General features: G+C 33.6%; 3 protein-coding genes and 1 long non-coding RNA gene across 7 annotated transcripts in view; 2 read left to right on the plus strand and 2 right to left on the minus strand.

Moving 5' to 3' along the window:
* The first annotated feature begins 30,050 nt into the window (after positions 1-30,050).
* Positions 30,051-31,412, plus strand: LOC127151659 (uncharacterized). The gene is made up of 3 exons (XR_007824715.1): positions 30,051-30,144; positions 30,223-30,311; positions 30,424-31,412. It is a non-coding gene; the product is annotated as an uncharacterized LOC127151659 (long non-coding RNA).
* Positions 31,413-36,390: 4,978 nt separating this feature from the next.
* Positions 36,391-39,129, plus strand: LOC103490517 (clathrin light chain 1). Of its 2 annotated transcripts, XM_051091517.1 has the most exons (5): positions 36,642-36,977; positions 37,440-37,518; positions 37,972-38,125; positions 38,230-38,837; positions 38,916-39,129. In XM_051091517.1, exons 1-5 carry the CDS (start codon positions 36,656-36,658, stop codon positions 38,920-38,922), a joined length of 1,170 nt encoding a protein of 389 aa, XP_050947474.1. In that variant the 5' UTR covers positions 36,642-36,655; the 3' UTR covers positions 38,923-39,129. The 2 variants fall into 2 exon arrangements, with proteins under 2 accessions (XP_008448281.2, XP_050947474.1); XM_008450059.3 differs by lacking the exon at positions 37,440-37,518 and having other exon boundaries at positions 36,391-36,977.
* A 686-nt stretch (positions 39,130-39,815) lies between these two features.
* Positions 39,816-41,877, minus strand: LOC103490518 (expansin-B3). The gene is made up of 4 exons (XM_008450061.2): positions 41,532-41,877; positions 40,997-41,303; positions 40,739-40,868; positions 39,816-40,469 (listed from the first exon to the last, which is right to left on the minus strand). The coding sequence occupies exons 1-4, from the start codon at positions 41,704-41,706 to the stop codon at positions 40,272-40,274; spliced, it is 810 nt and encodes a 269-aa protein (XP_008448283.2). The 5' UTR covers positions 41,707-41,877; the 3' UTR covers positions 39,816-40,271.
* A 21,296-nt stretch (positions 41,878-63,173) lies between these two features.
* The window catches only part of LOC103490521 (tetraspanin-19), a 3,459-nt gene continuing 886 nt past the window's right edge, over positions 63,174-65,746 (minus strand). For 2 of the 3 annotated variants that reach the window (XM_051091518.1, XM_051091519.1), the window contains exons 3-8: positions 64,736-64,835; positions 64,544-64,624; positions 64,343-64,447; positions 64,058-64,249; positions 63,561-63,618; positions 63,174-63,289 (exon numbers count right to left, since the gene is read on the minus strand). In XM_051091518.1, coding sequence (XP_050947475.1) covers positions 63,616-63,618; positions 64,058-64,249; positions 64,343-64,447; positions 64,544-64,624; positions 64,736-64,835 — 481 coding nt within the window. In that variant the 3' untranslated portion in view covers positions 63,174-63,289; positions 63,561-63,615. Of the gene's footprint in view, positions 63,290-63,560; positions 63,619-64,057; positions 64,250-64,342; positions 64,448-64,543; positions 64,625-64,735; positions 64,836-65,528 lie in introns of all 3 variants that reach the window. The other variant, XM_008450062.3, reaches the window with a different exon arrangement.

Below are 65,746 nucleotides of genomic sequence, written 5' to 3' on the forward strand. Positions count from 1 at the left end.
CATAAAAGAGCATTTCTTCTATTTCCCCAGAATTTTCCAGATTTAACAGCTTAACTTCAAACACTCAATTAATGTACTTTATATCAAATTCTTCATTTTTAACTCTTCTACAACATACTTGAAGGAAGGAAAATGAGAATTCCAACAGATTGCTACAGAAATGGCGTTAAAACAAAGAGAGTAAAAAATCGAGTCTTGCTATCCCTTAACTTGCTTCCTGAAATTAAGCTTACTTCCAGTCATTTGACATTGAAGAAAATTTCATAAGCTTTTCAACTATACCTAATAGAGCTTTTAACTGTCTCTGTACGATCTAGAAAACTTGAAAAACCAGAGCATTCACGAATTTGCACCCAAATATATGACCTAAATGACTCTTCGAAAAACACTAATCTAAAATTAGTATTTGCTTATACTTTCTTCACAAAAATTGTTAGAAATTGAAAGAAATTTCTAAAAAAATAAACCTCACCTTCTAATTCTTTTTTGGGAATTCAAACCGATGCAAAAACTAAAAGATGTCTCTGTGAATTCAATCTGTCCAAAAATTGAATTGAGCTTGATGTTTCCCATCCTCTTCAACCTTCAAAATGCAAAATATTTGCTTCCAATCTTTACTAATCTTCTCTCAACATAGAGCTTAAGTTGAAGAATCAAAAGTGATAAGAAATGGGAGGGAAGAGAGCTTTGGCGGTGGAGAAGATGAATGAGAAAAAATTTATCAAATGATATTTTCCCACTTTCCTTCTTTCTTGTATTTATTCTTTTCCTAAAAACAAATATATATATATATATATATATATATATATATATATATATATATATATAATTTCACTTTTTTTCGTTACTTTAATTTCTTTTCATTTTTTATTTTTAATTCCAAATTGATTAACACAACATGAATCAAAAGCTTTGCCATTTTCTTATTCAACAACTCAAATTCAACTTCTTATATTGTATGACAATAGCAAAGAATCCAAAGAGAATCTCGGGTTTCCATAGTTGATCTTCCACATTCCAAAGATTTCAAAAAATCATATATTTCAACAAAGTCTAGATCGATTCAAATGATTCAGACTTGCTAACACATTGCAGGAATCTACTTATGAAAAATAAATCCCATTCAAAGATCAACTGAGTTTGCTTCAAATTTTTTAGAGAAAATTCTTGATAAAACTCAACTTCAAAGGTTTTTGAGCCGTCTAAATCATGTGTCTGATTTCATCCAAAATCTTAGGTCCATTTACAAACCACTCTACCGAAGGCTAAAAAAAAATCCAACACCATGGTCTGACACACATACCCAAAATTTTCAAAAACAAAAATTAACATTACTACAAATTTGGGTTTCAACGACGCAAAATATATGTCATAAAGAGTTTCAACGATACAATTTTCGCATCATTGAAGCCACTATCAAGAAAGGCTCTTTAACGACACTTTGGAAAATGTGTCGTTAAATATGATTAGATGACATCAAAATTGTGTCATTAATACCTTTACCTTGATGCAATAAATATGTCACTGTCATCTATAACTTGACACCAATACCCTTACATTGATACAAATCATGTGTCACCGTTATCTATACCTAGACACTAATATACTATCATTAATACTCTTACATTGACGCTATAATTGTGTCACCGTTATCTAAACTTTCACACAAATATATTGTCATTAATACACTTACGTTGACGCTTTAAATGGGTCACCGTTGTCTATCACGCAACACGAATATATTGTCATTAATAACCTTATATGGACGCTTTAAATGTGTCACCATTATCTATACCTCGACACGAATATATTGTCATTAATACCCTTATATTGATGCTTCAAATGTGTCACCGTTATCTATAACTCGACCCGAATATATTGTCATTAATACCCTTATAATGACACTTTAAGTGTTTCACCTTCCAATATAACTCGACACTAATATATTGTCATTGTAAATATTTTGTTACACATAATTCTTGTCAAGAAATGTGCTTTGACGACACTGTTTCTGTTTAATGAAGGCTTATATGTCGACACATGTTTGGTGTCGTTATTATTCATTTTCGCACCACGTATTTTCCTGTCATATATTTCTTCTTTCAAAAAAATTAAATACTAAATTTTAACGTTATCCACATTTGTTTGGATAAATTGATAATAAAAGATGTAAATTACATTGTCGGTAAAGGTTTTGCAATAATCCAAAAGATAAATTAACTGTAATATTACATATATGTACGACCTAATCTAATCAAACTAATGTAGGAATGAACTTAATCGATACCATGCATGGATTTTTCAACTACCTGCAAGTTTGAAGAAATAAACCTTAGCCAGCTTTCATTACGGAAAATGTTTAAGCATAAGCATAAACATTAAGTACATGCCAAACAGGATCTTTTCAACATAAGCGCCCAAGGTTTATACAACCAAGGTTTTTAATAAAAGACCCATAAGGAACACAAAAGATAAAAGAAAAAACACCGACTACATAAGCATAAGCATAGTTTCGATTTAATCTTTATAAACCCAGCAATGTTCTAGTTTCCATCAAGTTGAAACTTAACCATAAACTTACCCTTGCCTCCCAAGTGATACAACTAGGTTTCTTAATAAAAGACCCATAAGGGACGCAAAAGAGAAATAAAAACACTGACTTCATAAACATAAGAACAGTTACAAATGGCTCTTCAAGCTTTTTGTATTTGTTTCTCTAAATGGGAAAATGCCTTCGCTAACATTATATAAATTTGTAACATATGTTGCTTTGTAGTTACTTTAATCCTAATGCTTAATTCTTATATCCCACAAGGTCATGCCCTTTGTCTATGACTCAAAGTCTTGGATGAACCCTTTTGGAACCAAACATTTTTATTCTAAGTATAACTTCTCTTGAATCATTGTGGATTCAAGAATCTTAACCATAAAAATAAACACTATCAAAATGTCTGAAATTAGGGCACAATAAATTGTGTTTTCCTCCATAGTTTGTTTCAAGCCGCCTATACAATGTTGTTTACATAAGATATGAAAAGAAAACATTTACTCAACTAAAGAACATAGCCCCATACAAAATATCATTTATCGTGTGGCATTAGCTTGAGAACAAGAAACTAAACAAATTCCCTCTACACATAGAACACTAAAGCTATACATTATGCCATGATCATATAGAGTTTAGATTGAAATTATAAGATTTTCCTCTCCTCCTCTATATATTGGAGTTTACACTACGTACAGGGGTATCTTTTCACAACTCAGTGTCAAGCGACTCAAGTCCAAGGCACCACACAACTAAATCAAAATATGTGATGCTTTGCTCAAGTAACCAGACGTGTAAATGTGTGGTTCTACATCCATATGATTTAGTCAAGCTCATTCAGCCTATTTGATTACATTAAGCTTGAGTACTAGTCGTGGTAGAATTTGAATTAAATCTGTGTAGTTGTATCCTATATGTCTAACATTATATATCTCTCTAAAGACACAATTTTGAACCAAATCTTTTGTAAGCATAATCCAAAGTCTTCCCAAAAAACTTTTGCAAATCAAGTGGAGAAATAAAATAAAAGGTGGGCAGTCGCTTGTCCGATAAACTTTAGCATTTATATGTCAAATTCCAACATTAAAATACAGAAGCGAGAAAATGAAACAACAAGCAAAAGAAGCACTATATGAATAAAAAGAGAACGAACTGGATGGATGAGGGAGTAAGGAGAAGAACTGAACGGCAGTGGACGGCGAACAGAGATGGCTAGAACTTGATTCAGACAGGTTATAAGGTAATTACAGCGTTTGGATGGCGGTGACTGGAAAAAGATTTCGACGGGTTGCGACGTTCCGAAGTTGGACGACAGTGGTTGGAGAATTGACTCAATACGGCAGCGGCTGGAGGATGTTATTTCTCAATACGCGTCGGCAGTGGTGGCTGGACCATTGACTCAATACGACTGTAGTTCAACGGTGTTGTACGGTTGTCGCCGTAGTTCGAGGGTGGATGGAAGATTTACGTGATGCAGCTGGGAGATTTCGCTTCAGATGTTACGAGGTGAAGTAAGAAATCGACGGTAAGGGTTTCCACGACGGCAAAGGTTTCAACAACGGTAAGGGTTTCTCTTCGCTTCAGATGTTATATATGCGGTGCACCTACAAATTTTGACGACTGCAGTAGTAAGGAATCTACGAATTTGGGCTTTTAGACATTGCGACTGTTTTTGTGAGAGAGGGAAAAATTTTTGGAAAGTCTTTGCGTTTTTTTGCGAGAGAGAGGGAAATACATAATTTAAAAAATTATTGGAATAATTTAAAAAGGGTTTCTATTTGAGAAGTTTTTTAATGACAATAATTTTGTCGTTGATTGATAACGCGAAAATTGTGTCAAGAAAAATTAAATTGTGTCACAAAAATTGTGTAAAGGAATATTTAGTATTTTTATTTTGAACGACACATTTTACCCCTCCCCCACCTCTTTTTTTATTTTCAACGACACAATATCTTGATTAGTAGTGTCGTTAAAACCCATTTTTCAAGTTGTGTAAGGCTTTAGACAAATCAATTCCTTGTCTAAGTCTCATCAACCCAAAAGCAAATCTTATTGTTGTGACCAATGCCTCTGATTTAGGATATGGAGGAATCTTCAAACAGTGTCTAGATAGGTCGAATCAATAATCTGATTCCACTTAAGAATTTGGAACGATAGGCAAAAAAAAAAAAAAAACTGAACGGGGAAAAATGAATTATTTGCAATAGTTATATGTGTTCAAATATTCAAAGAAGAATTGATCAATAACAAATTCATGATAAAAAATGACTCGAGAACTTCAAAATTTGTATTAGAAAAATATGTAAAAAATCTTGTCTCAAAATAATTTTTTGCCAAATGCCATGTCTTGATTTGATTTTGATGTTTTGCCTATAAAAAGAGAGCAAAACCCTGAGTAACCTCTTAAAGGAGTTTCTAACTCCAAAACTCTCTCTCTTGAAGAAAAACGAGTTTTGAAAAGGAAGTGGCCGAGGAAGAAGAATCTCTACTTCATCAAAGGGAAGTCGCCTATCTTCTTCTTCGAACTCTACACCCTCACCCATGAGTGCAAATCAATATATTATGGATTTAGGGTTTACCATGGTAATCCTATCCATATCAAGATCATCCAGCATACGAATTGAATCTCCCATGGAGTCTTCTACTCCACCTAGGCCTTCGGTCATTCCTATCAATCCTTTTAGTGGATTCGTTTAAATGAGGCATTCTGCCTCTCTTTCATCAAATAAGGAGTCATATACTCCTCCTCCTACTATATATTCTTAGGTCGTCACTCCCGAAAAACTCTTTGTGTTGCGACCCGAGATAAAAACTTATTTTCAAAAATTGATCATGGTCTATGATCCAATAATAGAACCAGAATATCAAAGTCTCACCTTAGACGAGACAGTTTCAAAAATATTCTTTGAGGCTTCAATTTTCTTCCAGAAGACCTTAGAAAAACTGAAAAACATTATGAGATTATTCTAGTAGACACAAAGTCTGTAGAAATAACTCATGTCCCCGACAAAAATGTTCCATTAAAAATAGCCTATTCAAAATTAAAAAATTTCAAATCATTAAATCCAACCCATTGGAATCAAAGAATTTTTTACTAAAAAATCCATTTCAAAACCCTTTGTTCCTTAATCCTACTCATACCAAGACTATATCAAATCTTGGTTTAGAGTAATTGGTTTCATTTTCTTTTATCAAAATGCCTACAAAATAAATTTTCTACTATAGTTCATTCAACGATGGAATAATTTTGGTCTCACAAACGATATTCTACCTACTCCCATTTAAGAATCCTACTTTTATTTGTCAATAAAAATTCAATAGATTTCCTTTCATAACTCAATGAGATTTTGTTTCTACTTTCAAATTCCATGGGTATTTTGTTGGAGTTTCAATGTAACATCTTATCCTCAATACAAAATGCTAGTAAAAAAACTCAAAATCAAATGGTGGGACAAATATAATTTTTCAGCATGTTTCATGCCCCACCCCAAAAGATTACCTCATGCGACTAAGTGGGGGCATGACCGCTTAAGACACTGAATGCGTATCTCTTGCGAGATAGCACACAAAACTCCTAGTAAGCAAAATTACACAACAACCTCAAGCATAACTAAAATATTGGGATTCATTTCATCAGCATCCCTTGGAGAATTTTTCGGTTCATTTCTCGTAGCTTAGGCTTCTAACTCAATACGCTCCTTTCAATGCATTAGCCAGCTTCTTAACGCCATGTGGTCCTTGAACCCCATGGTTACCTTTACTAATTATGTGCACATAATAGCTAGTTAATTGATAGGAATATAACTAATGGTTTACTCGCATACATACATACAATCATCAATTATGAAACATTAGTTTAGAAACTTCCTTTTTAAATAGTCAAGTAAAAACATCAACATTGCAATACACATTAAACATTTGATGACAACACAAGACTCAGAATGAATGCTTTTAAAGCACTATTCTTTCTTTTAGAAAATCACTAACAAAAATACATAGTTTTCTTCCTTCCTCTAAATGCCTAATTCAAATCTCTTCTTTTCACTTAGGAACTTACTTAGCAACTCAACACTAAGTACTTTCTTAGCAATTCTCATAATAACAACACTTTCTTCATATCCTTCAATCCTATTTGTACTCCTTCCTAGTTAGATTAGTCACCCTTAAGCTTCTCTTAGCTCACTAGCTCCTACTTAGAACACTGCACGTGTTAGTTTACTTCGCTTCCCACACCATGCTTAAATTAAATTCAACTCGTAATTGGCTGTCAGATCAAGATTAAACATTTCATCAACATAATTAACTCTCCTCGTATGACTTCACCTTGCGTTACAACTCCATAACACCTAACTCTTCTCACCTTTACAGAGCTTGAATGTGTACTTCTTCAACGCATCACCTAACTTTATCGCCAACTTCAAAACTCCTACTCTATAAAACACCTACTTTTCCAAAAATAACTTTTCTATTCCAAATTTGGGTCTCACAACATGCCACCATCAAACATATGAAAGAATGGTTATGAGAGAATGGTTATCTTCAAGACATTAATTAAAAAAAAGAATGTCAAGTTCTTGAATGATAAATCAAAACTTCTTGTAGCTCTTGCTTAAGCCACAACTGACAAAAATTTCCAAAGATCATTGGCAACAATAGTAAATGCACCTTCTTTATATCAAAATTCAGCAGTGCCATCCATATATGAAGATGAAGAATTAACAAAACTAGAATATGATTTGGACGACTCGTTTCTCTACTCACAACTTATATGAGTGCAAGAACCTATTTTAAAAAAATAGGATGCATATAGAGTCTTCAGGAAGAAGAATTCTATTCAAAATAATAATAGTAACAACAAAAAATGTTTTAATGTACATTCACATCTTTAGTGTAATTATTGAGTAAACTTTGTACATATTTTAGTTTACTCTGTAATTATTGTTCTATCATCCAAAAATCCAGGAAAAATTTAAAGGCAACAAACGCAAATAAAGATTCCAAAAACAAAAATGACAATTGTGTATATTTCATGGACTGTTCGACTAAGTTTGGTGGTTCACGTAGTAAGACCAAAAATGTGACAGTAAGACGGTTGGTTAGCCTAAATTCGTTGTAGGGATTTTGATTAATGATTTGCATAATTAATTCCACAAGACAAAAGGACAACAATAGTTGTAGAAGAAATAGTTTCATTAATGTTACACCCCACCCCAAAAGTCCCTTTGTGCAACTAAGAGAAGACGTGATCGCCTAGATATTCCACGCGAATCTCTCCGCAAGACAGCACATAGAACGCTAGTAAGTGGAATAAACACAACACCAACTCAATGTGAAATGAGAACTCATTTTGAAAATAACATTTCAGTCTCCTCGCCTAGCTTCTACATACTATACGAATTGACAGTGGACCACTAACAAGGTGATGTGTTTCACAAATGGCACAATAGGCGATCAAGACGGCAAGTTAAACTCTAGTTGTCCTACGGTACATAAGGGGAATAAAACAAAACATTTGAAAGGTTAGACAAAAACGTCTAGGGAGTGGGATCTTTTACCAACACATTTAATAAGTCAATTTCTATTATCACACGTTGCAACTCATTTCCCCAAATCATGTAAAAGAAATAGCTATGTGTTTCATTAATAAAACATTGAGTCCAAATAAAATCATCTCAACGCATTAGGAAATCAACACAATCCAAATTTTATTAACAAACATTTATAAATCATGTGGAAAACATTTCTTTTCAAATCATTCATAATAACTCATACCTTATAAGCATGCATCTTGCACATTGCATCATTTAACTCATATCATAGAATTGCTCTGCATGTTCAGTTACATCTTCGTAACCTTTTCTCAGATCAAGCGTTTACTACACTCTTTTGCTAGATTGTGGTTGTGCGAGGTGATCTCAACACAATAGCAATTCACCATCAATTCCAGCACATGTAATGCATCTTCTAATGTCAAATCACACAGCAAGCAAAGAGCATCTAATACCAAAGAACACAACAAGTATGAGGTATCATATTTTGGATCACACAGTAAGAATAAGACATCTTATCCCAGATCACATAGCAAAGACAAAGCATCTCACACCAGAACGCACAGCAAGTGTGAGGATCTTATCGCATAGGGCAGCAAAGATCATCTCGTCAAATCATTTCAGTTCATTTCAAATCTAATTCAGGTATAAATTAGATATATTTTGAAAAATTAGAGAATATAAGAGAAATCATGTAACTCATACTTGTTGTGTGCTTTGGTATTAATCATTTCAGCTCAAGCATTTACTACACAATTTTGCTAGATTATGGTTGTGCGAGGTGATCTCAACACAATTGCAATTCTCCATCAATTCCAGCACGCGTAACACATCTTCCAATGTCAAATCACACACTAAGCAAATGGCATCCAATACCAAAGCACACAACAAGTTTGAGGTATCGTATTCTGGATCACACAGTAAAAGTAGGGCATCTTATTCCGTATCACATAGCAAGGACAAAGCATCTCACACCAGAACGCACAGCAAGTGTGAGGCATCTAATCGCATAGGGCAGCAAACATCATCTCATCAAATTGTTTCAATTCATTTCAAATCAAATTCATGTATAAATTAAATATATTTTGAAAAATTAGAGAATATAAGAGAAATCATGCAACTCAGGGTTTCAATAAAAATACATTTAAAGATTTAAATACACTAGAAATTATTTTATTTTTTAAAACGGCATTTTTAAGAAGAAACCACTCACAATCAACCAACTTCCTTGCCTAACTCCTTAACCAAGAATTTACTTGCATTTCCTTACAATTCCTTGTCAATTTCAAGTTCGTGGTAGATCTTTGAAAGTCCTCGAAATTTTTTCAATTCTTTCTTAAGTACACAAGGTAAAGCAGCTCCAAAAATGGTCGAACTTCACCTATTTATAAGTCTCTTTGGTGAAACTTCCCATGTCGGAATGATTACCTTTGCTCGACAGTGAGACTCAACCAATGTCAGAACGTCACGTGCTACTGTCACTTCATTATCCTGAATTCAATCAAGTGGCAAGGCCAAATAAGCTAACCTGCCTTCTTACATAAGGATGACGTCAACTAAACTTTCGAGTGAAGGATGCTTATATCGCATAGTAGTTCATCGTGTAGCCTTTCTCATCACGTATAAAACACAAAACTCAAATTACCTTGCAATCTCTTCAATCACCAACTTCCATTCACATAGCAGTCTAATCACATAGCCAATTCTTATTGCAATCTCATCATGTAGTGCAGAATGTGATCAGAGTCACACAATTCATTTCCATTAGTAACATGGACGAAATATCTGCAACATATTACTTATTACCCTTCGAAACTTTAGAATCGTTATATAGGTAAATTAATAAAGGTTGCAGAGGCAAATTAATAGATTTTGTAAAATAGGTAGATAAGATGGGCGATTAAATGATGGGCAATAGAGAATATTTTGGTGGATATTTGTAGTATATAAATTAATTTTAGGTTATCAAATTTTAATTTACAAAATCTGATGAGATAAAGATCTTGTCCTGTCTAATTTCATCATATTTGGTTTCATGTCCACTCTGATTCAAATCTTATCTGTTAATTTTCTCAATTTCATTTTTGTTTGAAGTCTAGGGTCTATAAAAGACTTAAAAGATATAATGCAAACTAGATCATGAAATATTATTGAGCTACCATCGTAAACTTCCAATATTCCAACTGCTTTCCTTGTAAATTTCGATCCTATTTCTCTTTACGGTTAGTATTGAGCAATTAGTATTAGAGCCTTTTCAATTGAGCAATTTGTATCAAAAGATCCTTGTAAATGTGTTTTAAACGAAATAAATGTTTTAACATCCGAACATGATTTATTACTTCGAACAATTAACAATGTCTCAAATGAAGAATTAAAAAGAATATTTTAACACTTGGAGACTCTAATAAGAGTCTTCTTTAAAACCATCTCCAAAGAAGAAAACAATTTTTGAAAAAAGCGTTTAAAAAGTTTTACAAATTCCAAAAGTAGAAACACTAGTTTCTATCAAAGATTTAAAATTTGAAATGAATTGCATAAATAATGAAATTCTAGAAATCAAAAACAAAATTTTTCAAATAAAAGAAAATAACACTTTCAAAGATATAGATTTAGGAAAATATTTTTTAAATGAACTAAATCATGAAGTCGTCAATTTTAAATAATGAAAATCAATTTTAAAAGTTTATTGTCACATGTAAATTAGATTATTCAGAAATCCATTTTACAAAACCAATTATATTTAAATCATTTATTTTAAAAACATCAACTCAACTATCATTCCCCGGCACATTAAATGTTTTTAAAATTCTATTTTCCACCAAATTTCTTCGGTTGAATTCTTAAAATTCGTGTTTTAATTCGATTAACTTTCACGTTCACGTAAATTTATCCTCACTCTAGCCATATCTAAGATCTAATTCACTATATGTGACAATTATTTATTAATCCACAAGTAGCATATAGGTTAAATTAGGTTGGAAGCATTGAATCAATATCTCAACAAGCACGGTTTAATTAACCTAGAGAAGAGTTGTATTGAATAACTAATGAGGATTTCCTAATAGAAATTCAATATATATATCATAGCAAGTTTTGCGATGGTAATGCAGTTAGCCAAACTAATTAGGAGATGCGTCTTATCTAATTAAATTGGCTAAGTAGATAATTTAGACTCTCACCTAGTTGGCTAAGGGAAGAATGATATAAAAGTTTGGCTTTGGCTAAGTAGATAATTTGGACTATCATCTAGTTGGCTAAGGGAAAAATGATATAAAAAATTGGGTAGGTAGATAATTTGGACTCTCACCTAGTTATCTAAGGGAATAATGATATAAAAATTGGGTAGGTGAATAATTTGAACTCTCACCTACTTGGCCAAGGGAAGAATGATATAAAAATTATGGGTGGATCTATGATTGAATTGCAAATTGGGAAATTAACTCAAAGGGTTAAGTTAGATAGTCTAATTATTCAAATTCTCGCTATAATTTCCTGCAATTTATTGAACAGACCAATTTCAAAAAGCCCCTTTCTACTACCTAAGACTGTTAACAACTTGATTGATAAAGAAACTCAAAAGTTTCGTTCCGTGCTATAACAATACTTTATGTCTTAGAAATAGTTAAAAGCATTTGGTCCATATAATTAGGCGACCCTATTTATATGTGTGAAAGTGGTCATCAGAGTTAATGGTTTTTAAAGTGTGATAATTGTGTAGTCACCACCAGTGGTCGATGAGTGGATCTATTGAACATATTGAATGGAGGGAGAGTTGGGGAAATTAAGTTGATATAATTTAGAGGTTTCAACTAAAATAGCCTAAATTGCTATATAATATTACACAATGAGCCTTTCTTTCTAATATTTTATATAAAAGTCCTAAATGTGCTAACATTTTTCACACAAGAATGGACGAATTTACCTTATTACCCAAATTTCATTAATTTTAAATAATATTTTCCTTAATTATAAACAACCATATTTATGATATCAATGGTAACTTTCTTAATTATTAATACATATATATTTGTATTTATTAATATAATATTTATTAACTTTAGAATGATTTAAATATGGTATAAATTATTATCTTATATGGTAATAATATTTTTAATTATCCTAAAAAATAAATATTTTCAATTTCATGCCCAACCAAAAATTAAGTTCTTACAATCATTAATTCCGGCGCCGGCATTTTTCTTCGATTTCTATTACAAAAAAAATTTGTTCTTTTTTCTTCCCTTCCGATTTGTTTCTTGTGATACAGTTAATCTTTTTTTTTTCGTATATTATTTATTCTTCCATTTCGTAGCAAATTTTGTTTTTCCTTCAAAAAATTGTTCTTTCTTCTTCCATTTCGTAGCATGTATTTTTTCCTTCAAAAATTTGTTCTTTCTTCTTCCGTTTCATAGCATATATTCTAGTAATGTTCCTCTTATTTTGATTTTTTACGAATGTTACTGAATAATATATTTATGTTTTGTGATTTGTTATATATATACTACTGCATATATTCAATAATACATACACATATTTTTTTGTCATATTCTGTAACTTTTTCTTACTCAATTTAACAAATTGAAAACACAACCCTTCATTCATAAAATATACAATGTATTATTTCATATATACTATTCATAAATCAATTTAACATATCCTAATTTTTGGTAAATGTATGTCAATTTATATGTACTATTGTATATATGAAGGGGTATATATACACTAAGTAACAAAACTGATATATCATATTTTTTGAAAATTGTATGTCAACATGTATTTATAAATTATATATATCAAGTGGTATATATCTAAATGCAATATTACGGAATCGAAGTTTAAAACATTTTAGGAAATCTACGATGTAATGGAATAGAGAAAAATATGAGGAATTGAAAAAGACAACTAACCGAAAGTATGAGGATAACAAAAAAATGAAATAAACTGAGAATAGGTGAAAAACGAAATTGGAATCGGTGAATGGAGGAAATAAGATTACGTAAATAAGAAAACCGGATGTACCGGAATTGAAAGAATGTTGTAATTTTTCGGTGACAGAATGGGGCCTACCGGAAGAAAACATATGATATTCTACAGTAACTGGATGTTCATATATATGTATTATGGTAAATAAGAAGGGGTATATATTTTAAAAGAAAAACATAACACACAGACATATTCATCAATTACTATATGTTAATTTATGTATATTATTGTATATATGAATGAGTATATATTTAAAAAATAAGATAACACACATATCATATTAATCGGTTACTGTATCTCAATTTATATGCATTATTGTATATATGAAGGGGTATATATAAACTAATTCACATAACATACAATTAAAATGCATTGAGGACTATATGTAATAAATATATGCATTGTTATATATATGAAGTGGTATATGTGTCTAAAACAAATATTTTGCGTTTTAGGAATACTACGATTTAATGGAGTACAGAAAAATATAATGAATTAAGGAAGACAATTAACCGAATACATGAGGAGAATGAAAGGACGAAATAAATTGAGATTCTGTGAATAACAGAATTGAAATCAGTGGTGGACGAAATATAAAGAGATGAAGAATGAAACTGGATGGAATTGATGAAGAAATTCGATAACTTTCCGACAGAGGATGTATCAAAATTGGTGGAAATTTTGGATAAATTGTAAGCAGCGGATGTAACAGAGAAGAATGATTGTTGACGACGAAGATGAGGATGTAAGAATTATGTGGCTGATGAATAATTAAGATAATTTTGGAAATTATTTCCATATTCAAAGATATATTATTTGATGATAATTTAAAATAAACTATATAAGTTAACGTTTTTCATTAATAATTAAGATTTTACATTAATTAAGATCATAATTAAGGAAGTTATAATTTACACAATAATGATAAATATAATGTAAATAAGACAAAATATACTTTTTAATTTCAAATTACCTACAAATATGGGAATTTCTAATTAAATAAAAAAAAATCTTATTTTAAGATATTTGTGAAATTTCATAGTCAAAACACACATTGAGCTGTTATATTTTACAAACTTAGCGAAACCCCCTTAGGGTGTGTTATTATTATTTGTTACTCTCACTTCAAGGCTTAACTTTTGAGGATTCTAATTTTGAAAAGAAAATTGAATATGCTTTTCTACTACCCAAAATGATTTTTGAAAAGTTTTCAAAGTTTGTTTCATACAGAAAAAAGGTTTAACTGAAAATGAAGTTATCTTTTCTCCAATCAATGCTTGTTTCTCTTCTACGGTCAAGGATGAACATTCTGATCTGATGTTCCTCTCCAACATTTCCCATTTGCAAATGTAGTCTCAATTGGCATTTCCTTTGTTGACCCTTTTAATTATAGCTTTGTTGTCCAAAAGTTTCAAATATTAACTTCCATTTTAAAGGAAGTCGTGTTGTTTGACTTTTAGATAAATATAAAACGGAAATCATATGGCTCTACCTATATATAATAAGAATTTCTTGTTCTACTTTTGAATCTTGCATTGAATACTTCTTTTAGAAACATATATTTTTTTTTCTCAAAAAGAAAAAAGAAAACGGCAGCACAAATGGGGAAAATGAAAGATCTAAATTTGTTTGAAAATGTTGGCGAAAGAAATTGGATAAAATTTTAAGCACGAGGTATTGAATGCAATTTTTAGAAATTTGGATAGAGAATTTGGAGATGAAGTGTACTTTTATAATTTTAATATTAATAAATAAATGAAATAACGTGTGTTTTTGTACATCCCAAAAGAAACAAAAAAGGTGGGTTTATATAAATTTTGTATGTATATAGAATAGAAATATATATAAACAAAAAGTGTTTCCTTATTCTTCCCGCAGTCAAAAGAATTTGGGTGAATTAATAAAGAGAAGGGCCGGCAGATATGAAGTTTTCATGGCTTAAAACAAACATTATTATCCCCCTAATATTGGCGCTATTTATGTTTCGTGCTAAACCCAAATTCTTATATATATATATATATATATATAGTATTAATAAGGTTAACTTAATACAAAACAGCCCATTCGGCCATACTTTTAAAACAAAAATACCCTAATTTTTTAAAACAAAAAATTATTTAATAACATTAAAGTTGGGAAATTGCCAAAAATAACTTAAAAAAGGAGGGTTAAATGACTTTTGGGATAGTTTTTGAAAATAAAGAGTTTTAGGACAATTTAGGTGTGAATGTACAAAAATGTCATGGTTTATCTTAGGCCCTCATGGTTTATCTCGCATGTATCTCGCACGTATCTCGCACACATCTCACACATTCCAAACTTTCACTATTTATTTTGAAATGAAATTGGTACCCCTGTTAGTCCATTTGGAGTGATTCTATTGATGTTTGTTAAGTCTCTTAGGCCCTCATGGTTTATCTCACATGTATCTCGCACCTTCCAAACTTTCACTATTTATTTTAACTTTCACCATGCTGTTATGACATGTTTAGTCAGTCTCTTATGCAATTATTATTTCATTTGTTCCTTTTTGTTCAGGCTTCAATTATGACATCGACATCGACTGATGGACCCGCGTACAAGATTAATCCTTCCCATCCTTGGCCAGTTGTCATTGTCGACTCCATTCCACTACAACGAAATAATAGTGATTGTGGCGTATTCACCATTAAGTATTTTGAGTACATAGCCGCTGGTTTTGATTTAGATACATTATGTCAAGAAAACATGTCCTACTTTAGAAAACAATTGGCATTTCGATTATGGACCAACACTCCTATGTATTGAACTTTGTTGCGAGATTTGTAGGAGTTGTATATCATGTATGTTGCAAAATATGTATCGATTCTTCTCTATAATGCACAAGTATAGATGCTATATAAATTAGAATAAACGTAGTTTATGAATGGTCAATTGATGACATTCAAATATCATATTTGTTTGCAAAACTACTTGTAGGCAAACGATCGCTTAATATTTTTTATGTTTATTAAGAAAATCGTTTAGACTTTACTAAACGATCGCTTAAAGATATATGCACGATCTTTTACATTAGTGTGATTACATATAAACGATCGCTTAATATATAAATTAAAGCAGTTGAGTAGCAAAGAATTAAAAAATATATAAATTAAAGAATTACAAACTAAACGAATAGTCGTGTGAAATATATAAACGATCGTTTAATACAATTAAACGATCGTTTAGTTATTTTAAACGATCGTTTAGTTATTTTAAACGATCGTTTAGTTATATTTAAACGATCGTGAAACCAGTTTGTATATTAAACAAATTAAAATCTGTGTCAATACGTTTGCGTTTTTTGTGTTCCTAAATGAATAAGTCAATTGTTATTTTCGTCTTCTTCATCTATCTAGAAGCACATAAAGTAAGAATGTTTGGAGACATCATTAAGAAAACACATCCAGATAGATAAATAACAAACTAAAAGAAAAGGAACATTCATTAATTAGTGTAATAATTAGTACATTGGTAGAGAAATTTTTAAATTTGTATGCTGGACTTCTCGGTATATGAAATTGTATTAGTACACGTTAATCTGTTGTGACCTATTTCTTTACTTCAACTCTTTTGACTACTTTCGGAGGTAAAACAATCATATGTAGATAGTCTTCGCTTGTCTTCCAAGCTGACTGATTTACAATTAGTTAGACGGTCTCCGCATATGCTGCCAACAAACATTCATTGGTGTAATAATTAACACATAATCTATAAACATTTATATTGCGATCTCGTGCTGCAGCAATGACATGTGAGCATGGTAGTTGCTCAGCTTGAAACTCCTTGCAAGTGCACTCTTGCAAACTAAATCTTTTACTTCAATTTATTTTTCACTACCCATTGAACTTTCTAAGAACCTAAACCAAACTTTGACTAAACTAATTTACAGCAAATAATTCCATTCCAAAATAGCCTAAACCAGACATTTACGGATGAAACTCGTAACAAATACCTAAACCAAATATTTACAGCAAATAAATTAAAAATGGGTTAGAGATGAAACTCACCGAAATAAGAGAAAACGCTCAAAGTTGATTGAATGGTTTGAAAAGAAGGAGCGACGAAATGCACTAGAGGATCGACGAACGGCAAGAGACGAATGGTCGGAGTATCTTCGAACGACACTAGAGCAGAGCAAAGTATCGGAGCAGAGCGATTTTTTTTTTTTTTTTACTTCAGGTGTTCTACACAAAAGAGAATGGAAAAGGAAACAACTCTACGCGAAAGAGAAGGGAAAGCGAAAGTTGAAAGCTTTTACGTGGAAGAGAAGGGAAAGGGAAAGGGAAGGAGAAGGAGAAATTTAATGAAGGACATTTTTGTCCATTCACACATAAATTGTCCTAAAACTCTTTATTTTCAAAAACTATCCCAAAAGTCATTTAACCCTCCTTTTTTAAGCTATTTTTGGCAATTTCCCATTAAAGTTGAATATTACTTTTGCTAGGGTCAATCAACAGTACTCCTTTAGTACTTGTGAACTTTCCCTATGTCAAACCTCCTCCCAGATCACCTACCCTCGATTCGAGAGACGGCATAAAATCAACTTATATTGCTTCCTTTCTGAACAACATCGGCTCACCTTGACTACTGAACTTTTTCTAAAGCTAAACAACTTTAACAATTTAAAACTTAAGTAGTGGACCAAACACAGCCAAAGAACTTCTTTAAATTTTCTTTTCTCCCTACAACTCGCTACACGATCGTTTAGCCTTCTATACGATCATTTACCACCTTACACGATGTTTACCTTTTAGCACAATCGCTTAGTTTCAATCTTCAAACTATTGCTTAGCTTCCTATACGATTGTTTACCCTCTTACACAATCGTTTAGCTTCTATACGATCATTTCCCTCTTGCTCGATCGTTTAGCTTTCTAACACAATCGCTTAGCTTCAACCTTTAAACGATTGTTTAGACCTCTTGCATGATCCACTAAAAAAAATATGGCTTTTGATGTCGGTTGGAAAAAAATAAGACGGATCTTTAATGTTGCTTTTTAAAATGTAGATGTTTATAATGTTGGTTTTAAATTGACATCAAAGAGGAAGGATTACACTAAAGTTATCCTTACTTTTTTTTTTTTTTTTTGTAAAATTAACTATCCATTTTTCTCCTTCTTCTTCCCTCTCATCTATCTCAGGCTAAACTCCCCACCCAAACCCTCTCTTCCTTCTTTACCAAAAAACCCACCGGAGACAACTCCACCGCTAGACCTATTACATTTTCACCCCGACTCCAAGCCCTAGCCTTAACATTAATTCTCCTCTGTCAGTACGGTCCAAGGGAGTTATTCTACGTGGGAAAGAAGGGGAAGTTATTTTGATAACTTCCCCCTCCATGGTTAAGATTTATTTTTTTAAAAAAAAAACAATCTCACGATCTCTCTGTATTTCAAAAAAGGAAACAAAAATTCGCTCAAAAGCTTCTTCCCTCACCAAAATTACAGAAGCCCACAACTCTCTATGATTCTTTACTTGGAGAATAATGAGGAAGATTTTGTGGTGTCTCGAAGCTTGGAAGAAGAATTGGTTCTACAAAGGTTAGTTTATTTTCACCTTTTCCTCCATGATAAGCATGTTTATTATTTTTATTTGAATTTATTGGTTTCATAAATTGAATTTCACTTGCACGACGTTCATACGCTTTCGCTTTAGGAATTCCATTCCTTCATATTGGCTGTTGAAAAAGAAGTCGTCGTGTTTCGTTGGGTGCCTAGATTTATTCTGCTCGAAGCCAAAACCGTTGCGCTCATGTCAGATCTCTTTGTGTTTGTGTCCAGATTTGTTGTAGATTCGTTGTACTCAGGTCGTATGTTCAGGAAAGATTTGTGCTTGATTTCGAACTTAGTGAAGTAAACTATATTTTATTCTTCGTAATGTGTCATCGATTCAAGATCATTGCATGAAAAATGCTCCTTATAAATCTCTTCATTATGCGTTCAAACATGAACATTACATGCAAAATTCTTCCAATGTCTCTATTCATCACATTAAAGGTCCTTGTCGTGTACAAGTTTTCCTGTTGCTTGCCCATGTATAAGCAAAATAATAGGTTTTGAATGATCCAAAGTCAAACATAGGGAATCAATATCAAAGGTTTGATTCTAGGATTTACTCATCAATTAGAAGGTATAAAAGAATAATGAATAATGAATAAATAAATGTAAGTTGAACTATAACTACTTATGTACGCTAGAGATTCTGTAAAGGGGAGTTAGAGAGATGCGAAATGGAGATTCGAACTAACTTGTATTAAGAATGAGTGAAGGAATGTCTATGTATGACTAGGCGATTAATATTAGACCATGAAGGTCTTGATGCGATATAGCTTTCATAGCTAGTCTATGATTAAGGCGAGCTCCTCTTGAAGTCTTTAAACGCCACATTTGTCGTCCCATCAGGGTACAAATGACTCAACCTAATTAGACGTGATATATCTAGAAGAATTCACTTATAAAACATATAGAGCTTCGCGTTTAAGGACAACAACCACTCGACATCTATTATCCACACTTGTCCTCCAATCGAGGTACAAATGATGAAAGTTATCTCGCCAAAGTGGAGTTTGTTTCTAAACTCCTCCTTGCACGCGTTAGCCATATCCTTGCTATTTGCCCTCTCAGGTAGTTGGCGATATACACTGGCTAAGTGATGAAAATAGCTCAACTAACGCAATAAGAGTTATATACAAAGCAACTTATCAAGAACTTATCATGAGACTAAACTACGAATAACACATTGATAGGTGAATAGTAAAGAGATGAATGGATTGGAGGGATACAAACATGTAATATATATTTAAAAGAATATAGACCTTCGGAGCAACATATATTACAAGGAATACAAAAATGGAAAGAAAAGAGAGTGGAAAATGTTTACAAGTTAGGGGGAAATGGGAAATGTGCTTCTTTTCCTTCAAACTCTAAGCTCTCACTCACAGCTCTTGGTCAGAGAAGAAGAAGGAATCCCTTTACAGATAGAGAAAATCCTACTCTTTTCCATCCTTCTCTAGGATTTGGTTGGACCTAAGCATAAGACTTTTCACACAGCCGACACACTTTAGCCTATTTAGGTCTTTTCTTCTTGATGGTGATGGAGTCCTTTATATAGGCAACTTTCGACGAGAAACTTCTATTCTTCTGATCATGTCATCGTCAAAAGCCATCATTGTCAAGTCACATCATCTCCAACTACCATTATTGTCTTCGATCTAGTGAATTGTCCTCACATAGTGATAAAGCTCCTCGACTAGCATTTGTTCTCGCCAGACAGGCTCTTCTCGCGTAGCTCTTGTGCTATATCCTCTACGATTCACTAATCCCTTCTTTTGTTTTTATACCTGCGTTAAGACACTAAAATGTTGTAAAACAAGCATGGATGTTTGTGTAAAGTGTATTTCTAAATACTTATGTTTTTTCAACATAATTATGGCGTTTTGGTACATTTATTCTATATTTTGGCCTTGTTATTCTATAAAAGGGGTTACAATAACTTTTATTTCTACAATTCATCAATTTTTTCCTTAAAAAATCCATCCAAAAATTGTTGGTAAACAAAAACAATAAAAGCAAAGTCTAACTATACTACTTAAACGTCCAGTTCAAGTTAACATAGTTCCATCATCTATGAATAATGCTTGTCTATACCTCATTGTATTTTTATTTGAATATAGGAGATTCAAGCACTTGCATTTATTTTCGCTAGATGTTTTTTACCTTTCATTTTGATTGGGACCCTTTTTTCTGAACATAGACTTTTAGAGCATGATATATATATATGGAGAAGGGTGATTTTAGTTGTTTGCCCCCTCAATTTTCTTAGCTTTTTGTTGAGTGTTATATCATATATATGTAGCCTGTAATAGTATACAGAAAGCGACATGAATGCAATAGAAACTGAATGGCTGGAGCCCTTTGATATAGGAATAAAGCAATTGGCCTTTAATTTTTGCAACATATATTACTGCTCTGCTTTTTTGGATGTTACCTTAGCTTATGAAGTTACTCTAATGTTTTGTGTCAGTTGGAGGCTCTAGTTAGTAGTGAGGCTAGGAAGCTGAATTCCAAGTATATTGTCTTTTCCTTTTCAATTCTATCACTGTGGGCATTTGAAATCTATTTTTATGTATTCAACGAGTGACTATGGGTCGGCCATTTGAAAGTTATACTTTCCATTTAAATGATTTTTGTTAAGGGTGTTATTTTCTAAGTTCTTAAGATCTTACTAAGATGTATAAGTCTGGATGAAGCTACTCATGTTGTGGCTCAAAAGGTTGTTTAATTTTGTCTTAAACTGAGAGACGATTGACATTTTCTTTTTCTCGCCTCATTTGTTTGTCTATTGATTGTTTCAATAGACTCTATGCTTCTTTACCTCCCTCATTCTGGATTTACATTTGTGATACAGGTGTGTAAAGTTTAAATATGACAATGCATCAAACACTTTCCATGTGGGGGTGTCTATCTTTTTATTCTGATTGCCATTCACGATGTTTTCAAACTAGTTTTGAAGGAACTTACTAGCTGGCTATGGTGTAGTAGTTTAAAGCTCATTGTTCCAAATGGGGATGCAATCCGGAAACTATTTATACCTTTTACATTCATTACTTTTTCTTCATTTTCTTTCTTGCTCTTAAATTTGTTTTACTTAATTTCTTCATTTGGATATACATACATACATGGACATAAATATATTCACACTAAAGGCACAGAAGTAGAAAGGGATGTCAGTATACAAGGGTATGGAAAAACAATTCGTTGTCATAGAATGGGTACCTTAACTGTAAGCTTGTTTCTATTATTTATTGTTATATTAATTTTAGATGTTATATATTGATTTCTATACAATATATATTATAATTATACCAACCCATTTCATAAATGTACTAAGAAATATTGATGCGAAGTTTTATAGAAAGATAATGAGAGATAGGGGAGCGATCTGCCAGCATAAGCGGAGCATGGGGTACCTCTATATGGTTATGCTCATATCCCGAGCATAATGTGCCGACCATGGGTACATATGCTTAGGGTAGCGACATAGTCGGAGTGTCATGCCCCTACTTCAGACAAGGAAGGAGAGTGGGATCTCGAATAAAGGTTGAAGTATGAGTTTGCTTAGATAATGCTTGCATTTGGTTGTTGGCGTAGTCTTGCCCTTAGCAAGACGAGATGATCTGCAATTGCTCTCCGTTTGGAGCGGATGTGCTCGGAGGCCCAAAACTCCTACAAAGAGAATAAAAAAAGAAAAATAATGAGAGATAACAGAATTAAATAAATGGGTTCACTTTTTCTTCTTACTTTAGCAAGAAACATAACTTATTATTGAATAAATGACAAAAACGAAAAACGATAGCTCCAAAATATGTGAAATAAAAACACAAAATAGAAAAAATACATAAGAAGTATGCCTCAAAAAGGAGAAGAAATAAAGACTAACATGAAGAACACGCATAGAAAATTATGATAGCAACTGGGGCAATGCAAAGCAGCCAAGGGAGAACATGACAAAATGATAAGCCCCCAATATGCTTTAAGTTTACAAAGCTAGAGGTTCTTCTAGGATCCTTGTAAACGGACACAAATGAGTCTAACTTACCGAAGGGTTCCAACCAAGAGTTTAGTTAGAGGATGAATCACTCTTAAATCAAACTTAGAATCTATGATGGTCTCTCCTAGATCCTAAGACGACTCACTCCAGAATTAGATTGATCAAAACTAATCCAATGAATCGATTGAACATCAAACCTAAGACAAGATTTGATAGAAAAGACAACACCAAAGGGGTTGAATAAGCAAAAGCTTTTTAGTATTCATTGTATATCATTTCATAAGCATTACAAACCTTTTTATAGGCCAAATGGTCATGGATAGACCAAGGAACTCAAAAGTCATTCAAATACACTTAATTGCAAATTGTAGAAAATAAGACCTAGAAACTTAAAACTTGATTACACATCAAACGAGCAACCATTTCTCAAAATTAAAAGATAGAATTGTTTTTAAATTGTCTTAAATATGTGCTATGTAATCCGCCCCTCATAATGGTAATGTTTGACAACCTTGACATCACGAAATTCCAAGAGATGCAAGTTGGATAGCCACATCTTCACAAATTCTGCATACTTTTTTCGTTCCTCGTGCCATCTTCCAAATTACACAACTTTTCCCGTGCCATCTTGACTCCATGCTCTTCTTGACTTGCTGAACTAACATTGTACAAGAATTTGAGTTCAAAATTCTTGGTTTCTCGTTGTGCATTTGCCAGTTTTTGAACATGCAGTGTGAAATCCTCTTGTATCTTCTTTGCCTTGCGCTTCGTGATTGGTCCTTCAGGTACATGCAATAAATTATTGAGTGAATCCACACCATCCTCCCTTTCTTTAGAAGAATTTTTCCTCAAATCAAGGTCTTCATTGCCTACATCAAAAAGAGTCAAGTCAGCCAAATTAAAAGTAGAACTTACATTGTACTTACCTCGTAGATCTAACTTGTATGCATTGTTATTGATCCGTTCAAGCACTATAAAAGGGCCATCGCCTCGTTGTTGAAGTTTTGACTTCCTTTGATCCGGAAACCTTTCCTTTCTTAGATGAACCCAAACCCAATCTCCTGGTTTAAAAATCAATTTCTTCCTCCTTGGTTCTTGCGAGTGACTAGCTTTTGATTCTTCTTTTCAATCCTTTCTTTGATTTCTTTGTGAAAAGTTTTGATGTATTCAACCCTAGAAGAAGTTGCATCACTAGTAAACATATTAGGCGGCAAAGGTGATAAATCTAGAGGAGTCAAAGGGTTAAAACCGTACACAACCTCAAAAGGTGAACAATGAGTTGTGTTATGAATTGCCCTATTGTATGCAAACTCCACAAAAGGTAGGGTCTCTTCCCAAGACTTAAGATTTTTAGAAATTAGTGATCTAAGAAAGGCCTCCAAAGTTCTATTAACCACCTCAGTTTGCCCATTCGTTTGTGGGTGACAAGTTGTAGAAAATAGAAGCTTAGTTCCCAATTTTCCCCACAAAACTTTCCAAAAATGACTTAAAAATTTAACATCCCTATCACTAACAATAGTTTTGGGAATGCCATGCAATCTAACTACTTCTCTAAAGAAGAGATTAGCTATGTTGGCAGCATCATCGGTTTTGTTACATGGAATGAAATGAGCCATCTTACTAAACCTATCAACCACCACAAAAGTACTATCATGTTGTCTTCTAGTCTTTGGTAATCCTAGAACGAAATCCATGCTAATGTCTACCCATGGTTCATTAGGAACATCTAATGGTGTGTAAAGGCCATGTGGTTGTGTCTTAGACTTAGCCTCCTTACACTTGAAACATTGCTTGCACACTTTGTTCACATCTTTCCTCATTTTAAGCCAATAAAAGTGTTCACACAACATGCTATATGTTTTAAATTCTCCAAAATGTCCCATAAGTCCTCCCCCATGAGCTTCCTTCACAAGTAACTCTCTAATGGAACACTTAGGAATACAAAGCTTTCCTTTCCTAAAAAGCATCCCATCAAACACAATATAATCTTGAACATTTTTCCCTTCTAAACATTGCGCATACACATCATAAAATTCAGATTTCTCAACTTTGTACAACTCAATCATGTGTTTAAAACCAAGAACTTTTGCACTAAGGGATGAGAATAAAGCATACCTTCTTGATAATGCATCGGCCACCATATTGTCCTTACCCTTTTTGTAATGGATCACATAAGGAAATGTCTCAATGAATTCCACCCATTTCGCATGCCTCTTGTTAAGTTTAGTTTGACCTTTGAGATGCTTCAAGCTTTCATGATCTGTGTGGATAACAAACTCTTTTGGCCATAAGTAATGTTGCCAAACTTTCAAAGCCCTCACAAGCGCATGTAGCTCCTTGTCATAAGTCGAGTAGTTGAGTTGAGCTCCATTTAGTTTTTCACTAAAGAACATGATTGGTTGCTTTTCTTGCATCAAAACAGCCCCTATACCTATCTCACTTGCATCACATTCTATCTCAAAAGATTTATCAAAGTTAGGTAAAGCAAGACAAGGTGCTTTGATCAATTTTTCTTTAAGCTCATTGAATGCATTTTCCTGCTTTTCTTTCCATTCAAATTTCACATGCTTTTTCACAAGTTCAGTTAATGGTGAGGCTATGCTACTAAAATCTTTAATAAATCTCCTATAGAAACTAGCCAAACCATGGAAGGATCTTACCTCGGATGCATTGGTAGGAGTTGGCCATTCTCGGATAGCCTTTACCTTTTCTTCATCAACTTTTACTCCATCCTTTCCAACAATGAACCCTAGGAAATGTATTTGTTCTAGACAAAAACTACACTTTTTGAAGTCGGCATAAAGCTTCTCTTCTCTAAGTTTGAGTAAAATTGTCTTAACATGCAAAATATGATCATTCAAGCCTTTTGAGTAAACAAGGATATCATCAAAGTATACAACCACAAATTTTCCTATGTATTCCTTCAAAACATGATTCATTAACCTCATAAAAGTACTTGGTGCATTAGTAAGGCCAAACGGCATAACAAGCCATTCATAAAGCCTAAACTTTGTTTTGAAAGCCGTTTTCCATTCATCTCCTACATGCATACGAATTTAATGATAACCGCTTTTAAGGTCTATTTTTGAAAACAGATTAGCACCATGCAATTCATCTAACATGTCATCTAATCGAGGAATAGGATGTCGATACTTTATCGTTATTTTGTTGATAGCTTGACAATCAACACACATCCTCCATGTACCATCTTTCTTGGGTACCAAAATCACCGGAACTGAGCAAAGACTCATACTTTCTCTAATACCCTTTATTCATGAGTTCTTCAACTTGTCTTTGGATCTCCTTAGTCTCGGTTGGATTGGTTCTATAGGCAGCCATGTTTGGAAGAGTTGCACCCGGAATGAAGTCAATTTGATGCTCAATCCCTCTTAGAGGAGGTAAACCCGTAGGTGCATCTTCATGTGGAAACATGTCATTAAATTCCTGCAAAAGAGATTTAAAAGCACTAGGCAAACCATCATTAGAGTTAGGCTCATTTTCTAAACACTTTCCTTTGCACATAAGTACAAAGGTTGGTGCTTCGAATGAAAACATATTTCTCACTTCCCCTTTTCTCATAACCAAACTCACATTCTTTATTTTTTTCTCAAAATCACTTTTTTTTCTCTCTTGATTTGCACTCACCTTTTGCCCCTCGCCTTCCTCTCTTTCTTCACTATTCTCTCTTTCTTTTAACTTATTTTCTTCTCTCCTCTCCTTTTCTTCAAATTCTTTTCTTTTCTTTTCTAATTTCAAATGATCACAATGTACTTCATATGGAGATAATGGCAGCAAAGTAAACTTCTTCCCATCCAAAGTAAAGGTATACTTGTTCAACAATCCATCGTATGTAACTTCTCTATCATATTGCCAAGGTCGGCCTAACAAAATATCTCCCGCATGCATAGGTACAACATCACAAAGAACTTCATCCTTATATCTTCCCAAAGTAAAAGAAATAAGAACTTGAGAATTTACCTTCAATTCTCCTTTGTTGGTCAACCATTGAAGTTTATATGGTTTTAGATGTGGACGAGTAGTAAGTTGAAGCCTTTTTACAAGAAAACTACTTACCACATTTGTGCAACTTCCATTATCAATCACCAAGCTACATGGGCTTCCTTTAATCAAACATCTTGTGTGAAACAAGTTTTCCCTTTGATCTTCAATTTTCTCTTCCTTGATTTTCACATTAAGTACCCGCCTTGTAATCAGAGATATGGAACTACCTTCTTCAATATACTCGTCATCAACGGGTGTTTCATATTCTTCCTCAAGTTATGCATCATTTTCCTCACATTCATCTTCCGAATCAATCACGCCATTTCTCACCACCATGACTCTTTTATTGATACAATCTTTACTCATATGTCCAAACCCTTGGCACTTCCAACATTGAATAGAACTAGTCTTCTCTCTTACCTCCTTTGAAGCTTCAACCTTCTTAGTATTAGAGCTCTCGGTCTCCACTTTTTGGGCAGCCACAAATTTCTCCCTTGATTGCATTGATTCATTCCTATTCACATAACCATCCTTGTTCCATGTATTAGAACTTGAAAAGGTGTGAGTTTTAGACACATACCTTTTTGAACGCTCCTTTTCTTCCTTCAATTGAGCTTCAATTTTGATAGCATAATGATACATATCTTCCATATTATATGGTGGATTTCTATCAACAAGATGAACAATTTCTTGATTCAACCCTCCAAGGAACTTAGACATGGTGTCTTCCTCATTTTCTTGGATTCTTGCTCTTCCAATCAAAGTCTCCATCTCTCGATAATATTCAGCAACACTTTTTGTACCTTGCCTCAAATATTGTAATTTAGTTTTCAAATCTCTTTCATACTGTTTTGGGACAAACCTTTTCCTCATGGCTTCTTTGAGTTCTTCTCAAGTTTCTATTGGATTCTCCTCTTTCCTCCTTCTCTCGGACTTGAGATAATGATACCATTCAGATGCATAATTGGTGAATTCGGCAATGGCAAGTTTCATCTTCTTATTCTCACTAAATGTGTTGCAATCAAACACATGTTCTATCTTCCTTTCCCATTGCAAATATGTCTCTGAATCCGTCGTTCCAGTAAAAGGTGGAATCTTGAGTTTAACTCCTCCATCTCTATCTTCATGCACTCTTTCCATCCTTCTAGGTTGCATTACGTTGGTGAGGTTATTTCTTCCTCTCCCTCTCACATTTCCTCTACCTCCAAGCTGTCTTTCATGTGCATTTAAGTCAAACATACCTTCATCTTCTTGAAACGGTCGTACTTCCCTTTGTTGTTGTGCCCTCCTTTCTTGTCTTTCCTCCCTCATCAATTCCAACATACCTTGAATTGCTTGAAGGATAGCAACATTTGGATCTATCACTTCCGGAACTTCTTCTCCATCATGCGATATATTTTTTTTTTTTTTTGTATTTAGGAGCAAGGACCTTTCCACACTTCTCACAAAGATTTCATTCAAGGACACTCGTGTTTATCACTCAAGGGTAGGCTTTTGGTACTAGGTCAAAGATGTAAGGGTTGGATTTAATTTTGGTGCAATCTTGCTATACGCTTGATATAACTGATTCAAATGATCAACTTTTCACAATCTAAACTAGAGCAACTCAACCTTAAGACCAGCAACTGCAAACTTTGAACAAACACACAATATAATGACACTAACTTTTGGTGTGCCCCTCGGATCTTCGAATAAAAATCTTTTTTTTTCTGATTTTGTTTTAATTTTTTTCCCTCTGAATTTGTTTTTTTTCCTCTGAATTTGTTTTTTTTTTTTTTTTTTTTTGAGTACTCCGAGAGCAAGACTTGATTATAAACTCGTATTGAAAAAGAAAAAAAATGACGGAAAGTAAAGATATTTCACCTCTAGAGTCGGCCAAAGGATGTTGACCAAGGGCTCTGATACCAAATGATAAGCCTCCAATATGCTTTAAGTTTACAAAGCTAGAGGTCCTTCTAGGATCCTTGTAAACGGACACAAATGAGTCTAACTTACCGAAGGGTTCCAACCAAGAGTTTAGTTAGAGGATGAATCACTCTTAAATCAAACTTAGAATCTATGATGGTCTCCTAGATCCTAAGACGACTCACTCCAGAATTAGATTGATCAAAACTAATCCAATAAATCGATTGAACATCAAACCTAAGACAAGATTTGATAGAAAAGACAACACCAAAGGGGTTGAATAAGCAAAAGCTTTTTAGTATTCATTGTATATCATTTTATAAGCATTACAAGCCTTTTTATAGGCCAAATGGTCATGGATAGACCAAGGAACTCAAAAGTCATTAAAGTACACTTAATTGCAAATTGTAGAAAATAAGACCTAGAAACTTAAAACTTGATTACACATCAAACGAGCAACCATTTCTCAAAATTAAAAGATAGAATTGTTTTTAAATTGTCTTAAATATGTGCTATGTAATCCGCTCCTCATAATGGTAATGTTTGACAACCTTGACATCACGAAATTCCAAGAGATGCAAGTTGGATAACCACCTCTTCACAAATTCTGCACACTTTTTTCGTTCTCCGTGCCATCTTCCAAATTACACAACTTTTTCCGTGCCATCTTGACTCCATGCTCTTCTTGACTTGTTGAATTAACATTCTACAAGAATTTGAGTTAAAAATTCTTGGTTTTTCGTTGTGCATTTGTCAGTTTTTGAACATGCAGTGTGAAAGCCTCTTGTATCTTCTTTGCCTTGCGCTTCGTGATTGGTCCTTCAGGTACATGCAATAAATTATTGAGTGAATCCACATCACAAAACTTCTAAAGTTATTTGAGAATGACACATCACTTCAAAATTCCAAAAAGAACCCTCTAGCAATCAAACTTCATCTTCTGACATGAACTATCATCTTCTGACATGAATTATGTGTATATAATAGTTTTTATATTATTTTATTAATTACCTAGCTTTATAATTTTCCACCTGGTCCGAGGGTTATTTATATGTGGAACAACCTACCGATGCTCTACATAATGTGGATATGTGTGTGTATGTATGTATATATGTGTGTATACTTATATTCCAAATTCTTCATGCACTAAAATTTATTTAGGAGGTCTATCTAGTTTCTAACTCTTAGTTTCGACCCTAAAAAATGATTAGTTTTTAAAGTCAGTCTTTGAAATGTCATGTCATCTACAACTTTATTGTTTACAGGTGATTTACTTTGACGAAGAACGAAAGTACAACAAGGACATCACTCTTGGCCTTATTCACAGTGAATTATTAAACCTCGTAGAGTACAATGTTCATATTGCGAAACTAATTGATGGAGGTAGGAATAGTAAGTGAACATGTTGATTTCATTAATGTTTCTTTTATTTTTTTTATTATTATTTTTTTGGTGTTAGTATAAACTGACCATTTAAGCAATTTTTTAGAGGTTGCGACAGAGTTTGCTATATCCCTCCTCCAAACCTTGGTTGTGGATGAATCGAGTGTAATTTCAGAACTTCACAATTTTGTTGATGAATTAGCTAAGGTTTTTATGTTGTATGAGAGTTACTGAAGGACTCTTTCTTGGTACTTTTCTAAAGCCTCTTTGTCATTTAATTGCTAGGTTGCTGCAAAACCTGGATCTTTCAAGCCTTTACAGCATCTAGTTGAGATAATCAAGAATCCTGCTACTAGTATATATCAGCGGTTAAGGTTGGGAAAGAGGATAAGGCTAGACTTGCCAAAGACAAGAAGATTTCTTTAGAAGATTGCTACAACATTGTCTTGAATCATGAATGTAACTACTTTAATGCTTATCATGCAGTTTTATTAAAGCCAAGAGCAAAAGTATCATTGGAAGATATGGCTGCTATTGTAGATATTGGGTTAGAATTGTCTCACACGTCACAAGACAAGTTGCATGCACAGGTGCTAATATTTACATTTGAAATGTTAGAATTGCTCTACTAATAGTGACACTACCAATAATTATACTAATGATTTTGAATGCAATATTTGCTTTGAGTTAGCTCAAGACCCAATTATTATTCTTTGTTGTCATCTCTTTTGATGGTCTTGTTTATATAGAAGGTTGCATCATCACTCACAATGTTAAGAATATCTTGTTTGCATTCAACACCTTTCATGGAGGTCATGGTTGTCACCATTTTTGCAACCCTCAACTCTAGGTCAGCATGCTGATAAGGTACTAAAAAACCTTCAGTTAGGTCAGCATGGTCAAATTGTTTTATTGTTGTCTTTATAATTCTTGCCTTGTTCTGGTGGTGAAAGATAAATGTTTGACACCAATGAAAATTGCACAAGTGTAGAAATTTTCATTTAGAGCTTATGAAGTAGGTTAGCTGACACTGTACTGATCATATATAGTGTTATTTGCCTTTTGTGTAAAACACGTACTTTATGTTAATTTCCTATATTCCTAAATTCTCATCACATCTTAGTTCCCTATAAAGATGCTCATTACTTAATCTTCTATATTAATTATGATCCATGTTAATTTAAACAAGTTGATCCTTGATGAGATTTCTGTTTACCCATTTGTTTCAACTCAGATTGTGTGAGTGATATGTAGCTAAATATATGATCTGATTTCTTTAATAATATTAATTTTTACCAAATAAGAAATTGTAGGAATTTATGTTTCCTGGCCAGGGGTTTTGTTTTTCTTAACAAGTAGTGAAGTATATAAACTATCGAGGTCTAGTGCTATGCATGCTCGATAGACTATTATTATATTTTAATGTGCCGATTGCCAAATATATGAGCTTTATACTAATCTTTAGAGTTTATCATTGTGACATTATTGATCTATTATGAGATTTCTGCTTTGAACATCAATAATTTTAACTTTATTTATCATCCTAACATTTGTACCGAATATCAGGACAGTAAACCAGGTTAAATTGTTAGTCTCGATTGAATATATTTGTCTTATATTCTAAAGCTAGAATCAGTCTTTGGTTGTTAGAGGAGCAATATTATTACTGCTTTCCCTTGACAAACTTTCTCTTCTAGTTCTAAGTTTTATGTTCTGCTAGATGATTGATCGATTGGCCAACACAATTCCATCCATTTTGGGGTTTGTTTCCTTGTGGCTAACGGTATGAAGTCAAATGCTTATTGACTTATTCTACCATCTTAAATAGAGTCTAGTTATTTAATTTTATATGGATTTCGTGAGTGGTAGAACATTGGTTGGTCCTCCTAATTGGAGGAATTCCCATCACAATGCCAATTGTTTTGTAGGTCATAATGGCGATTTGATCACACCGTCTATCTAAACAGGTAGCTAAATTTCTATGCTAAAACATGTTGCTATATATTTGCTTAAATTTGACTGTTTATGGTGGATGTCAGCTTATCTTGATGTCTTTCATAGGGAGCTATGATCACTAAACGAATAACTGCAATAGAGAAGAAATGGCTACAACTAAATACAATTAGTCAACCCCTTATCTTAGGTCAAGATCTTGAAGTTGGTCATTTTGTGGAGCATCCTAGCTTGTTATTGGTTGCAGCTTTTGTTATTACTTTTATAATATATTTTTTTTCTTTATTTGCAAAGGATGATCAATGTAATAGTTAAACTTCTCATTATTTTTGTGTTTGGAGCCAAATTGTATATATAAACATACACAATGTTAGGATTTCATTTTGTATATATACAAGTAAAAGAGAAATATCATAGTTTCTAAAAAAACATTGTTGACATAACTCTAGACAAATAATTTTGGTTTTTAACTATTTAGCGTCATAAAAAAAATGAACAATAATGCAACAATTTAATAAAAATAAATTTGTAAAAATGGATTGCAAAGACAAGACTCTTTAATATCGGGTTTAAACTAACATTATTGGGGATCTATGACAATGTCAGTTTAAAACCGACATCGTACCTCTTTAATGTCGGTTTTAAATCGACATCAAAGCCCAACTGACACTAAAGGACTTTAATAACACTGTCATAGATCTTGGTTGCCAACCAACACTAAAGGCCTTTAATGTCGGTTTTAAACTGACATTAAAGTACAATTTTGTACTAGTGATCATTTAACTTTCTATATGATCTCCAACATCTTGCACAATCGTTTACCTTCAATTCCTAATTAACACTTAGTCAAACTTCCTCATTCTCATTAATCGTGAAATACCTTCGATGACACTTTTGAACTCCTTTTATAATCTTATCTCTAAACAACATTTAATCTTCCAAGTTGTTCAAAAAAAACTTAAGTTTCTCTTAGATTTGGGGTTTATACACATTAATATCCTTTAACCTATTGAAAAAAGTTTTTTAAAAAATCATCTAACTAATGGTTTGTATAGTTCATTTTTTTTTTTTTTTGAAGTTATGTGAATGTGCGAATTCTTTTTTGGAAACCGCTCATAATTAAACTTTATTTAATTTTTTTTATATAATTTGTTCAATACCTCAATTGTCTCTAGAACATACCAAACAAAATCTAAAAAACTATAAGTTAAAACATAAAACCTCCAGAAATTTACAAAATCTGCATATCAAAACTGAAACAATAAATTGCAAAGTAAAAAAGAGGAGTGATAAAGAAATAATTACATTCAATGGTTAGGAATAACTTTCTTAACTAGCTAGTCACTACAAATAAAAATAAATTAGAATTACAAGAATGATCAACAAAGTCTTAATCTGTACCCAACTAAAGAGGGCCTTGTAGAAATGAAAATAGAGAATCGCGTTAAACCTTAGAGGAAGAGATGAAGGTGAAATGGGATATAGATGAGCAATTTACATTTCTATACTAGCTGATGACTTTTCTTTAACTTTTATTTTAGAAATGAAGGGAATCGATCTAACTTTTTCATTACTTTCTTTCTTAATTTATTTTTAAAATTTAAGGACGTTATTAAAATTTTTGGAAGTTTACAAATATTTTATTTTTGTGAAATTGAGTAATTACATGGTAATGCGAGACATAAAGAGCATACATCATGTCATTACCATGTCTCATCGCATAGAATAAGATGCACAACATACAACACTACACTAAGCACACTGAGTTCGAAAACATACCAAGCATTAACCATGGTAAACAATTGTATTAACTATGGTAAATGATCGTTTAGATCATATCCACACGATCATGTAGTTCTTTTTAAAAAATGGTAAAAGATCTTCAAATTTAAATGTTCGTGTTGAACATGCTAAATGATCGTGTTGACTATTGTAAACGATCGTTTAGATCATATCCATACTATCATGTTCTTTTTAAACGACGAGAAAATGGCTTCAAATCTAAATGGTCATATTGACTATGGTAAATGATCGTGTTGTTAACAATAAACGATCGTTTAAATCATGTCACCGTGATATTTAAACAATCTTAATATTCTTGAATATATAAGGAAGACGAAGTAGCTTTAAAGAATCTTGCCCAAAAATGTATGATGAAATAGAAGATTTAAACAAAAGAATAAATTGTTTTAAAATATAAGAAAGAAAATTTGGGAGAGGAACTGAAGAAATCCGGAAGAGAAGACGAATAAATCGCAAAAAAGAAGAAAAAAGATCAACGACGAATCGTCTGCAATATTGAAGGTCAGATCTTGAAATTATTAAAATATTGTACAGCTTCATGGACTTTTGTTTTTTTTTTTTTTTTTTGTTACACTAACCCTAAATATTTTCATGTTTCGTTAGATTTACACAAATTAATCATATTTAAATAGATAATTTAATGGGGCTCTTGCAAATATGGCAATTATAGTATCATAAATTAGACTCATAGCACATTATTTTCACATTTTCAAAAATAGCAAAATTGAAGCTCAGCCTACATTTTAAAAATACGAAATTACAAAGCTACCCTTCAGTCATTTCACGTTTTTTTCTTCCCCAAAATTTAAGGTAATTACTGATACCAATATATACGGTTAATACACCAATATTTACCATTGATACACCTGATTTGTTTCACTGATGTACTGCTTATACACTTTTTTTTTACTCTTTAATACTTCACTAATACATATTATTAGTTTGACACACTTGATATGTTGTTGATATACTTGTTCAGTTGTTGATACACTTAATCAATTAAATACACTTGATGCACTAAACATGATACAATTTATATATTGTTGATATACTTGTTATGATTTGCCGATACACTTGACAGATTTAATACACTTAATCACTTGCTAAACTTTATTGATACATATTAATTTAAAACACTTGATATGTTGTTGATACGCTTGTTAAACTATTGATACACTCAATCAATGAAATACACTCGATGCACTAAACATGATATACTTTATGTATTGTTGATACAATTGTTATGGTATGTTTACAATCGAACATGTTGAACATAATTACTACCTATAGACAACAAATTAAAACTAAAAGTTCAATACATGACTCAACCTGAATTTCAATATATATCAAGTTCACAAAAGAATCAAATGATGATCACTCCATTAACCAAACACAATTTGTTTTGTAATCTACATAGCAATGTTGCTCATCTCATTGACCACTATGAAAAACAATTACTACAAGCTTAACCATAACTATAGTGAACTGCAACAATTTTGAAAAAATAAAAGGCATTTAATAAGTGTATTAATCAACTAATACATATAATAAAAGAAGATCGCAACTTTGATATACAAAATTAGGGTATTTCTTTCCAAACTCAAACCAAGATCATCTTAGAATAGCTAATTAAGGTAAATCAAGACATTACAAATCTTCTGATGACCTTCATTTTAAACAAGTCATCACAAAATGATGCCTACTTTTTAATAATGGACATTATATACATTTTCAAAACTTCATAAACATCCACCAAGTTCATCAACAAATTCTTCTAAATTAGAATTATTCCACCGTAAAGGATACTCTTCAAGAAAATAGTTCTACACTTGGGATCACAGTAGAGTAAAGTGAACATTCAAGACTCAACAACTTTTTCAAACCTCAAGAATTCAGTTTCTCTCTCTAGAATTTGAAAGGAGATAAAAGAAAACAACTTACAATGACGAAATCAATATGAAAATTTTTCCTTATCTCCAAATTTGTTAACAACCTCTTCAATTTCGACTTCGTAACCCAACTAAGAACTCCAGCGTCGTCCACCACATGTGGTTTCCTTCAATGGCACATCATTTAGAACATCAAATTCAGACGCTAGCACATTATGACCAGCCAACAATCTGAAAAAATTAATCGCCAAAGAAATGGCTACAGCCTCATCGATTGTCAACTTCATCAAATAGTTATTCTAGTGAGGATCTGTTTCGCCTTCTTTAGCTATCGAAGTCTTCTAGTTCGACTTCCCGCAAGGATCACCAGAGATGGAAACGACAACGTATACACTTTCCACAAAGATCATCGAGATTGGAAACTAAGATGCTCCAAAAGGAAAATAGGGTACAATTGGAATTAAAAAAAATATAAAAGTCTGAATTTGATTATTTTTGCTATATTTGCAAAATCACAAACCTTAAAGACATTTTTGCAAAATACCTAAACTATTTTACCACCCTATACAATTTCCCTAGTTAAATTGTTTTTTACTTTAAAAAGAAATAAATTAGAGATAGTATTAGTATTTTTACGGATATATCCTGTGATTGGAAGGACCGACTTGTCGTTTTGGAATAGAAATGGAATTGGGCTACCCTTTGTCAAATATATTCAAATGCCTACACGTGTCAAAAAGACAATGAAAAACGTGGAATTAATCTCTGTTTCACTATTTATTATGCCATTATTTTCCTGATTACTGTTTCTCGATCCGAACACTGCGTTCATCGTCACCCCAACAACTCCCTAAACCTCAACAAACTCAGGAACTTTCCAATTCACGGAGGGAGACAACCAAATTTCTCAACAATGGCTTCCTTCGACGCCTTCACCAACGAAGAGCACGAACAACAACACCACCACCATTCCCCTACAGCGCAACCCTTTGATGATGATGGCTACATGGGATATGACTCTCGTCTCCCCTCTCAACCATACGACTCTTCCACCCCTTTCTCTCCCTCCCACGATGTTTCCCCCGCCGAGCAGCAACCTCAAGCTCCCCCTTCCTTTTTCGAAGACGACGTCATTTCCGATATCCACACTCCTGGAAACACCACTACTCCCAATTTGTCTGACGCTTACGATTTTGGAGTTTCTAATCCTAATCCTGACTATGTATCTCCCTTTGATTCTGTTGACGCTGATGCAGACCATGACAATGCCGCCGCTGCCGCCGTTGGTGGTGGTGGTGGTTTTGACGATGGTGGTCTTTTTGTCTCTGATGGACCGGTTCTCCCCGACCCCAGTGAAATGCGGGAGGAAGGCAATGCTCGACGCGAATGGCGACGGTACGTTTTTTTTTTTATTACCGTTATTCTTTGTTTCTTCTTGAGAGATTGGATTGGTTTTAGATCTGTGATTTTATCATTTTGGGAAGGATTGAAATGTTTCCTTGATGGGTTCATTTTTGTGCTGGAGATTGAAATGGAAGCTCTTGAGATTTTCCATTCTCTTCATAGTGACAGAAAAAAGTTTACCCAATAGCCTAAATTGTTAGCGCAAACGGTGGTTCAAATCTTCTTTGTTGCTAACTTTCACAACCCGCTAATCCCATGCGTGCGTAGTCTCATGATCTATATAGATCGTGTTTATTGTGGCTTTTCACCGATGGATTCCATTACTGGATGAATTTTTGGAAGGAACTATGAACAGTTAGTCATTTGTTGCGATATATCTGACATTAAATGTGTTGGTGTATTTGTTTATTGTAACTTACTTCTGTCTGATAATGGAATGTTCAAATATTGTAGTCCTGTGCCTGGTACAAGACAAATATTGGTGGCAGATTTGTCCTAACATCACGTGTTTGCATAAACGTCCAACATATTAGTAAGACCAATTATATACAAGTTTATTACAGTATTTTATGTAATATATCTATGGGAACAGAAAAAAGGGATAAGCTTAATTCTGTCTGCTTGAAGAAGTTTTTAGCTGATTCATTGGGAAGTTTGATACTGTGCAAAACTCTCATCTCTATTATGCATCATTTTTGTTAGCTGGCTTCATGTGCCACAGTAGTTTCAATTTTCAAGTTGCGGGTTCGTAATGGTTACCCAGGTTCCATGGTCTTGGAATTTCTTTTAATCCTTGGCTAATTGTAAAGGTTAGGCTGTGATTATTTTGAGTTTTTCTGTCTTGTTGCAAAATCTAAGTTAAGTGAGGTGGAACGGGAATTGTTTTGGAACCAAATTTCTCTTAATTTCAAGAGAAATCATTTTCTCTCATTTTTTTAATCTGTTCTTAGCTATTTGCTATTAATCTGAAAACTTTATAGTGCAGTCAAAATGCCATAGATCTTGAGGAGAAAGAGAAGAAAGAAAAGGAGATGAGGAATCAAATAATTAATGAAGCTGAAGAGTATAAAGCATCCTTTTATGAGAAAAGGAGGGTCAATTGTGAAACAAATAAGGCTCACAATAGAGAAAGAGAGAAGGTGAAACCTCTGAAAGCATTGTGTATACATTGATCTTCTTTACCCTGCATCCTATCAATGTCTTCTTGCTATGTATTGTTATTTATTTTTCAAATCTTTTGCAGCTTTACTATGCTAACCAGGAAAGATTCCACAAAGAAGCTGACAAACATTACTGGAAAGCAATTGCAGAGATCATCCCGCGAGAGGTACCTAATATTGAGAAGAGAAGAGGAAAGAAAGATCCTGACAACAAGCCTTCAATAGTGGTCGTTCAGGGTCCAAAACCTGGAAAACCGACCGATCTGTCACGAATGAGGCAGATTTTGTTGAAGTTGAAGCAGACTCCTCCACCTCATATGATGCCTCCTCCGCCCAAACTGGCCAAAGATAACAAGGATGGCAAAGATGGCAAAGATGGAGAAGATGGCAAGGATGGAAAGGATAGCAAGGAAAAAGATAGCAAGGATGGAAAAGATACAAAGGAAGGGAAGGAGGACAAAGGTGGAAATGAAGCAACGGTAGGGACAGGAACCAAAGATGCTAAGGAAGAAGGGAAGGAAGTTGATGAGAAGAAAGCTTCTTCCCCAGCTGCAGTTCTCACACCTACTTCTCCAGCTATAAATATGGATGCCAATGGTACTCCCGATCAACCCATAATAGAGGTTGAGGCTCCTCCTCCTCCTGTGGCTGATTCCGAACAAGCAGTTCCGTTGGTGTCACCTTCTGCAGAGTAAGAAATTATTAATACTTCATCTTATGTTTTATTGTAACTGAATGATTGTTTTTCTCTGTTCACAATTTATCACAGGGAATAAGGAGGAAGCTTTCGTTATGGCCATGCTGCATTGCATTCCCTGCAGCGTGGGATTTGACAGCTCTCTTGTTGAGACTTAGAATTTAGGCCAATTTGTCATTGAATTTTATTATCATCTCTTCGAGACTGAGCTTCTCTTACTTATATACTCCTTTTGTTACAGATGATAGAAAAGTTAATAATACAGACTTGCAAAGTTGTAGTAGAACAGCTCATGTTATTTGTCACACATAATTATGCCAGGGAATATTCACAAAGTAGTAGTAATGGTTATTGAACCAATCACTAGGAATAGAATAGTGCCATTTATTTATTCTCGCGTTTTAACACAACCGGGAGTTCAACCAACCTGGGTTTAACTTTCTAAGGATGGAAGAAAGGAGAATGATTTATTTTGGTTGCACTCATCTATGTACATAGTGATGAGTGCATCATATTCAAGCATGACAATTTTATGTATATGTATGATACAACACACATAATCGTTGGTTATTAGTTGGATTGAAAGTAACATATGGGATTAAGAATCCAAATGAAAAGAAAGTCAGGTAAGACTAAGTTTACATTAACTAATTGTATTAAAGATATGAAGCCACCACCTAGGATTATAAAGAACTATAATGTAATACAAGGCCAAGCCAATAAGTAGCAATTTATTAGGTGATGGGCCATAAGCTAGCAAGTTATTAGTTGATAGGCCATCAAGCGCAGTGCCTTTGTCTGAAACAATATCTATGTTTCATAAAGTTATTTAAAAATGTTTCATGATGTAAAGTCGGACTGTGGAACGCCTTGTGTGAACTATAATGTTAAAAAAGTGAGATTTGAGGATACAATAGAAATACAACACCAAAATTAAACAACTAAAAGCAATGAACACTGTAACCAAGGACCTGATCTGAAATCCAGCTGTATGGGCCTCTCTATTTAATTGAGCATAGTTTGACTAAGAGTCCAAAAGTTAGATTAAACAAAGTAAAGAGACAAGTTGATAATTAAATAACACACTTCAACACACCCCCACGCTCTCTCTCCACTTTTGGAGAGGGCTGGGCTGCTATATCAATATTCTCAATATTCCACACACACCACACCACACCACACCACACCACACTCACTCAACTCATTCATTGGATGCTATTTCGCACTCCAACGGTCACTTTTTTCTACTAAAGATAACGGATAACGGCTACTTTTTCTACTAACACTTCCCCTCCCCTTCCCCTTTAGGCATACAACAAAAAGCAACTAAATATGCTTTTCTTCGTAATATGCCTTTTCTTTTCTCAAACCTCCAAAAAAAAAAAACAAAAAAAGAAAAAAAAAACTGCTGCTATTTTCTCTTTTTCATTAAGTGAAGAAATTAAGGCGGGAAGTGTAAGTGGCTTTTGGAGACCAATTCCTTGGGATTATATCTCTTGCTGAGAGAGCTCTTCCTGTAGATAATGTTGTTAATCTCACTGAGAATGGGCCCTTTAATGGCCCACCAATTACGCACCAATTTGCTCCCCATAGATGGTTCATATCCAGCCACTCCCCTGAATTTTTCTGCCAAACACAAATATTAACTCATATCACTAGTATTCAAAACCCCTCCCTTTTGTCAATATGAATGAGAATTTTTTATAATCATGTGGGAAAAATCCACGCTTTTTCTTCTAATAAAGATACTTCTTTTTCAAAGATTCTTCCGCTCGGATATTCAACTTTCAACGTGTAATTAAGTACCAGCTTTTTCTATCTTTTCACATCTTAAATTATTGTAATTTAACCGATGGAATATTATGCTTTACATGAGTAAAGGGTGTTCTTCTTACTTCTTTTATTTGCATTGCACCGATGTCTCCATCCCCATCCTCGAATTCAACCAACAGTGAGAGCCAGTAATCTGTCGAGCCTTCGTTGACATGGAAGGCAATGTTCTTGCCTGGGTACTTACACGGAGTTCTGTACATTTAGGGCAACTAAAAATAAGCGACAAAATACAAAGCAGCGATGGATAAATAGAAAAGAAACAAACAAATCATAATGTGACAAAAAGAAGAAAAAAAAACAGAGTTGTGACGAATTTCTACCGTCGGTAAATTACTGGGATTTCCCCTCGGTTCCTGAGCTGCCCACCTTCTCCGGCAATGGCCATACGGCCAAAGGCGGCGCCGCTGAGATCGAAGTGAGTATTGCCATTGGAACAATACCCACCTGGGCACTCGTCGGTGACGATTATAGTCACTGCTCGTCTAGAGCAAATGTTGTGGTCTAAACACTTCACTTTGTAACAAGCTCCACAACCCTCACCATTTCTGAACAAAATTGGACTCACAGCCCCAACTCTAGCCTTTAAAGGTTTCACATCCACTAAATTACCATACCCACATGCTCCACCTGTGACTTCACATTGTCAGATCCCTTAATTTCTAGCAGCAAAGAACTAATAAAAAGTGAAATTAGGGGTGGGTTTAAGTGATTTATGAAGTGGGTAAGTTAATTGAAACCCTTGTACACCCACATTTTTAAGCAAAAGTTGGAGATAGTATTTAAAAAGAAACAGAGCAGACCCATAAATCTTACAGACCCTAACAAAGAAAATGTAGGGAAATGGAACCGGCGTACCGTCGCTACCGTCTCCCTCGGGGCTTCCGTACCAAGTGGCAGTGGCTGGAAGCCAATGTAGATCCGGCAGACGGTGTTGGAGCTGAGCCGCCGCCGTGGACCACTGGAGCAAAGCTGCAGCAGAGAACAAAGCTGTAATGAGCCGGAAACTACAGTGGTGAAGGAAGAGCAGCATTTGGGAGGGGGGAGGGGACGACAGCGGTTATCCCGCCGACAAAGTGAGGTTAGGGCGAGCAGGGAGATGGAGAAAAAACAGTTGAGTGAGACGATGGTTAAGTGCGTGAGCGACGGTTTTTGTTGGAGCTCTCTGGAAGGGGGCCGGCCGTTAAGTAAATAAATAAATGAATAAAAAGTATAACAGGGGGGGTTATCAAAAGGACCACTGATATTTACTTTAATTACAAGATGGTCTTCGTTTGTGGGAGCCACGGTTGTTGAGGCGATAATCTCGCTTACTCCCCTTACGGGGCTGCCCCCTCTAACAAATTCGTATTTTCTACCCTTAATCACGCCGCATCCCCTAACCATTTAATTAATTATATTTATCATATAAAAATTATTGCTTTCTTCCTCTAATTTTTTACTTCACTTTCAAATTATCCCCTTCACACTACTTTTGCATGCATCACTCACATTCTTTCTAAAATATTTTTCTATTTTCAAAACTTTTTATGATACCTTATATTCCTAAAATATCATCAAACTTTTATTAAAGCTTTAATGCCGATTGCTCTATTATTCATCTGAACTCAACTTAGATATCCTCATTTTTCTATATACTACTCTTCTTTATTCTTCCATTTCTCTCCTTCCCTATTGTAACAACTATTATATACCAATTTTCTCCCCCACCAAGTCAACTCACGTAACACAATAAATAGCTAAATATTAAATATTGTGTTTTGTCTATTAATGCAAACAATATTATTATAATTTTTAAGTTCTAAAATTTTCTGGGAGGTTTTCATCATTCTCTCTCTTTTTCTATACCCAAATTATTATAATTGAAAGCCAGTTTTATTTTTGTAATTATCAGTATTTCTTTTCTAGATGAAGCATAGTGGCATAATCAACCAGAATGATGGATGCATGAGTAAGAAATTATATTATTGTCCAAGAGGAGAAGTTTAAATTTGTATTCCTACGAATTATGTTCAACTCAAAAAAAAAAAAAAAATTAATGAAATAAAAAGGAGTAAATAATAAATTGAATTTTGTTTTCTTAGTAAACAATTGTACGGACATAATTGAACCTTCCATTTTTAGAGAGAAGTAGGTGGACTGTGGAAATATCAAATAAGTTAGAGCTCAACTTGACAAATTATTTTCAAATTGATTATAACCATATCAAATACACTACATGTCCTATCATTAAGTTTCTTTTTCATAAAAGTTTATTTAAATATTAATTAAATTTGGTAATTAAAAGAAGAAAGATGCTGATCATAACCCTTTTATAGAGGTATTTTTCGGTAACTCAAGTCTCGTTTGATAACTATTTTAGTCTTGGTTTTTAGTTTTTAAAAATTAAGTTCACTTATCGATTTGGTTATTTTATATTATTATGAAATGTTTGTGAAATCTGAAAATAAAAATTACAGAGTTTTAAAAACTTTTATTATATGTGTCTAGAAATGGGCTTCATTATTTGTTATATATTTGAAATTAAGTTTTGCATGTGTTATATTTGTCTTTTTAGAGATTCATTATATATTTGAAATTAAATAATGAAGAGCCTCAACTTACATTTTGTTATATATTCGGAGATATAAGTAATGTTGGAGTTAAATTTAAGAAAGAAAAAAAAAAACGAAAAACAAAAAACAAAGATAGTTTTTTTAAAACATGGTTGGAAAGAAATATATCATATTCCAATCCAAATAAGAAAACGAAAATTCCAACTAATAGCTGAAATTATTCCAAGGGAGAATAGAAAGAACACATTTCTTTTCTTTCTTCTTTTTCATAGAAATACTCTTGTTTGGGAAATTGTTCAAACATTGCGGCATATTCTACCCATCCTAATTCATGCTTTTTTTTATATATTTATATTAATTATCCTAATTTAATTCATCGACCTCATAAATCTTCGTAATAAACCAAAAATATTTTATCAGTTGATTTATAAAATCAGAGAGTTTACTATATTTTATAAATATTTTAGTCATTTTTAATAATTTTTTATTTAAGTTCTTGCACATTCACAGGTGAGGAAGGGATAACGATATGAAAAATTGTTCTTTTTCTTTTTTCTTTTCCAATTGAAATCTCCGACGTCATCTAGCAAAATATAATTAAAATAAGTTATCATTGATGTGTTAGATTGATGGGACGCAATATGCAAATGAATCTTAAAGTTTCTTTTGTTTTTCAATGATTATTATTCACTCATCAACGTCTGATGAGTTAACTTTTATTTTACAAGGTTTAGGGTGAATTTTAATGGAATTTGAAATAAAACTTGTAAAAAAGTAAAGTATATCAGAAGAAAAAGAAGAAAAGAAGGGTTGTAAAGGTTTGTGATGTTTAGAAACAAGAAGAATAAAATATAAAAAGGGTTAAAATAAAAAGTGAAAGACTCTCCATTACCTGTTTTATTAAAGAAGCAAAAATATAACATAATCAATTCATGAATGTTATTGGAAAAGAGTAGACAAGAGAAGCCCACTCTTAAGAGAGAAAAAAAAGAAAAAAAGAAAAAAAGAAAAAGAAAAGGAAAGAATGTCAAAAACATCAAATTAATAATAAGAATAAAGAGACTAAAAAAAGTGACAAAATAATATTTGTTTTTGTTTTGGTTGAAAGAGACAATGGAGCAGTGGGTGAGAAAAGCATTTTTGTGGAATCAGCTTCCGTTGAATACGGCGACTTTAACACCATTTACAATTTTAGGCACTTTGCATTAACAAAACAAACAAATAAAGAAAAGAGAGAAAATTTGGCTTAGTATGTACCAAAACCATTCATTTATTATGAATCACATACAAAATCTTTTGAATTTTCTACTATAATAATTTATAGTATTTGGCAATAGTGGATTCTACCCGATTAGATTAATCATTCTTGACTTTAAAATCAAATATTGTTTTGGGGATTACAAATTTACTTATAAAACTCGTATTTTGTTACCATAACAGATGAAAAACAAACGTAAACATGACCAACTTTTTAAATGAATGGATTGTGTTTTGTGGGCTTATATTTGAATGGTAGATAAGAAAAGGGTTTCGAGGACAAATAATCCAAAGGGTTTGTTTCAAAGTGGACAAATAAATCCAATATTTATACCAAATTGGACCCACTTGATTGGATGTTTGTAATGAGTTCATTAAATTTGTTGGCCCCTCTTCTCTGTCCCTTTTCACATGCAAAATATGGACCTCCATTTTCCATCCTCTTTCCATTCTACTTTCCACTTAAAACTCACCCCCCAACCATTCTACTTTACAAACTTTTCAAATCAGTCCAAATTTAGATATTAAAATTTTGGGGGATGTTTAGGCTTATAATAGTCTTGGCATCATGACAATCCGAATATTATAGTAGTTTACGTTTGGGTATAGATATTATAGTTCAGGTTATTACATTTTGTATTTGAGATGTATATTATTATAGTCTGCGTTGTTATAATCTGTGTTTGGAATGAAAGACTATTATATTATAATATGAGTTTTTCACTTTTTTTTTTTTGCCTATACTATACATGAAACATTCATTTTTCATTTGATTTTATTAAATCTTTTAACAAATTTAGCTTGAAATTGCAACTTTTACTCTTTTTTTCCTAACCTTTTTGATTGAATGTTAGACAGTTATAGACCTAAACTTTTAGAAAATGTCATATATAAACTCTTTGCAATATGTTTCATCTCAGTTTTCATTTCATAATAAATAAATCAATCTCTCTTTCATGAATGTAGCAAATCACGTAAATCTTTATATCCATTTTATCGTTTATATTATCTCTCTTACTTTATTTTAAATCCATAATCACAACACATCACTGAGTAACTTTGAAACTCTCCTATGGCAACTCTTTACATCATCCTTAATAAATATAAAAACATTTTCTTAATTTAATCAAAGAACTAAACAAATCAGTTGCTACCAAAGACATCTGGCCATCTAAAATAACTCTCTCCCAATTAAACTAACTAAATAAATCTTGCTTTCATAACCTTTTTGGTTGAATTTTTCCAACTTTGTGATGCAACAATCATACCTGCTCATTAAATCATCAAAACCCCCGATTAGAAAAGAAAAAAATAAACTTCTATGATTGACTCAAAAAATACAAAATTTTCAAGACTTCTTTTCTCTTGCAATTTGCACTTTTTGTTTACTTTACAGCCATTTGTGGAAGAGCAAAGATTACAAGTTCTTTGTTGTCACGCCCCACCCTATCGGCCACTTCACGCAATTGAAAGAAGGCATGTCGTCTAGACATCCAACGCATATCTCTTCGCGAGATGACAAGTTGAACGCCTAGTAAGCATAAAACTCTCTACTCCATCGCAGAGTTCCAACTTGAACTCGGAAGACCTTTTAAACTTAAACACAATGGAAAACTCTAGTCTGAACAGCTTCGCTTAAACGCCTAGATTTTACTCTCAACTCAACTTCTAAGCGATAAGCTTCAAAGAAACACAAGCGTATCACATCGAAAACAATAACAAATAATATGGAAAACACTCTCCAATTTTATTACTTGGTTTAACACTTTACAAATACATCTCTTCCTCACAAGCCACTTAGATGAAACCTAGATCCTAAGTTCCACGTCTTCCTTCACCCACTGGATTGCTATTCTTCGCGCCAAGGTATTATAAGAATTCCTTTCCTATCCCTCTCCTTGCTTGCATAGTAATTCATCTCAAGGACAAGGCTCAGCCTACACACAAAATTGTGCTGCAACGTCCCTTGGACACAATTACTTTAAACCATCTGAAGACGAATAACTTGATCAGCTTTTCTGCTCCACAATCCATCTTACCTCTCCTTACTCAACCTCAACGCCTGAAGGCCTGGGGAAGAAAAATTTAAATATATAAGTCAAAATACTTAGTAAGTATGCGTTTTGGGAAAAAAAACAACAAAACATTTTCTTTTCTCATACACGTCTTCTAACGCCTCATTTCGTAAATTACATAAATCTCGCATTAGCTCCTCTTATTCCTTTTCACCAAGAACATGAATTCTTCCCATCGTCAAGCCTACTACGATTCACTATCGCCAGTATCTTGCGATTTCACTACCATGTTCACTCCATCCACAGCCTTTGGGAAGTTTCTCGATTCACTTCATTCTTGTTGCATTGTCCATCCACACAACGCCATTCACATTATGTGCGCATCGCATAAGCACTGCTCACTTGATAGGAATAAGGCTAATGGTTTGCATGGATTCACCACAATTAGTACATAGAGAGCAAACATTTTCTCTTTTCAAACAACGTTAATAATAATAACACAAAGATAAAGGACACATTATGCAGAACTCAGACTCATAAGGATCATTTAAGAAAACGTTTCTCAAAACATTAGCTTGCAAATCACCCTCGCAGGAGTAATAAGAAAGATCACCCACACAGGACCATTTAGCCTTAAGAAAGTCAATCACGCGGGATGTTTAGTTTAAGAAATTTAAGTCACTCACGTAAGAGTGTAGAGTTTAAGAAAGTCACTTACGAAAGCTTTTTGTCTTTTTCTTCCTCGAGCACTTTTTCTCGCCTATAATTTTCTCAGCAGCAACTCAACTCTTTATACCCTTTCAAAGAAACTTTCAAATAACAACAACTCTCTTAGATCTTTGCTCCTACTTATGTTGATCCTTTGGACCAGTTACTTTCTTTACCTGTCAATTTCGAACTACAATTTTACACGTGTCACTTTTCCTTTTTGCCGCATTATGCATCTAAACAAGGTGTGACACGTAACCAACGGTCAATCTTTCGATTTGACATTTCCTCGAGACGCAAACCATATCTTCTCGAGAAGCCAAACTCTTTTTCCCGCCTCTTTCTTTCTCGCAACAAGCTACAACCGCCTACTTATTTTCCAACTTCTCTTTGTGTCACTCTCCCTCCATCATCTTCTTCAATGCAACTTCCTTCTCTTTTTATATTAGAATAATTATTCCTTTCAATTTGGAAGGATCACCCTACTTTTCGATGCCTTTCTTCTTCAACAGAATTCCCTTTCTTAAATTAGGCCTCATATATGTCTCTTACTTTGCAAAATCTTCATACTTATTCAATCTTCATAGCATCGAAATTTTTTGGAATCAAAGATTTGGAGATTGCAAAAGTTAGCAACTTTGGATCTTCATAGCATATCAAAATTGTTTGGAGTTAGAAGTTGTTTTTCCTCTTTTTTGTAAGTGCCCTTCTAAGGAAAACTTAGAACAATGGATTCAAATTTTTATTACTTATGTATGGCAATTGATTGATGTGGTTTTTAGGGTGAGATTGATTTTTAATGTATCAAAAGATGCAAATTTGGAGGATGCAAAAGGTGTAAACTTGACAATAATTGTAGCTGGTGAGGCTGTGCTTATACCTGATTCAAGATGGAGGAAAAGTAACACGGATGAATGGCACCCTCTACCCAGATTGTGAATGATTTCACTGACCATACCTTTTAGGTACCCATTACGCTCACCAAAGTTGAATGACTGAAAATAGAGGCGAAGGAGGAAGATGGAGAAGGAGGGTTTCAAAGAAGATGAAGATTGAGGGTTTTTGAGAAGATAAAGACAGAGGTAGCAAGTTCAAAAGACTCAACTGAGGGAGAGGAAATTTTGTTTCAAAGAAGACAAAGATGGAGACAGCAAGTTTAGAAGAATCAATGGAGGGAGAGGAAATTTTTTTGACACATTGGAGAAGGGAGACAAAGACGGAGTTTGAAAAACGGTGTGAGATAATCAAATAAATCTTTAGTTAATTATAAAGTAAATAACTGTTGTAATAGCTAGAGAGACAGTAGAAGAGAATAACACAAGAAACTTTGGTAACCCAGTTCGGCCAATGTTGCCTACGTCTAGAAAGCTACGCACGGCCTTGATGAGTAATATTATTATGATTCACACTCAGTCAATATACATCGATACAGCACATGATATATGTTTAACTATATGAGTATTTTCTATATGACTATTTTAACATGCTTATTAGCTTCAGACTTCAGGCTCCCCCTGAATGTATGAGTGAATCTACTTGACGATGTCTTCATACTCCCCCTGAATGTAAGATTCCTAAAATAAATGAGGATCTTTTATTTTTTTTTAGAATTAAATAACTCATTAATAAAAGATAATCTCATAAAATCTTTTTGACAAAATACCAACATAGTTAAAAACTAAACATCGAGAGAAGGAGTCGGAGATGGAGATGTATCAGAGAAGAAAGAAGGAAAACAAAAGAGAGAGAGAGGGAGTTAAACAATGCGACAAAGAGCAGAGAGTGGGAGTTGAATAATGTAGGAGGGGGAGTTGAACAGTGTGGGCGGGAAGTTGAGATAACCCTAATCCCCAATTATATTAATCTGTGAGCCAAAAGTGGAGTGGGTTAATAGCCCACCCTAGTACCCACCCCAAATGGGCCCTCAAAGTTTGACATATTTTTGTATTTGAGTTTTTAAACTTGATATATTACACCTCCTTTAATAATCTTTTTTGGGTAGTTTGGTAAATAAATATTTTGTTTTTAGAATTGTTTAAAAAATTAAAAACAAAAAAGTGTTGTAAAATGATGCACAAACAGAACACATAACACGAAAAACGAGAAAATATAATATTAAATAAATATAATATAATATATAAATAATATAAATAAATAATAAAATCAAGAAATTAGAAATTTTCCACAAATTCTACATTCTCTTATTTATTTGGAAAGTTCACCAATATGTGTTCTTCAAAATCTCACCAATTGCCACTAGGCAATTTGGCAAGCATGAGGTGGATTACATGGCCACTAAGATTGACATCTTCAAGACACATGGTATAGGAGTTGGATGAGAGGGAGCGTGATACATGGCTATATGGACACTAAACAAAATGGATATAATGACCATCTCTTATAACGATATTTATATTAGGTTCTTGGAAATCTTTTTTGTTTTCATAAAAAGCACATTAGCATGATTTTTTTTTTGAGAAAAAATGCCATTAAATTAAACCAAACAAATCATACTCGGCTCTACAATATCGAGCCTCACAAGTTTGGAAAGACAGAAGGGAAATTAACAAACCAAAAAACTAAAGAGGAAATAGCAACAACATGGTTTATTGAATTTGAGCCATTGTAAGACTTTGATCGGGTTTTATACTATGCGTAAAGGTTACACGTGGTGAGAATGAGTTATGTGATGAGACTATATATGAGGAAAGATGGCATTCTGACTAGGCAATGGAAAGGAGCTATGCGTTGAACTCATATGCGATATGAGCTTCCTTCACTTGGAAGTAGTTGGCGTCATCCTGGTGTAAGAAGACTAGTGAAATGATTTGACCTTGCCGCCCAATTTAGTTTAGGATAAGAAGGTGGCAGGGAATTACCGCCCAATTGACCCTGACTTTATCACCCATTATTGGCTGAGTCTCACCGTTAAGCAGAGGTAATCATTCCGACATGAAAAACTTCACTAGAGAAGTCTATAAATAGGAGAAGTTACATTCCAACATTTTGGAGCTACTTTTACCTTGTGTTAACTTAAGCAAGAGGTGAAAGAATTTCAAGGATTCTCGAAGATACATCACAAGCTCGAATTTGACAAGGAAGTGCAAGAAGGCTTTGGCTAAGGAACTTAGGCGAGGAAGTAAAGTGATTATGAGTGGTTTCTTCTTAAAAATATTTTCAACCTAAAAATATTTCCATTATGTTTAAATCCTTATATACTTCTTTTATTGAATTCTCGAATTCTACGATATCTTCTATGATCTCAAATTCTTAAAATGTATTTGAGTTATAAATTAATTGAATTTGAATATGAACTAAAATGTGGTGATGAGATGATCTTTCGTACCCTATGCAATGAGATACCTCACATTTGCTGTGTGTTCTGGTGTGGGATGTCTTATCCTTGTTGTGTGAACTGGAATAGGATGTCTCACATTTGTGTGATCTAGTATGAGATGCCCTTTGCTTGTTGTGTGATTTGGCATTGGAAGACGTGTTATGTGTGATGGAATTGATGGTGAATTGGTGTTGCATTGAGATCACTCCACACAGCCGCAACCCAGCAAAAGAGTGTGGAACGCTTGAGTTAAGAATGGTACAAAGATATAATAAAACATGTAGAATGACTCTATGATATAACTTATATGATGCATTATGTGAGATGCATTCTTACACGATATGAGTTATTATGAATGATTTGAAAAGGAATAATTTCCATATGATTTATAAATACTTGTTTAATGATGATTTGGATTATGTAAATCACCTAATATGTTGAGGTGATTTGATTTGAATTCAATGTTTTATTATTGAAATGAATTGCATCGCATTATGGCAGAAATTGACTTAGTAGATATATTGGTAAAAGACCTCATTCACTAGACGTTTTTGTCTATATTTCAAATGTTTATTTTATTCCCTCCCTTGAGGTAGCGAAGGACAATCAGCGTTTGACTTGCAATCTTGATCGCCTATTGTGCCATAATCAATCGCATCATGTTGGTAGTGGCCACTGCCAACTCACATAACATGTAGAAGTTAAGTGTAACGACCCAACTCCTTATACTGAGCCGAAGTCATTACTAAATGTAAAACACATGATTTAAGACATAAAGTTTAGTAAAAACGAATAAAACTTCATAAATTATTTATGAAAATCAAATCAGGGTAATATGCAAAATGTAATTAAATATTAAAATCCTACTCGGGCCTTATCTACTTTTAAGGAAATGAAATAGTAAATAATGAAGAAAATAAAACTCAAGTACTAAATGTCTAAAACGAGGTGTAAGCGGAAGCAGAAATCCCTATGGCTCGCCACGGTTACTTCTGGTCGCTCGCCAGCTTGCCTTTGCCCCTACCTCGGCCTCTACCTGAAAAACATGACATGGAGAGAGTGAGTATAAAATACTCAGTAAGGGACCCACTACTAGTCCCACTAGGTGTCTGTTAGCTTCCTATTAGAGTCCTGTAAATGGTACCCAATCTCTGGCACGTTCCCGAACACGTGCAACATGCGCTCCCGTAGGAACGAAAATCTGGTCTTCGGTGTCCCGGGGGAGCACCTAGGACATGCTGGTCTGTAGTAAACCCGGAGGTAACACTAAGACAATCGGGATGCGAGGACCTCGTCGAATCACTTGAATCATATCTATATCCATGCTAGACTGGCGTCCCGTCGGACCACACAGTCCTAAATAGGTGGTGATCCCGAAGGACACCCATGCAGGTACGACTCTAATAGGCTAAGCTAACAAGTACCCTAACCATAACATACTTGCACATAGCATCATCATGTAATCAAACCAGTATAATCGCCATCTCACAAACCATCACAATATCCAACATACAATTACGACAAGTCACATCATCACAATATCATACCATCATGTAACCACATCATCAATCACATCATGCTCTTATTAATTACATGTGTTATGCAGTCTAGTCCTTAACATGCATAACTGGAGGTGTAATCTGTCTCATGGTTCTAATCACAGGGCTAGTAGTAGAAATCTCTTACCTGGAGAATTGCTCGACGAGTTCTAACAGTAACAACACGCTTCCCTAAGCGGCGCAAGTCCTAAAGGGTCAAAAGTTCACAATTTAGTAATTTACCCTCAAGGGAAAATTTGGTCCAAGACTTACTAGAGGCGACTTACCCACGATCGAGGTTGCAATGCTTGCCCTTGCTGAAGAAATCCAACGCTCCAAGTCAATTGGTCCACGACGTTCCATAAAAGGAATAATTTAATTTAGTCCAAATTAAATTATTTAGGTTGAAGTTCAAGTTTCATCTGGGTATGCAAGGAAACCCATTTGACTTACCAAAAACTTACCACTGACACTTGGGGAAAAAACCAAAAATTAGGTGGCTAAAAAGGCTTGGCGGCTCGGCTGGAAAAACAGAGACCGACTCGGCTTGGGCGCAGGCGCGGCTCGACTCGGTGTAGAAGCTGTGCGCGTGCGGCTCGACTTGTGGCAGAAGGGAGGCGCGGCTCGGCTTGCGGGTGCACGCGGCGCGGCTTGGCTACGCGGAGCGGCTGCACGGGTCGAGTTCCGGGTCGAAGGTGCGTGTCTCTTGTTCGGGTCAGAAACGTGGGACGACTGCGGCTGGCGGCGCGGCTCGGGTCGCGAAGGGGGCGCGCGGGCGACGAACATGCAGACGCGGTGAAGTGACGCAGCTGCGGGTCGGCTCCAACGGATCGAACGGCCTACGGCGGAGACGCTGCGACAGCGGCCGACGGCTGCTTCATGCAAGAGGGCTGGCGCGACGGCTAGGCTTTGGCGGATCGGCGACGACTTGCAGATGGGGTTTCGGCTTGAGATTGCGACTGGGCTCCCGAACGTTTTGGCTTGAAACCGGCGGCGCGGCGAGGCTGAGGTCGGCGGCTAAGGTTTCAAAAATAATTCTTTAGTTGCTCTCTCTTTTCTTTTCCAAAAAACTTTCTACTTTTTGGTACACGGGTCCCAATACTTATTTAAACTCATTTACTCTACCTTCTCTCTCTTTCCCTAAATCTCACCAAAATTCCCTTTTCTTCTCCTTTTTTTTTTTTTTTGAAAAATTTCTTTCCTTCTTTTCCTCAATTAGGTCCTCACATCTCTCCCTTAACCAACCAACCTTTATTTAACAACAAAACTTCACCAATTTATTTCCAAATAAAACAATTAAAATCCAACCAAAATAAAAAAAAAAACTCCAAACCTTACTTAATCACAAATCAAAATGATAAAGTTCCTCAAAATTCAAATTTTCCATAACCACACTTAACATTAATAGTAAATGAAAGAAAATCAAATTTGTTGGGGCATTACATTAAGCAAAAAGATGAACAGTTGTTTTGAGATTTGTGTATTTTCAGTTTAGAGAAACTCTTGTTGTTATTTCAAATGTAACATTTTATTGAATATCAATGAAGTTTGGTTCTTTCAAAATGAGTTCTCATCTCATGTTGAGTTGGTGTTGTGTTTATTTCACTTACTAGGCGGCGTATGTGATATATCGCGGGGAGATTCACATTGAATGTCTAGGTGATCACATCTCCACTTGGTCGCATGAAGTGACTTTTAGCACGGGATGTGACAGCCACCCTATTATAGCTTCTAGGAACATAATTAAGACCCATAATATTTAACTTGCAATCGAAGATAAACACTTAGCATAATGAATATAAAAAATGAGAAAAAGCAAAGCATGTAGAATAAAACTCTTAGTTTCTTAACCAGTCCTTTGGGGTCCATTCTCCACCCAAACATCACTCAAACTAAGGGCTTCAATCAGCTTAGACCCTCCAAAAGCACCATGGCCTCACTCCCTTTTGTCGACAAAGAGCCTTGGTGAATCAAAGCTTGAGTAGTAATCAATCGACCACAAACATCTAGTCCAACAATGTCACGCCTGGCAACCAGCTGCTCTGGATGGTAAGCGATGTCCATGTTTTACTTTAGCCTAGTTCTCACTGGAGGTCATCAATGTTGCTGCAAATTGGTTTTTGATCCAACCTAAAAATCACTCGAGTTATAGTAAATCTCAATTGACACTTTCACTTGACTTTTTGAATGCTTCATCACCTCCTCAACATAATCCATAATCCACTCTACTTTGTATCTCATCAGCGACAGAGATACTCCAAGATCCGTGTTTATTACGATCCTCTTACATCGCCCAAGTTGTCATGCCAAAATTCAAGAACTCATAAGCAATCAACGATCGACCACATCAAGCAACACATCACAAACAAAAAAACTCTCAGGTTCCAGCTTCTTCAATGATTAGGTGAGATATATAAACTCCATAATCTATTTTGTTCTCTGACAAAAAAACAGGAAATGACCTTCTTTTCAAATTGACTACCCACACACACCACTCATAGGTAGGATTTTTCTGTGTTTCAAGTTGAGATTTGTCGACAAAATCTGCTTAAATACCTTATAAAAGAAAATTTTCATATTTCTAGAAAGAATTGACCTTTCACCATTTTTTCCACCAAACTTTACACCCATTACTTGAGGATGAGGAAGGAGTGGACTTTGATTGGATACACAATTTATATGCACTGCTAGTAGAAAATAAATTAGTGGGTTTTGTTCACATGAAGTTTTCGGAGAAATGACCTTGGGTTATGAGAATTGGGGAATAGTATCTACTTTTTCATCATCTACTTTTTGTTGATCAACAAGAGGGGGTAGGGTTTTGTCAATAGGTCATCAATAGTAGGATTTAAAACCTTACCACTTCGCAAAGAGATTGCACTCAAGTTGGAGTAGTCAGGTTGAGCGAGAAGCTTACCTTTACCTTCAAGTTTCCTTACCATCGTAGCCAATTGGGTAATTTGGTTACCCGTATTCACGAATCTGGCTCTCCCCTCTTGTTGAAATGTCTTAGTATCTTGTTGAAAGACCTTCGCTTCTTTTCTAAATGCTTTTGTTTCTGGTTGGAAATTTAAAGAGTTAGTTGCTAAAGTTTTGACAGTATCCTCTAAGGACATACCTTGGGATGAAGTAAAAGGAGGAGGAACGGTGTAAGAGGATCTTTGTCCATAACTTACTTGATTTTCCCACTTTAAATTGGGATGGTCTCTCCCTCCCGAGTTGTAAGTGTTTCCATGGGATCGCATTTCTTGTATCCTCCAACGACATTCACTTTCTTTGTATGTTTGGGGAATTTGTCATTTTGATGCACAATTATACCACAAATGCCGCATTGAATCACTTAAGGTGTACCTTCTTTAGAAAAAGAAAATAAAAGATTAGTTAGATTAAGAATTTGAGATCGAAGCTCACCTCCTCATGTAGAGTTGTCAAGATCGGTGGATCTGCTCCCAAAACTTTAAGAGTTTCGGCCATTGTTGAAATTAAATCCCTAGCTTCTATAGGTGTCTTATTTGCCAAGGCTCCTCCTACTGCCGCATCTATTGTGTTCCTATCGGAAGCTAATAAATTGGAGTAAAAATACTAAATCAAGTATTGATCTAAAATTTAGTGGTGAGGGAAGCTTGCACATAGCTCTTTATATCTCTCCCAATACTCAGAGAGAGATTCACCAAAAACTTTTCTACCCGTATATTTCCTTCCTAATGTTGTATGCTTAGGAGGCAAAAAAAAAAATCATTAGGAATTTCTTCTTAAGATTAGTCACGTTGTAATAGACCCCGACTCTAGATAATATAGCCACCTTTTTGCACTATCCGTAATGGAGAAGAGGAATGCCCTCATATTTAACTGTTCTTCCTTATGTCGTGTGGCCTTATGGAATCATTCACCATATGGAAGTCCTTTAAATATTTGTGAGGATCTTCCCCACAACTACCCTTAAAAATAGGCAAAAGATGGATTAGTCTAGGTTTTAATTTGAAAGGTATTGTGGTTGGGAAGATGACTACACATATGGGTCTTTGATCTAAGTTGAGCTCGACTAACTCCCTAAGTGTCTCCTTTCTAACTTCTCCTATTCTAACTCTATCAAGGTTGTCTATTCTAGGTTCAAGCTTTTGTTCTACCTCTCTAAGTGGATCTTAGTTTTGAGGATTGTTTTGAAAATTCATTACCTCTCTTCTCTCTCTATGAAGTCTACGCTCCTCTCTAGTAATGTCGTCAAAGAAATATAATTCAATATTTTTAGAGGAATGGGTCCTACAATAATAGAGAGCAAGAAGATTAATAAATCAAACTATTTTCTTTTTGCTTTTATTTCTTTCGTTTAAAATTCTATATTTCAAGAAATCAACATGTTTTTTAAATCAAAACTTGGTGCTTAAGCCAAAGAATTCCCCGGCAATGGCGCCATTTTGAAAGATGTTTTTTGGATAGGGCTATTAAGGAGAGAAAATATATAAAAACTAATCTCTGTGTGCAAATATAATTGCAACTAAGATACATGCCTTAAACTAAGAGAAGATACAATCTTAAACAAAATAACTGGGTACAAAAAATTATTCTCTATCTAAAAGCCCTTTAAACAAAGAATTTTTCTAACTTACTAAATAAATTGTAGGTAGTATAGAGCAAGTTAGGGTCGAATCCCAAGAGAATTTTTGGTAAGGCTTCCAATCAAGAAATAAAAAATGTTTGCAAATTTCAAAATTTTAATATTGTAGTAATATGAGGGGGGTTGATTGGTAACAAGAAAAAGAGCAAGAAAAGAATAAAATGAATTTTTTTTAATTATGAAGTTAGTTTGCAATCAAAAAGCAAGAATTAAAGAAGTAGAAAGAAGTGTTTCTCTTAAAAATGAAAAGTTGGGAAATGGGTGTTCTAGTCTAATTATAATAATTGAATTAAAGTGATATTTGTAATCAAGATTGATCTCAATCAATTGCCCTAATTCAATGAAAAATTATCCTATAACAAGATTCATATTAATTCAAGAGATTATATTTCCATCTTAACAGTTTCCATACAACCAACAAAAATTGCATTAAGAACAAGAGAATCAAATTGCGACTTCTTAAAGCAGGATAGCCTCTATCTTTAAAAAAGATTAATTAGAATTATTTCAATTCAACAATCAAACTAAAATTAAATAAGATGCTAAGTGATGCTAAAGAATCCATCTAAAATTTTTGACAATTATGCCTTACTATTAAGTTTAGCACTTCTAAGAATTGAGGTTAAATTCTAAAATCATAGGCTGATCAAGCCTACTTTTAAGGAATTTTTATAAAAAAAAATAGCAAGAAAAGAAATAGCCCCAAAGATAAATGAAGAATGCAAATTTACACAAGGATTCTCAAAGAATTAAGACTAAATACACCCAATTTCTCTAAAAGATACCTTCATCAAGAAAATTGAAGAAGCAAAAGAGATTTGATGAACAAAAGTAAACATCCTTGAAGCAATTAAGAGATTTTATTCAATTTGTAATACCCACGTCAAGTATCTTAGGACAACATCCCGAAGTGTATTAAAGCAAAACAAGTAACCAAAAGTGGAATCTCGGGATAGGGGTGCTAAGACTCAATCCTGTTCGACCAGAGAAAAGATAGTGAGCTTTGAAGTAAGAAATATGGGGTAGTCTTGAGTAATCTCAAACGAGATGAAAGACAGAGAATAAATCCCTGAGATAAGATAAAAGCATCTCGGTGCTTGCCCGCCAAGATGAAAGACAAAAAGGTTTGAAGATGTGTTCTTGGGTTGTGTTCGGCCGAGATTGGAAGCAAAAAGGAAAATTCAAGAGTTCTCGGACAAGATTTTGGGCATAACTGGCTAAGAGGTATGCAGGTCTCAGGAGAACTTGGGCCATTCTTGGTCGAGTTCATTAAAGAACGAGTGACAAACATATTTTTCAGAAATTTCTATTGTGCGAGAGTTAACATTATTTGGACGCAAAGTTCATTTTAAACCCAACAAACCCTCATTTCTCTCATTCTACACCATTTCACTTCGAGAGAAAGGTAGAGTGAAGGCTTAAGAGAAGTTTAGATTTCTAAAAGGTTGGGCAAGCCAAAACTAAAAGGTTGTTAGTCGAGCTTCAGCTAGAGTTTCCTGGTAAGAAGTATTCGTGCGAGCAAGGGTTTTGGTAAGTTAAGTTGAAGAAGAAGAGTTAAAGCTTGGGGTTTGAATCTAAGAGCTCGTTTTGAGCTAGGGCAAGCTCGTTGAAGTGGTCAAGTCAAGACCATTAAGGTTAAAAGCTAAGCATGTTTAAGATAAACATGAAACTTACATATGTACCACTAAGAGCAGGAGTTGGCAAGTTATTAAGAAATTAAGAATGACTAATCCAACTCAGGATTAGTATAAATAGAGGATGAAGTCATATTAATAAGGAGTTTTGCTCTAGAAATTAGAAAGGAAGTAAGTGTTGAGTTGACACTAGGTGCTCCGAAAGACAAGTTATAATGAGTAATTTCTTCTTAAAAGAGTTTGTTTATGTTAAAAGGTTTTTCTTAAAGTTCTTACTGATTTAAAATGATTTTTATATATGAATGTCTTAAAGATATTTCGAAAGGAAGTTTATATTATGTTCAAAGTATGTTTTGTATGAACATAAAACAAATTTGTATTCAACCCATTAGTTTTCTTCCTATCAATGAGCTAATTGTTATGTGCATATAAGAAGTAAAGGCAACCATGTAGAAAAGTACTGCATGGTGGAGAGAAGCTGGCCAATGCATAAAAGATGTGTCTTTTGCTTAGCGGCCTGAGTAACAAGGAGTGAATCGGGATATTTTCGAATGTTGATGAAAAGGACATCACACTAGTTTAAACGCGAGATGATGAATCTTTGCATAGGGAATGATTCATGTTCATGGCAAAAGGATTGTTTGAGACTAATATGTGCTTATGCAATATAATGTGTTTACGCGATATGATGTGAAATGATATCTTTTATGAAAGGTATTCCAAAAAGGGTTTTTTTTAAATTTCCTCACTGAGTCTTTTGGCTTACATTTTAAGTTTTCACTCCCCAGGTGATCAGGCGTTAAGGCCAAAGTAAGAAAAGGATGAGAAGCTACTAGGAGAAAATGATGAGAAGCTACTAGCCGAGAAGAGGATACCGGGTGTTTAGTTTAAGTTTTAGTGTTATTTTCTTGTATAATGTGAATTGTTGTAGAACACTTGGTTAAAAGTTAATAAAAGGAATGGTTTGTCTTTTTCCGTTGTGTTAAGTTGTTACTCATCACCTAAAGTATAAATTTAAGTTTGTGAAATCACCTAGCGATTAAGAAAAACTTAAGGACCTAAGAGAGCTTCCTAGCGTTTCGCATTAAGGCTCCAGGATTGCGGGTAGGGAGTGACATCTACTACTTCCAAATCAAAAGAAAAATAATCAACCAAGATCACCTAACTCATATTGTATAACAAACAACACCAAAAGCAAGCTTGAAATTCAAATTCAACAAAGATCATCATACTTATATTCCGTACAAATCTATGACTATCATAACTGTAGGATAGTGATAGCAATTCACATATACAATATTTGTATATACTAGTCGAATCCAACACTTTGTATCAAACTAGAGTTTTATATCAAATGGAGGAGCCTTTACAAACTAGTTTTCTATCTTCAAGTTCAATTTTGATAGAAATAAGACCATTTTCTTGGTTTTATTAACATAAAGAAAAATTCATTCTCCACTTTAATACAAAAACGAGCTTCCAACCTACTATATTTTGAACCTTAAAATGCAAACAACTAGATCTACTATATTTTCATTTCCAATCTACTTTATTTTCAACTTCAAAACATGCAACAACCAGATATACTAAATGTTCATCGAAGAAAAAAACAAAAAACTAAACTAAAACTTACTTTACAGGGAAATCGAAGAGGCGACGTTAAGAAACTCGGGGGTGGGCAGCGGTGAAGGGTGCGGCAAGCAAGGGAAATCGACAACTTTTTTTGCGTGGCCTTAATATGTGAAGGGGTGGGCAGCTGCGCAAGCTAACACAAAGACCTTTTTTTTACTTCATAACAGTGCTATTTTACTTTCTCAGTTGTCTATTTTTGTTCTTGTGATTTTAATCCATTTTAAATATAGTGAATTTTATTTTTTCTTGAAACTTGTTAATTTAATAACAAAATTCATACAATAAACAACTATATGAAAATATATGTTCATAATTTATAAAGGAATGTTAATTAAGACTTTTGTTGTTTTTGTGTTTTTTTGGGTGTGTGAAAAACTATCAACAATAAACAATAAAACATAATTGAACGCGATTTTTTAAAAAATTTTAAAACATATTGACGAAAATTAGACATTTGAAGTACTAGAAAAAAAAATTTAACACTAAAAAAACTTTAAAAAGATAGTTTGGAGGGCATGTTAGGACCCGTTTGGTAACGTTTTTATTCCCTGTTTCTTGTTTCTGTTTGCATTTCTTAAGAAACAGAGGTGTTTGATAACGTTCCTTGTTTCTCGTTCTAAAAGAAAGTAGAAACGTTTCTCATTTTATAAGAAATTATTGGAAACAAAAAAAATAGTTTCTTATGTTCCGTTTCTCAATTGCTTCTATTGGTTTCTTTTTTCTCAATTTATTTCGATTTGTTTTGTTTTCCTCTTTCTCAATTATTTTTATTTGTTTCCTTTCATTTTTCTCAATTATTTTTATTGTTGTTTTTTATCAATTATTTTTATTGGTTTCATTTTCCTGTTTCGCAATTATTTTTATTGGTTTCCTTCTCTTTTTTCTCAATTATTTTTATTGGTTCGTTTTCCTTTTTTCAATTATTTTTATTGGTTTCATTTTCATCTTTCTCAATTATTTTTATTTGTTTCATTTTCCTTTTTCTTAATTATTTTTATTGGTTTCTTTTCCTTTTATCTCCATTATCTTCCCCAAATAATCACTGTCTTCCTCTTCCTCTCATTGTTTTTTTCTGCACACCATCTTCCTCTTCACCACTTATCGTCTTCCTCGACAACCCGAACTCTTCCTCTTCACTAGATTGTTCCTCTTCGTCGGATCTATAGTTTTTGCCTGATTGTTCCTCTTCGTCGGATCCATAGTTTTCGTCTTCCTCTTTGTGGAAATCTAGGTTTTTGTTGTGGGTTTTTCTCTAAAGCATCATAGGTAGTAGAGTTAAAGGTTAAATTTTGTTTTGTTTATTTCAATTCTCAATATTAAAGACATAATAACTTACTTTAAAATTAATATTAAATTCTAGATGCACCAAATAACGATTACTTTAAAATTAATATCAAATTCTAGATGCACCAAATAACGATAAGGTTGTTGAAATTGATGGATTAAGAAGAGAAATGGCCTGAGTAAGAGATGATATTGCCAATCAAATTTGGCAATATTTGAAGGATAAATATAATTTTATGTATATGTTATTATTTTTATTCGTGCATTGATACTTCTTCGTATTAAATGAATAAACTTTTGATAATTTTATGTTTGATGGATAGACCTATATTTTTGTTTAGTAGATGTGAAAAATAAAAAATAAATCTAAAAGAAAATCACAAAACAAGAAACATTTATCAAACACATTTTTTGTTTCTGTTTTTCTTTTTTCAAGAAACAAGAAATAGAAAAAGTTATCAAACGCATTACTGTTTCTTATTCTAAAAAAATAAGAAACAGAAAACAAGGAACAAGAAACAAGAAACAGAGTATAGGAACTTTACCAAACGGTCCTTAGCTACCTCATTTTTTTTCTGTTTTTCAATTAATTTTTAGAAAACAAATGTGTTTGGTAGCTACATTTTCTTAACAAGATTATTTTTTTTTAATGTTTTTGTTTTTACAAATTTAAAAAATAAATAAAAATAGAAGAAACAAAAATTCAAAAAATAAATAAAAATAGAAGAAACAAAAGTAAAAAGTTGAAATTGTTACGGAAGGAGGTTTTAGTGAGAAAGAAGAGGGAGGAGAAAGAAACAAAATACAAATATATTTTTTTATTTTTAAAAAAACAAAGATATATTATTTTCATAAAAAAAAAGTGTAATTTAAAAAAATGAGTTTTGCATTGCAAGACCAAAATGTTACTAATCTCAAACCTCAAACCTCACCATTCTAAACTTTTATTTAAGTGATACTTTCTAAACTTTTATTTAAGTGATACTTTCACGTGTGTTGTAACAGTTTAGTTTTTATACTTTCAAAATATTCAACTCTATTTGATAATTGTTTTGTTTTTTAAAATTAAGTCTATAAACACTACTTTCGCTTTCAACTTTTTTTTATCAATAATTTTAAAAATGAGTTCTTTAAAAAATAAAAAAAAATTGACAAATTATTTACGCTTCGATAAACAAAACAATACTTATTTTTCTACGAAGTATAAATAATTTTTCAAATGTTCTATTTTTTACAATTTTTGTGTAAGAAACCAAATTAAATTTTGAAAACTTAAAAAACTCATTACTCATTGAATTTTTTGAATTTAGCGAAGAATTCAACCATTGATTCTTAAAAAGATGCAAATTGCATTGAAAGATAGAAAGTAAATAGACTTAATTTTTAAAAAACAAAAACAAGAAACAAAATAATAACAATTTAAACTTTTAACTTAACAAGTAATAATTCAATTTTTGTATTCTAGGATATGTAACCATTTAATCTTTTTCATGAAAGTTATTGTTAAGTTTAATGAAATTTTTTGTACACGTGATCAAATTTGTTTCAAACAATAAAATTATATCCATACGTAATTTATAATTTTGATTTTGTTTAGATTTTTTACAAAATGAATAAAATCGTTTCAAATTTAAAAACTTACAGTTCAAAAACATGTTAAAAAATTTTATATATTCTTTCCTATACTCTTATCTTAGAAAATTTGGCTGACTGACCATATTAAATGGTAAGATGTAAAGTTAATAATAAGATATTTTGTTCTTATTATCAAAGTTTATAGGTCCTCAGAAACAAGATTGCTCAAGAAACAACTACTAGACCTTTTTATATTTGATCCCATGATACATCCAAACAAAGCGCCAAATCAAGACATGAATGAAAATATGACTAAAGAATCAGATCTATAAAATGATTTTAGAAACAGATACCATCAAGAAATAAATTTTACTAGAACAGTACGTGAACCCCAATGTCTATAACATTACTTACATATTATATTTGTATTGTCAATATGACATCTGAACACATCAGGAACATTTTTCTGCAAGAGAAAATTTTGTGTTTTTAATTTTAAGAAGCTCTAAACTTGATGTTATTCAATATTAAATATAAAATTACTTCAGCTGACATGATCTACAGTATTAAAAATGAAAATAGCTAACAATCCACGAAAAGATTCATTTACATTATGTTGCTACCAAGAAATTCATGTCAGATTCACACTTTTGGATTATGGGCCTATAATTTTCCTGGGGAAAAATGAATAAAAAGAAAACCATAAATGAGTGAGTTCAGTGGAGGAAACTACTCACCTGAAATGCAATGGGAGGATTCAATACAAGTTAATATGCTGCTTCTTCTGCAGAGTTACTGCCAAGGTCAAAGAAATCAGATCAATTTCATAGATATTGTTTTTATGGCATAAACAGAGTTATTAATATGCCCAACAACTTGGCCTGAAATTGGAAAATGGTGGAAATTATTATCTCCATACTCGAATGTACCAATTAGCTATCATTTCATCTAACAATAAACTGGAGATGGATGAACGAACAGTTCTTATGAGCGTTGACAAATGGAAACAGCTTCATAGGTAAGCCAGCAGTATAAGTTGTTCCAATGACAATATATCAGAGAGAATTTAGAGCTGAAAGGATAATTGCAAAGAGATGGAAAGAATTTGATATGCTTGATTGATTGTAGCTTAAAAGCCAAAAGTGGACAATAACTTTATGGTAACTAAGTGACAGTAATGTATATGACAAGCCTACCACATGTAGTTGAGAATTACATGATTGTGTATTTATACCTCGTCGTCGGTTCGTTTGTTCCATGTATCATTTTTAGATGGAAAAACAGGGTCCCCAATAACACATGTAGTTGGTGAGTGAAGAGCATTCTTAAGAAATGGAAGCCTCTCAGGAGCATACTCATCATCACTTTCGTAATATCGACGTGATCCAATAGCTTTTAGTACCATTGCCAACAAGAGAGACAAACCCTGATAAAAGTCCATCAACATGGGAAATTTGTCAGAAGGAAAATTAGGAATCCCTAACTAAGGACAGACCAACAAGAGAAGAGAGGGAGAAACCTGAATAGACACAGTTGAGATCCCTATCCATTTGCAGATATTGAAGTTTGATTTGATGAAATGTTTGAACTGATCAAAACATCCACTTGGATCTTTTGGAAAATCCTGGTGTAAAGTTCAATAACCAAGTTGCATTTTGTTATGATCATTATTTTCTACTTTTAAGATGATGCATAAGCCTTTTGTATGTAAAATATTCACCTCAGCCCAGTCACGATTCAGAAATACATCTGTTGTCACCCCAGCCTCAACCATGATAACCATAAAGAGAAGCAGCATATACTACATATGTTGAAGGATACTCAGATTCATATGACAAGTAATCTATTGAACAAAATAAAAAAAAAATGGGGAAGGGAGATTCATATCTATAGTCAATTAAGAATATATTACCAGATGAAGGCAACAACCATTAGCAGTTTCTGCTGCAATATGACCCAAGCATGTGATCACACATAAAAGAATTCCTAGGCCAAGAAAACTGTACATGAACCTGGAATTTAAGCAAGACCAAAGTTGTAAGCTACATGCCAGTCCTGGTGGTATACCATTGTGTAATTTGTGTTCCTACCAACCAACTGCCACATAACCCAAATCTCATCCATATTAACTGCTATAATTCTCCTTACACGTTTGTTTAATTTCATAGATGCATATTAATATATCTATGGGAGTTTTGGATGCTATTCTACAAAGAACCATAATTCAAAAAAGAGTAATGAGTACAAAGATTATTCCTACACTTTGCCTGGTCAATAATGAACCGTCATGAGAGATCTTTTTAGATTTGCATGCAGGTTACGTATTTACTTTTTCCTTCTTAGGAGGGAAAGATGGAATACAAAGGCACGTTCTACTTCATCACATTATTTGAGATTATTCTTGGGGAAAAGAGATCGGTCAATCACCATGATGTAAGGAATGAATTTTGTACTCAGACACAGACCCATTTATGAAGAAATTACTAAAACAAGCAGAATGAAATAAGAGAAAGCAATTTCAGACATTCAAATTTCTCAAGAAACTTGAAGCGTTCCCCTCAATTTCTAACCACAAAGTCTGATTTCATAACGTTTTTCCCAGCCGGATCCCTCCAAAACAACGTTTAAGAACCAAAAAGAGACTACACACAAAATGCAAGAAAATCCCAAATTATATAGTCTAGAAGGAAACCGAAAAGCAATACCATGGAATTGGGTCACTGGGTCCTTCATATGGCAAATGGCCCAAATGCCTCTGCCAAGCCCTCATCAACCAAATTCCGTACAAAATCATGGCGATTCCAACCATCCCATTTCCAGAATTCACGAATTTCAACAAAGATTGCATGCAGGCCCTTAATATTCTTACCATTTGTTGGCAAACAAGACAAATACACAAACAACTGAAGTTTGAAAATGAGAA

This window comes from Cucumis melo, chromosome 11 (genome assembly GCF_025177605.1).
Source record: "Cucumis melo cultivar AY chromosome 11, USDA_Cmelo_AY_1.0, whole genome shotgun sequence".
In the NCBI taxonomy this organism is placed as follows: Eukaryota; Viridiplantae; Streptophyta; class Magnoliopsida; order Cucurbitales; family Cucurbitaceae; genus Cucumis; species Cucumis melo.

Coding starts and splice junctions, on each gene's coding strand:
- LOC103490517 (XM_008450059.3), top strand. CDS start 36,496: ATGGCTTCCTTCGACGCCTTCACCAACGAAGAGCACGAACAACAACAC. Junction 36,978..37,971: donor GCTCGACGCGAATGGCGACG/GTACGTTTTTTT, acceptor TTTATAGTGCAG/TCAAAATGCCATAGATCTTG. Junction 38,126..38,229: donor ACAATAGAGAAAGAGAGAAG/GTGAAACCTCTG, acceptor AATCTTTTGCAG/CTTTACTATGCTAACCAGGA.
- LOC103490518 (XM_008450061.2), bottom strand. CDS start 41,706: ATGCTGCTCTTCCTTCACCACTGTAGTTTCCGGCTCATTACAGCTTTG. Junction 41,304..41,531: donor CGAGGGAGACGGTAGCGACG/GTACGCCGGTTC, acceptor GTGAAGTCACAG/GTGGAGCATGTGGGTATGGT. Junction 40,470..40,738: donor GTGCAATGCAAATAAAAGAA/GTAAGAAGAACA, acceptor TGTGTTTGGCAG/AAAAATTCAGGGGAGTGGCT.